This window comes from Rosa chinensis, chromosome 4 (genome assembly GCF_002994745.2).
Source record: "Rosa chinensis cultivar Old Blush chromosome 4, RchiOBHm-V2, whole genome shotgun sequence".
NCBI classification, from domain to species: Eukaryota; Viridiplantae; Streptophyta; class Magnoliopsida; order Rosales; family Rosaceae; genus Rosa; species Rosa chinensis.
In genome coordinates, this window is record NC_037091.1 from 37,944,045 (window position 1) to 38,005,751 (window position 61,707).

Genomic DNA, 61,707 nt, shown 5'->3' on the forward strand with positions numbered 1-61,707 from the left:
CCTAAGTGATCCTTCTGTCATTTTACACGGCCTGGGGGAATTATTTAAACAGATACTCCATGATAAATGAGTAGTCAAGAGAACAAAGCAAGTGGAAATAAATACTCTAGCCAATAAACATAACCCGAAGTAATTTTCCATCAAATAATGGCTTTTAGTATATAACTATGGTGAAAGATAGAATATCATAAATTCTTTAATGTGTTTCATCGTTTTTCTGTCTAATCATGACCAAAACAATCTGTTAGCTAAAAAAGCTAATTTGGACCTTGGCACTCCAACTGCTAACGCTAGAGAGAGGGAAGAAAAAACTCTAGCTTCAAAAAACCTTAAGTTTGATGACATGGAGGAGGTGGCTGAGATGGCTGTTTGCCTGGCTGCTTCTCTTGGACTGGTAGACATGCGTGGGCCGGTGGATCTCAGACTAGCTCATGGAGAAGGCTTGCGTCATTCTCAGACGTATCTGGTGGGGAAATTGTTGATGGCTAGGGCTTTCAACAAGAGATCGTTCATGGGCATGTTCCGGTGTGTATGGCGGCTGAATGGACAATACACAGTTCAGGAACATGCAGATCGCTTTCTGTTTACCTTGATGGATCTAACATATCGTAACCAGATCCTTTGGGGTGGTCCTTGGGGTTTTGATAGAGCTTTGATTGTCTTGGCACTATATGATGGGGTGGGAGCGATCAAGGATGTCCTACTCTCTACCTTAGCCTTCTAGATCAAGGTACGGCCTGCCACTAGATTTCCATACTGATCGTTGTTTGAGAAGAATTGGCAGCGCTTTGGGGCAGTACGTGTACAAAGACACAACAGAATTCAGAGAAGAAAGGATCTGGATCCGAGTTGAGATATATCTCCTGCAGCCTATGATTTTCCGGCGGAGCTTTATGGTGGATGATGGGGTTGATGTGGATCTGGACTTTTTCTTTGAAAATCTATACGGTAGATGCAAGGAGTGTGGGTTGATTACTCATGTGGGCTTACCATGTGCTGGGATGCTGTTGCCGGTAGAGGGCAGGACTGAGCAATCGTCGGCATCTCGGAATCTTGAAAGGGCTTTGAACCGTGTGGATGTTTCACTTCATTTTAGACCGACGATGGTGTTTGGAGCAAGTCCACAGGTTGGTTTGGAAAGGTTTCTGCTAGCAGCTAAACCAAAGGGGAGGAAGGAAATTCGGCATAAGCTTGGTAGTGGTGGTGACGAAGAAAGCTCTGGGGTGCATACTACACCTATGAATAAACATGTGGAAACTGGTAGTGAACCATCTGCCGGAGGTTCAGGGCAAGAGCTGATTGGGAGTGGTAGTTCTGCAAAGAAGGAGTTGGTGGATGCAGCGCCTAGTTGTGGTATACATAGGAAACGCGTGGACGAAGATGGCATCTCTCCAAAGAAGTTGCGATAATTGAGTCTAGCAGTGGGTAGGACAAACTTGGATGCTATGACAATGAGATTGTGTTCCGTGAAATCTGTGAAAGAATTCTACAAGAAGAGGCCGGGAAGGCCAAAGGGGGCCAAGAATAAGGCAAAGGAGCTCAAGGTTGTGAATAATTCACCTATGAAGAAATCTCCAGCAAAGAAGCTCAAGACTCCTATGAAAGAGGAGAAGTTAGTGAATGTATTACCAGAATTCACCGTTGTGGAGGCAGTTCATGGTTCCAACCCATCAAGGGGTAAGGAACCAATAGTTGTTTGATAGGTTGATCTTAGTTCCTATTGTCTATGCTGGTAGAGATATCTCTATGAGTCTTGTGGAAGTACTTAGTTTTTAGTGTACCACAATTGCGTGCTTGGCATGTGAGACTAGATAGAATAGATTGCTTGCAAGGCGAGGTGTTTGTATGTGGCATAGACTACTCAAAGCAGAAATGTTTCGTCAGAGTAGTCTTCTGTACTATTAATCTTTATTCTATGAACCAGAACATACTATTGGTATGTCTCCAATTTGATAAAATAAATAAATAAATAAATAAATAACTGTTAGCTAAAGAATCGACAACAATAGAGTTTTTACAGGTTAAATACATGAGGTTCAGCTTATTAAAGATTAATGAGAAAACAACAAGCAGCAAATACAATAAGTACAAGAAATCTATGATGAGGGTGATCCCCGCAGGATCAAAAACTGCTTGATGCATTACCTGGTCTCCCTTTCTTTTCATCCCCACCTTTTGGAGTCTCTTTCACTTTGTCTTCAAAGTGTTCATCAATTCAATCTTCATTTTCTCAGTCATCGGCAGTTCATTCAAGGTTTTGAAGGGATGCTTGATTGAGTATGGCTAGAGGACAGATCATCAAACATCCTTGAAGTACCTTCATCGGCTTCCCATCTTTCCGCTGCTTGAGAAAGGTTCATGTGCATATAGGACAGATCATCAAACATCCTTGAATTACCTTCATCTTCTTCTTTGTGGGTTGTAGGTTTCCAGTGCTCAACAAGAGGACCCAAGATCTTGACTGCATGGCCCATGTCTGGTCTCTGATATGACTCAGGAGCTGTGCAGTGTTCTGCAAGCTCAGCAACTTTGTATATGCTCTCCATTGTCTCCTCATTAGCGTCAAGAGTTTGGTCGATGGAGTTGCGAATGTTTTCTTTGTTGACAAGGACTCTGCGAAACCATGACACCAAATGAGACCTTTCATCTGGCATGGTATCATCTAGAGCTTTTCGACCACTCATCAACTCCATCAACACTACTCCAAATGCATAAACATCCACCTTTGTTGTCACTTTGCCGGTAGCTGATTACAGAGACAGAGATTTAACCACATCAATACAATTATACAAATTCTCGCATAACACATAACTATTTCAAATGTAAACGATAATGGACAGAAATTGTTGACAACGATCAGTTGGAAATTAATTAGTTCAAATTATGACAACAGTTGCATCCATTCCACGTGAATTTACATGCAACTAAGAGGGCATATATTGATATATATTAACGTGCAAGTATAAAATATAAACATGCTCAGCAAAGTTGATCATATGCTTAAAGTTCAACAAATGCCACGACTCCTTCAACATGAAAAGCTAGAAGTCAAATTGTTTCTCTTACCTGCATATTCTGGTGCAATATACCCGAATGTCCCTGCCACTCTTGTCTCAACCGAATACTTTCCGTCGGGGGCGTTTTTAACCAAACCAAAGTCCGCAACCTTCGCCCTCATGGCATCCCCAAGAAGTATATTTGAAGGTTTCAAATCTCTGTGAATGAAACTTTGTTGAGCTAAGCTGTGTAGATATTCCACTCCTCTTGCCACATCCAAAGCTATTGTCACTCTCTGCTTCCAAGTAAGAGGAGTTACCCCATTCTCCCGCCAATCAAACAAATGTTGTGTCAACGTTCCTTGTGCCATGTACTCGTACACTAGAAGTCTCTCATTACCATTAATGCAATATCCTAACAGAGCAACCAAATGCCTATGCCTAACCCTAGTGAGGACTGAAATTTCTGCTTGAAACCCATTCATCAGTCCCTTAGTACCCACTGCCACAGATTCCATCTTTTTCACAGCAATTTTAGTCCCATCATGTAGCTCACCTTTATAAACAACTCCAAATCCTCCTCTACCCAATATATTATCCTCACTAAAATTGTTTGTCACTTGTCTAAGAACTAGGATTGAAATGGCGACATTTCCACCCACAGAAACATGAAGGTCACCCCTGCTCTGGCTATGCAACTCATTTGCAACTCCATTGTACCCATTTGCACAACTGGTCACGTTGCCCTTAGCAATTTCAATTCCATTCAGCGTATTATCCACTCTTCCAAACTTCCTATGCCTTTTACTCAAATAACATTTGATGAATACAAACAACAACACTCCAATGAAAATAGCAACAGCAATAACTATACCAGCAATCATACCGGGCGACACTGAAGAACCGTTGGATGATGGAGACGGACTCCCACCCGGTGCAGTTGAGTTGTTACCAGGAGGTGCACTCCCTCCACCTCCAGAGCTCGGCGTAGTCCCAATCAATGGATTACCACTAGTAGTCAACTTCACCCTAGAAGGAAATTTCGGAATGTCCCCATATAAATTGTTATTGGAAGCATCAAAAACCGCCAGCTGAGGTAATGTTGTCAGGGTAGCCGGTATCGGACCCGTCAAGTTGTTGTTTTTCAGCACCAAAGTTTTCAACGATGTGAGGTTGGCAAAGGCAGGTGAAATAGTCTCATTGAGATCCTTGTTGTCCAGATTCACTGTAACTACCTTCTGAGCATCACAAATAACGAAGCTCCACCCTCCGCATGCATCGTCTCCTGTCCAAGACTCAGCCAATAATTCCGGGTACCCAAAAGCCCCTGCAACCTGAAGCAGCGTAGTGACCTGTGGATCACAAGGCCCAGCAGTGGTTTTGCAAAAGCTATTACCATCAAGAGTGACCTTCACCTTGGACCCAAACTCCGGCATAGGACCCTGAAGCTTATTGTTGTCCAAAGAAACATTTTGCAAAGAAGACAACTCCGTCAACGTCGCCGGCACCATCCCAGTAAAGACATTGTCATGAAGCAGAAGATCAGAGAGAGCAGTACATTGCGAAAGGTCCGGGATCGTACCAGTGAACTGATTCTTATGCAGCCACGCTTGAATCAACGAAGTCATGTTGGACAGAACCTCAACGGTACCAGATAACCCAACGGCCTGATTGTTAATCCAGAGGTTTTGAATCCCAGATCCAGAAAATGATTTGGGCAGAGGCCCAGTAAGATTGTTGTAAGACAATCTCACATTTTGCAAGTTTGCAAAAGAGCCGAAAATATCAGGAATGCTGCCATACATGTTGGTGCTACCTGCTTGAAGAGTGACCAGGCTGGTAGACTGGATGAGCTCAGATGGGAACGCCCACGGGGCAAGATCGACATTGTTGCTCATGCTCAAGGTCTGCAAGCCGGTCAAGCCTCCGAAGCAGCCGGGGGGAATGAAAGTGAAGTTATTGGTGTCGAGGTAGACTTCTTGGAGGTTGGAGAGGTTGGCGAGGGAAGGTAAGGCGCCGGAGAGAGTGTTGCTTTGGAGAGAGAGAGTGGTGAGCTCGGTGAGTTCGTTGAGATTTGAAGGGAGAGAGCCGGAGAGGGAGTTGGAGGCTAAGCTGATGGAGGTGACTCGTTTGGAAGTGTCGGAGTCGCATTTGACGCCGTCCCAGGTGCAGTAGGATGCGGAGGAGGACCAGCCGCTGGGTTTGAGGTTCTCGAGGAGCTTGGACATGACGGCGGCGTCGTCGGCGGCGGTGAAGATGAGGAGGAGGGGTAGAAAGAGGAAGAGGGCTTGTAGGGTTTTCACAGGACCCATTGCTGGGCTTGTAGTCAGTCAGTCAATTTGAATATTGTGGCATGCATGTTCGTATAAAACACTGCATGTGCTGGAATGTGTGTCTAAGGCTTCAGTCATATACCTTCGACTTGCAGGTCGGGCTGACTTGAAGAAGACGCTACAAATTTCTCGTATTTGGTTTGACAATTGTATCTGAATTCTGAAATATTGGAAGCTTCTTGTATAATATCTTCTACTGTACGTATTCTTTGTTGTAGAATAGTCCCTCTGACAAAAACTTCAAAATTGAACTTCTTTAATATAAAATTGAACTTTTTGCTAATTAACACTACTAGTGGAGCTTTTTCTGGGATTAAGCAATCAAATCCGTAACAAACGGACATTTGACCCATTTCTCACGATCTTTTGAACAAATTGGAAACTCATGTTCACTTTTTTTTTTTTTTTTTTGTGTGAAAGGATTGATGTTCTGTTTTAGAGAGAGTTGATGCAAGATTTATTTTGGGTTTTTGTCCATTTACCCCATTTTTAGAGATTTTTTTCTCACTTACCCTATTAAGTTTTTTTAATTATCTCTTACCCAAAACACTCTAAGGAGGTATTCCCTAATATCCCATTAAGATTTTTTTTTTGTTTTTTAACACTATTTTACCCTTACCCCTTTGTTATTTAGAGAGAGAGAAAATGGAAGAGAGAGAAACCATATGAGACTTCATCGGAGCCCACCAGCCGCCGCCCACCGGAATTTGCTGAAAATCTCACCGGAAAAGTTTTTTTTCCCCCAATAGACATCTATTGCCCCCTAATAGAGGGGCAATGGAGGTCTATTGCTCCCCAATAGACGTCTATTGCCCCAATAGTCTATTGTCCTCTAATAGACGTCTATTGTCCCCCAATAGAAGACTATCAGCCATGTATTGCCCCCCAGTAGACCACTATTAGCCATGTATTGGCCCCCAATAAACGTCTATTGCCCCCCAATAGGACTTTCAGTCGCCAGAATGGGAACTAATTTCTCTAAATTTAGACAAATAAAGCTTTGAATACAGAAAAAAAATTACATAAATTCAAAACGTTTATTGCCCCCCAATAGATGTCTATTAGGAGACAATAAAACATTTTTTTTTATTTTTTCTTTCCTTGTAGGCCTACTATTTTGCAATCGAAGTAGAACCATTTACCCAAGAAAAAAAAAATAGAAGTAAAAAAAAAAAGAAGCTCCATCCAAATTAAAAAAAAAAAAAAAAAAAAAGAAGAGAAGCTTTTGTAAAAAGGAGACTGGCTCGGGACATAATCTGGCCGGAAATGAAGAGAATGGGCCGGAGCGGACCAAACCCGGATATCCCCGCTTCGAAATCCCTGGAATCCAACTTGAATCTCGCCGGAGATGATTGATTTGCAGTGGCTGCAGTGGAATCGAGGCGAAGGAGATCGCCGACCAGGCTCTCCAATCCAAACCTTCTTATCGCAGAAGCCGCCGTCGTCTGTCTGACTACGACGAGGAGAGGGCGACAGAGCTTTCATGGCAGAGAGAGAGAGAGAGAGAGAGAGAGAGAGAGAGAGAGAGAGAGAGAGAGAGAGAGAGAGAGAGAGAGAGAGAGAGAGAGAAACCGGAGGGCAAGGACTAAAGGGATCGGAAACCTTCGTCGTCAGTGAGGTCATTCTGGACCTCCGAGGAGGTCGATCTCGACCATCACTCACATCCTCACCTTCTTCGTCGTCTTCAAGCAGCTTGGACTGCATCTCCGGCGCGGCGATAACAAAAAGAGAAACCGGAGGTGGAGATCGGGGAGGAGAGAGAAACGAGTTGCTGGCAGCGTGGAGAGAGAGGAGAGAGGACATAGTGGCATCATGTAGTTTTTTAATTAGGTGAAGGGCAAAGTTGTCATTTCTCTTTAAATTGGGTTAGTGAGAATAAAAATCTGTTACTCGGGTAAGTGAGATAACTTTAACTCATTTTGGGGCTTTTGGTCCAGGACCCATTTATTTTTCTTCTAAATATTAAGTTATTAATATGAGAGAGACTTTTGAAAGATAAATTACAGCACACAAAAGAAAGTGACATATATGTTCAATTTTTTAATGAACCTCACGCAAACTAAGCACCACACATTTTTTTAAATCCAAGTACTACACCTACTTAATTCATTCATATGAAGAGGCAAATCGGCAAATCCGGGTTCCGAATATGAATGATAATATGAGAGATTAGAGAAAGAAGGAAAATTTATTACCCACCTTCTTCCACCATTGCGAATATAAATAATAATCTGAGAGATTAATAAGGAAATTTAAATAACTGAATACTGAAGATATTTGGGGCCGTGGTGCACTAAACCTACCAACGAGCAAAAACTAAAGTTGTTCTTCTAGCCTTCCACCTCAAGAGTAGCCTAATTATTGAGTGATCTAAACAACTCCGTAGAAATGACACACAAAGCTCAAGCAAGAGAATCATATATATTATGGAATATTCAGAATCACTGAATACCTCAAAAGTATACATTTTTTGAGTTAAGGAAATAGTATATTCATCTCAAGCTAGAATAGGCCGTTACATATCATTCCGTTGTCATTTAAGGCCATAGACAGACAAGAATTTAGTGGTAGTACCCACATGTAATACATACATATAGTCCTACTCATTATACATTCAAATACGTAGAGGCAGCGAATACCCTCCTTTGGTACTACTCTAGAGGTGCTAGAGATACATAGAGTGCACAATGGTGCTTAGCTTCCTAAATACAAGGAATTTATTATAATTAGACAAAACTAACAACATAGGTATGGACTAGCGCAAAAACCCCAGCCCATTAGAGGGCAGCCCAAAGAGAAGAGGCCCAACTCAAGGCCCAGCAAGCCAGGATTGACCCAAGCCCATGTTAGGAATTCGACCTAGAATTCTTCTTGCAGAAGCAGACAAGTGCAAAACAATATAGATAAACGATCGACAAAACATACACGAACTTGTTAACGAGGTTCAGCAAAACGAGGTTCAGCAAAGAACTTTGCCTACGTCCCCGAGCTGCTTGGGTTTCACTATAGAAGAAGAATACACGAACAAGAATACAAGAATCTTTCACAAGAAGTTCTCACCAACTCTTAATACCTCACTTGCTCTCTCTATTTAATGCTTCAAAGACTTGATCTATTACTACAACCTATGCCTCTATTTATAGATATCTAACCAAACCCTATAAGACATTGGAAACCTATTCTCAATAGACATAGAAACCATTACCAAGTAGGATTATGTAAGCAGGTAGGAAACAATCAAAACTCCTCTTTGATCAAGGATTAACAAATCCTTATCCTACGTGGAATCGGATCCACACACCCAAGAATCTTCCACTTGGAGCCGATTACGCCAGTAGCTAACATTCTTTAATACTCTTCAATCATAGCAACACAAAACCAATTATAACAGCCAACATCTCATTCTTCAAACTTGGAGACCAACTGAAGCCAAGCACAACTTCAGTTTACTTATTGACATAGACTTAGTCAACATATCAGCAGGATTCTCACTTCCTTGAATCTTCAACAATTGCAACACTTCATTCTCCACGAGTTCTCGTATGTAGTGATACTTCATAGGAATGTGTTTAGTCCTTGAATGAAAAGCAGGGTTCTTTGCCAAGTGAATTGCACTTTGACTATCACTGTGCGATGTACAATTCCCTTGCTTTTTACCCAATTCCTCCAATAGACCCTTTAGCTACACCATCTCCTTACCAACCTCTGAGACTGCTACATACTTGGACTCCGTTGTAGACAGGGCCACTTGCCTTTGCAAATTTGAGACCCAAGATACGGCAGCACCACCTACAGTATAGACATAACCAGTAGTACTCCGACAAGTATCATGATCTCCTGCCAAGTCTGCATCAACATATCCTTGTAGTTCAACACTACCTCTCTTGAAACAAAGAGACATATCAGTAGTACCCCAAAGATACCTCATGATCCACTTCACAGCCTCCCAATGTTGCTTTCTTGGATTACTTGTGTACCTACTCACAACTCCAACTGCATGAGCAATATCGGGTCTACTACACACCATAGCATACATTAAGCATCCAATTGCCGATGCATAAGGTACATTCTTCATATATTCTTTCTCTTTTTCTCTCTTGGGTGATTGTTCCTTGGATAATTTAAAGTGAGCCGCCAACGGTGTTCCTACAGCCTTCGATTCATCCATATTGAATCGCTTAAGCACCTTCTCAACATACTCCGCTTGTGAAAGGTTCAAAGTACCAGCCACTTTATCACAGATAATCTTTATACCTAAGATTTTCTTTGCCTCACCCAAATCCTTCATCGCGAACTGGTTGGACATATCTCTCTTCAACTTCTCAATCTCATTGAAGTCTTCCCCCGCTATCAACATATCATCCACATACAGTAAGAGAATGATATAAGATTTGTCAAACCTCTTGAAGTAACAACAGTGATAGGATTGACATCTTGTGTAGTCACTCCCACACATGAAAGCATCAAACTTCTTGTACCACTGTCTTGGGGCTTGTTTCAAGCCATAAAGGCTCTTTTGCAGTTTGCATACCAAGTCCTCCTTACCAGGTGCTATAAAACCTTGTGGTTGCTTCATGTATATGACCTCCTTCAAATCACCATGAAGAAAAGCAGTCTTGACGTCTAGCTGCTCCAAATATAGATCTTCAGCTTCCACTAAACCAAGCACTACCCGGATTGTGGTATGTTTCACAACTGGCGAAAAGATCTCATCAAAATCAATTCCTTCCCTTTGCTGAAAACCTTTCACAACCAATCTTTCCTTGTAACGTTTGCTCCCATCCATTTCTTGCTTAATCTTGTAAATCCACTTGTTATGCAATACTTTCTTATTTGTTGGTAACTCAGCTAACTCCCAAGTATTGTTGGACATGAGAGAGTCCATCTCATCTTGCATGGCACCCTCCCACTTAGCTGAATCTTTATGTTACATTGCCTCATCATAACTCACGGGTTCACAACAGTCAGTTAACAGCAAATAGTTAGCACAAGGCGAGTATCTATCAGCTAGTATTCCTTTAGTACTTCTTGACGATACTCTTGGCACAAAAAGAGGTGTCACTGGCTCATCACTAGGAACTTGTTCTTTAGGTTGTGCGACCTCAAGAGCTTCTTGTTGTTGTCATTCCTCCCCATGATTTCCCTTAGACACATCTTCATTGGACAATTCTTCCAACCTTGAAAACTGCCGATCTTTTCTTACAGAGCTTTTAGACTCTGCTGCTTGCCTATTCTTTTACATCACCTCTTCATTAAAGATGACATTCCTGCTCCTTACAACTTTCTTATTATGCATATCCCAAAACCTATAGCCAAGCTCGTCACCGCCATAGCCTATGAATATGCACTTTTGAGACTTAGGATCCAACTTGCTTCTCGCACCGAACTCAATGTGAACATATGCCACTCAACCAAACCCTCTTAAATGTGATAGGCCTATCTCTTTTCCACTCCATTTTTCCTCAGGTAGGAGATGATTCAATGGTACTGATGGTCCACGGTTAATTAAATAAGTAGCAGTATTAACCGCATCAGCCAAAACATGTCTGGCAATCCTACGTGTTTCCTCATACTCCTTGCGCTCTCATTTAGAGTCCTATTAATGCTTTCAGCCACTCCATTCTGTTGTGGAGTTCCGGGAATTGTCTTCTCCATCCTAATCCCATTCTCTGCACAATACTCTTTGAAATCATTACCACAATATTCACCTTCATTATCCGACCTCAGACATTTGATCTTCGACCCGGTCTCATTATCTACGTACAATCGCCTTCCACTTCTTGAAAGTATCAAATACTTCCCATTTATTTTTCAAGAAATAAACCCATACTTCCTTGTGGAGTCATCAATATAAGTCACATAGTACTTTGAGCCACCTAACGAAAGCTCCGATGCAGGTCCCCACACGTCAGTATGAACCAACTCCAGTTTTGTATCTTTTGGCGCCTTGCCACTCTTTGAGAAGCTAACAACCTTTTGCTTCCCTAATATGCAGTCTTCACAAACCCTAATCTTCACTGAGTCCACACCATGTAGTTTACCTTTTGACTGAAGTATGCCCATACCTTTCTCACTGATGTGCCCAAGTCTACGATGCCATAAATATGCATCTTCATTATTCTCAACGATCACAGTGCCTTCATTGTTCTCAACAATAAAATATTCAAGGTCGTATAAAGTGTCCCTGTCTTGATTCCACGAGCTAACACCATAGCTCCTTTACAAACCTTCCACGTACCTTTCTTAAAGGTAGTACGACATCCTTCATCATCCAACTGACCCACAGATATCAAATTCCTCTTCAACCGCGGTATGTGTCTAACATTGGTCAAGGTCCATGTTCCACCATTTGTCAGTGAAATCTTCACATCACCCCTTCCCACAATCTCCAAGGCTCCACCATCAGCAAGAAACACTTTGCCAAAATTACGACGTCGGTAATTCACCATGAGCTCTTGTTGTGAAGTTGAGTGAAATGACGCTCTAGAGTCTATGATCCATGACTCCAATGGTGCTTCAGTAATGCTTAGTACAAGTGCATCCGAATCAAACTCAGTTGTGTTTGCCATCTTCATTGTCTTTTCTTTCACTGGTTACAGTCTCTCTTGACATGTCCAGATTTCCCACAATGTCAACACCTATCAGACCACTTTCCTGATTTGGACACGCTTCGGCCTTTTCCCGATGCCCTAGACTTGGACCTTCCATGATCATTGTTTGAGTTCTTGTTGAATGTTCTACCTCTATTTTCTATAGAGAGCGTAGAACTTGAAGGATCTTCAAGGTTATTTTGTCTTCACGTCTCTTCATTCAGAAGAATGTCACGCACATCATTAAACTTCAGCTTCTTCGTAGTCCCAGCTCCACTACAAATCGAGTTCATAGTCACATCCCAATCCGAAGGCATGGAAGTTAACAACACCAAAGCTTTGATGCGTTCGTCGAATTTAACATCCACCGATGCTAATTGCTCGATAATATCACCAACTATCCCAACTTGATGGCGAACAGATATACCCCTACCCATCTTCAAAGTGAACAGCCGCCTCATCAAGTACAACTATTGAACGACATTTGGCTTCTCATACATGTTGGATAAACTATCCATCATCCCTTTCAAAGTATTTTCCTTGATAAGAAATCGCCGCACATCATTCGAAAGAGATAGTCGAATGGCTCCAAGGGCCATCCCATCCATCTTCACAAATTCTTCCTCCTTCATATCTTTTGGGAGCTTGCCTCTATAGTCTTAGCAAGCTTCTTTATATTAGTCCTCGATCTGTGACCTCCATAGGCTAAAGTCATTGCCATAGAACTTGTTGACCCTTTTCTCAACGTCTTCTATGCTCATTGTTTCCACTCTAGAGCCTAAGCTCTGATACCACTTTGTTAGGAATTCGACCTCGAATTCCTCTTGCGGAAGCAGACAAGTGCAAAACAATATAGATAAACGATCGAGAAAACATACACGAACTTGTTAATGAGGTTCAGCAAAGAACTTTGCCTACATCCCTGAGCTGCTTGGGTTTCACTATAGAAGAAGAATACACGAACAAGAATACAAGAATCTCTCACAAGAAGTTCTCACAAACTCTCAAGACCTCACTTGCTGTCTCTGTTTAATGCTTCAAAGACTTGATCTACTACTACAACCTATGCCCCTATTTATAGATATCTAACCAGACCCTATAAGACATTGGAAACCTATTCTCAATAGACATAGAAACCATTACCAAGTAGGATTATGTAAGCAGGTAGGAAACAATCAAAACTCCTCTTTGATCAAGGATTAACAAATCCTTATCCTATGTGGAATCGGATCCACACACCCAACAGTCCAGACCTCCATTCCACTATGCCTACAACCTTATGTGCAGCGCCGCCCACGAATCCCTCCATGAGCCTCCCCACCACAAGCCGCTCCGCCATAGAGTCTCGCCAAGAGCCGTGCCGCCCAAGAGTCCTGCCAAGAGCCGCACCGTCGAGCTCCACCATGCTAGCACTGCCCCGAACTCCTCCCCACGAGCCGCATCATTGTCCAGACGCTCCACGATCCACTGGATCTAGAACGTCCTGTCCCTGCACAAGAATCACCACACGACACCCAGAAAAGTCACCCAAACCCGTCATCAAAACCGCCAGCCACACCACAACCCAAACATCCTCTTTCCTGACCTTAGCCCAGAGCATTGAAGTGCCCATCCGGCAGCTAGCACAGAGACAATGCTACGATGCCAGCGCCATCCTTGGCCGCCACCGGAGAGGGAAACGGTTTGGCACTTTTGGCTTTTGGCTCTCTCACGGCTCTAGGGCTGAAGAGTTCCAATATCATACGCGTGAATAAAGCAACTTACAAGTTATTCCTCAAAAGTATACATTGTAATATGATTATACCATTTTAATCTTCTTCCTTTTAAAATATTTCTGATAATAAAATTCTCAGGAGCTAAGTAAATATGAAATCTTTTTAAAGCAAGTTTTTGCTAAGAGCTCATTTTTAAAGATTATGTATTTAATCTCCTTTGGTTTAAATTTTTCGTTATTATATCCGCATATTAATTCTTCTTTTTGAAATTAAAAGTACCAAAACAATGGTCATTTAATAACTTTGTAGGAAAAAATCCCAGTAGTAGCAAACCAACTATTATAGGATTCCAATCATCCGGGAAAAACCTTTACTTTAGAGATAAAATAGCTCAAAGTCAAAAATGGGAACTATAATTTCCACAAATGTTAGGTTTACAAGAAACACAGAAATCTTTAATGTCTCTAAAGATATTGTTCATCCACCTAAAAAGCAGATGGGAAAAAATCCAAAACATAAAAAATGCATATGTTACATTTATAATGAAGAAGGACGGAATGAAAAATCACACACACACACATACAGATTTTATCCAGAGCGGAGCTCCGCTTTGAAATTAAAGTGTGAAGTTCGAGTTTTGGGTCACTTTTTGGTCGCATATCCACGTCTCATCCGTTCAGTTTTTAGGTACTAGTGTATAGATCATCTCTGCAAATTTTCAGCCAAATTGATGATCGTTAAGGTATCAAACTCGCTTAAACCAATGGACGGACTGAATCTGTCAACCTGAACCGTACTAGCTTTAAGGCAATTATCAATACCTTAACGATCATCATTTTGGCTGAAAATTTGCAGAGACGATCTATACACTAGTACCTAAAAACTGAACGGTTGAGATGTGGATATGCAACCGAAAAGTGACCAAAAACTCGAACTTCACACTTTAATTTTCAAAGCGGAGCTCTGCTCTGGATAGGATCTGCACACACACACACACACACATATATATATATATATATATATATATCCCTCTTATATATTCTTTTTGTCAAATCACCAAATCACTTTCCAATACTCGATTTACATGTTTTTTTTTTATAGTAAACTTTAAATTCCATTATTTATGGAGGGCATTACAATTATTATTTTGTCTTATATCTTGTGCGGAATGACTACACTCGCGCGTGCGGAAGGACTACACTCGCGCGTGCGGATTCTCTCTCTCTCTAATAATCAAGAAATGAGGATATATTTGGTTAATTTCTGGGATTATCACATAAAGGTACTATTTGTAATACTATAGAGTAGATGATGTACAAAACTGGCGATATTTTGACAGCAAAATCTCTAATCCCTTCTACCCACGGACTGAACTTTTGGATTTGTCAAGCTAAATCCAGCACAGAACTTTGAAAATTACTCGCGCGTGCGATTAGCTGTTTTCTTATGAATACCTTTAGGCCACGTATTTAAAGCTCCTTTGAAGCTATACGTACTGAAAAAAGCAAAATACATAACGTGTTATGCTCCTACATCTTGAAATTGACCTTTTACACTCAGAAACTTATTTTACCTTGAGATCAAATGATTACACTACCAAGTTATCTTCTCGATGGCCTATTACATGTACCAACCTTCACAATGATGGTAGTAAATGAGCAACTTGCTTCTTATGTAACTTTTCATCTCCCACAATTGTTGTACAAATAAATAAAATAAAATAAATAAAAAGGTAAAAGCCATTGATCATTTCTACATCGTGATTAACCCTAAAGCCAACGCTACACTGCTACAGTCTACAACTGATATAAGTTTAACCAATCGAGCAGAGTCGGAAAAGAAAATGGCAACAAAAAATACCAAATTGTTCACCCTACCCATCTATAAAAAAAGCTCATTTTACTCAACCCACGTCGAATATTAACATAACTTCTATCAGAGTTAAAAGTGGGTTTTGGTGGTTATTTTGAATGCTCAAACAAAATTTCAACAACAAAATGCTCCAATGATTCTTCTTTTGAAGGCTGATTCACGTTTCTTTAATCTTGCACTGCCTGCATTCATAACTAAACCAACACACTGGACCAAAAGACAAAAAACAAAAAAATTGTTATCTGTTGATAAAGACCAAAACAGGCATCAAAAAGCAATGAACAACATTTACATGGAAAAACTTTTGCAATTCTCAAATATAAAGAACAACCATGAACCATCTTCTCGCAATGTTCCTAGTTTCACACCAAAACCTCCCAAATTCTAAATCTGTAGTACCTGAAAAAATAAAAAATATATATAAAATAAGCATAACTAAAAACACCAATTAAGTTAATTAAGATAAGATTTTAATGTTGTAGTGAGAGTTAAACAGCAAGTAAGATTGATTTGAGTTCCATATAATTTCAGTGCAACTAAAAACAACACCTTATCTACAGTTGGAAAGGTAACCAATTCGTAATATGCAATCCTAAGTAGAATTTGAAAAGTAATAAGTCAGTTAACAAAAACAACAATTTTCTTACTCTACAATGGTGGAGTAAATCTATCTAATTTTCATTAGTTGTGTGAGAGTGGGATGACATTGAAATGAAAATCTATTAGACATCAGAGGCAATTTCCTTAACTTGTGGATAAATTACAGCTAAGCTAATTTCTTTCTTTGTTTATTTTTTTTTCTTTTAGTCTTGTATGTGAGTGTGGAAGCTGTAACATATTGGTCATGTTATTTAAGGCACAACAATGTGCAACTGAACTAAATATGGAGGAAAATTTAAGATAAATTAGCATTTGAAAGCTTCAGTTTGCTGGAAACCGGTTCAATGAAAGATAAAGTAAAAGCTTGAGACGAATTTTTTTCCATTAGTTAACATTAGTACAATGGTTTTACATGATTTGAAAAAGTGATCCTACTGCTTTAACCAAAGAAAAAATGATCTTATGGAAGAAGCAGTTATAATAATGAACTGTTTTGCTCCTAAGTTGTCAGAATTTAGGCTCTATTAACTTTGATACAATCATGCAATAGATGAATATAGATGTAGGAACCCCAAGAGAAAGAATAAATAACCTAAGAAAGCAAACTCAATCAACCTTGTTCTTCAGTTGATTCAAGTTCCTACGACAACTGGATTCATATTTGAATTGATGTACAAACAAATACTTTAAAAAAAAATTCATGACTTTTTATCATAATTAAAAGGGCAAAACAAATTATTAAAATTGAAATTCTTAGTTGACCATGTCCATATGCATGAACATTTTCCTTTTCATCGGTATCAAATGTCACCAGAAAATTCTACACTTTTTTTTTCTGGTCTAGACAATGTCACCAGCTAATTCTACGTAGTTGGAATAAAGCTTTCGGATAGAAAGAAACAAAAACAAAAATAAAATATTGAGAAGTGAAGACAATTCCCTAGACTCATATTCTCCATAGAAACATAACAAAACTGATGTTTGCTTATTCAGACCTTTCTGGTTAACAAAACAGAAGGTAAGGAAGAGGAGTACCTGACATAACAACAACGTATCTGCATAACCCAAAGTAGTGACGCACATAAAAAAAAAAAAAAAAGAGAAAAAAAAATACACACACACACACACAAATTGATGCAATGGAGAACAAATTCAGTTGAAAGGAGAACAAAGGAAAGAAACAAAAACACACCTGAAATCAAAATTACTGACAGAACAGTGAAAAATGTTCAAGAGAGACTTATCATTATTCTTGGCTGGTTATCTGCTTTCCTCCTTTTGTATAAACCGTATGGGACAATTGAAATTGAAATTCAAAGAAGCAGTCACCTCCAACATTGTCAATGCACCGAGAGATAAAGCAAAAGCTACATACCAAGTAAATTAAGCACTATAGAGAAGTTTAAACGAAAAGAATGAATTCTAGTTCATCCAAAACTAAACAACATGCAATGCTGGTCAAAGAAACAAAGTTTATAGAAGAGGATTATGAAACGGGAAAATAAATAATGATCAAAATATCAAAGATGGGAAACTAAGCCACTGCTGACCATTATACTTTACCCAAACTCATTCTCTCTGCATCAACTCCGACAATTTGTCTAAGAAACCAAACTAAACCAAACATATGGGCCAGAGAAGACTCAAATGCAATGAACCCCTTATATAAATTCCGAATCTTATAAAAATAAAATAAAAATGGTATGTAATGAACCCCTTCAGTTGCAAGAATTAAACTTTAATCTGCAATCTACAATCTGCACAGGCATGCCTTACCTTTGAATTTCTCAAGTGTTCCTGTTTCTGTTTAGGTCATGACCCCCTGCAAACACAGACGATAAGAATCATGAAAATTAAATCATCATTTTCTCTTGTCATCAAAAAAAAAAAAATTCCATCATTTTCTCCCATTCATAGAAAATCAATTGCATACTAATTACTAAACCAAACAGGGTCAGGATTTGTTCAGAAATTGAGATTAAAAAAAAAAAAAAAAAAAACCACAAAGTTCAATTTAATTTGCAGAAACCCACCCGGTCTGTTTTTGATCAATTTCCCAATTGCTCTTCTGTTTTCATCACGGCCTTCACTCGTTTTGTACGAAACCAAATTGCAACGTGGATCCAGGTGTGAAGCCATCTCCGTACTCCACTCGAGTTTCTGCTCTCCCACGTTTTTCACATCTTTTTTGTTGTAGAGAATTGGAAAATTGTATTGTATTGTATTCATCTCACCATGAGGTGTATATAGGGTTACTGATTACACGCATTTCTATGTATGTAATTGTATCTAAAACACTAGAAATAAGCTAATCCTTGAGCTAATTATAATGTAATTAATCCACTTTTATTTATTGTGTAGGAAATAAGCGGAATTGCGGAAATCAAGATAAATTGTTGTAAAAACGGAGCAACTTGGAGCTCTCGACAAATTGACGAAGTGGTAAATTGGTCAACCATAAGTCACCGTCGTCGAACAAATGAGACAAAGAAAGAAATGGAAGCAGATTTAATTAAACTAATGCTCATTAGTTTAATTAGATAGTGATGGCCGCTTAACACTTAATTAGTTAATTAAACCAAACTTGGTTTAATTAAAGTAAACGGAGCTGGTGCATCTTTGGCATAATTAAGTCATGGATATGCAATTGATCATCCATCAGTCCACGTGCAGCTAGTCTTCCATTTTCCCTTCTTTTACTTTCTCTCCCAGCCACACATCCAGCCCATCTCACTTCCTCGCAGCCCATCACTTCAGCCCATGTTTTAATTAATCATAATTCCTTGCCTCTTCAACACAGGCCACCCCGACCCATATAGATACACCAGCCGATTAACCCTAGGATAAATATACGGACAGAAGAAGAGAACAGTGGCTGCACACCCCCATTCCCTATCCTCTCTTTTCCTTCTTCTCCAATAGTGCCGCAACACACGCCACCACCACCCCATTTTATTTATCCTTCCTCATTTCTCTTACCCATCACCACTCACTCTCTTCTTTTCTCTAATTTTCATCTTTTTGGGACTCACTCAAGGCCTCAAGGGAATCATCATCAAGAGCACCACACCTCTATTTTGGGTAGTTGGGTGAAGAAATTACTTGGTTCATACTAGCTCATAGCTAGAAGTGACCAAGGTAACTCTCCCCTTTCTTTCTTGTTATCTATTCTATAATTTTATTTTCTATTGATAATGTATTTGACTATGGATAGTGAGTAATTCAATTTTGGGAGTTAGGGTTGTGAAGCCCCAACTCATCTTGTATAAATATTGATGCTTTACTTTTAATAAATGCAATTTTCATTGTGTATGCTTTAAATCCGAATTTATTGGTCCTTAAAAGCATGTTTCTAGGCTTTGTCAACCTTTGAAATTATGTTGTGGGCAATCGTGATGAATAGATTGATAATTTGACAACTTATTAGTCTTGTGGCATCTAGGATTTAAGTGTGGTGACCATTAGCTAGCTTAATTGTAGCTAAGCTTGGGTCTCTATTATCTTGCTCTCTAGGCCTCTAATTTTGGATATTGCAGCCTTAACCGGCGTAATGCCCAAATTAGAGAGTTGATTGTGCCTTGACCGGCATAATCAATACACCGAAAGGATAATTGGTTTAGTAGCCTTAACCGGTACTAGATACGGGACTCGACACATATAGGAAATGCATGCATTTGTGAAATTGACATCGATATTTGCAAGATAGTTAGTGTGAATCACCCGACACTCCCAAGTTCCCATTAATTTGAAAATCCAAATTTAATTTCTTGCTTGATAATTAGTTGTTTGCTTTTATTTTAGTTTGCATTTAATTTACTTAATTCCCAATTCAAAACTTCCAAACAAAATTCTACCTTCCATTGTGCATAACTCATTTGGGCTACAAGTTAGTTGCTTTGATTAGGTTTAGTGTGAGCTAAGCCGAGCATTGCTGAGGCTTGGTGCCTTGTGAATATTATTTCGCTTTATTTTATTTTTATTTTTTATTGTATGCTTTAAGTTACTCTACCGCCAATTACCTTGGTTAGGTCCAACACCTAATCCCTGAGGTACGATAATCAAGGTTCAAATACTTCCCTTACTTGACAACGATTCGTACGCTTGCGAGAGTTTATGAATAAAGTCAGTTACATTATGTATACAAAAGGCAATACATAATAGCTATACTAATCAATCGCACATTACAAGTATGTTAATCGCATACATTACGAATCTGTCAATCGCATACATTAAGCAATACTTATTGCATGAATAGTCATTATCATTTACAACACTTCCCCTTGGATATTCCATGTCAATAGTGTTGCCTTTGCTATGCGCTTCTAAGTTGCCTCGTCAAAAACCTTGCCAAGTAATAAAAACCCTGTGGGAAAAAACAACCTTGGTCGAAGGAGAAAAAGAGCACAACGCGCGTCAATGTGGAGTAATCGACATCCTTCCACACTCCCCCTTGTGCCGCTCAAACTCGGTGATGACGCTTTGATCGTTGCCTCACTAAAAACCTTGCCAGGTAACAAAAACCATGTGGGACAAAAATAACCCTGGTCGAATGGAAAAAAGAGCGCAACACGTCCTTCACTTTTCGAGATTGAACATGTAGACATCATACCTCCCCCTGATGTCAAGGTCTCCCCTGATTTCTACAATTATGGGAGTTCGGATAACTTTCTTAATTCGATGCTCTTCACATGTTTCTCGAATGTGGATTTAGGTAACGACTTGGTAAACAAGTCCGCTACATTATCCTCTGAATGGATTTGATTCGCTTCAATATTTAGAAGTGTTTGTTGTTGCTGATTGTAAAAGAACTTAGGCGATATATACTTGGTATTATCGCCCTTGATGAAACCTAACTTCATTTGCTCAATACAAGCTGCATTATCTTCATAAATGCATGTAGGTTCATCTGTGGTAGACTTCAAACCACAAGTTCCTCGAATGTGTCTAACTACAGACCTTAGCCATATGCATTCTCACACGGCTTCATGTAGAGCGATAACCTCTACATGATTTGAGGAAGTAGCAACAAGGGTCTGTCTTGTAGACCTCCAAGATATCGCAGTGCTTCCCATGGTAAAGACATAACCTGTTTGGGAGTGACCTTTGTGAGGGTCAGAGAGATACCCTGCATCAGTAAAACCCATCAAGACATCGTTATCATTTTGATGGAAGGGAGGAGGAGCATGGAAGGTGGCGTTTTGCCTTGTGGAGTCCGATCCCACACTTCCGTTATTTCTTTTCTCTCTGTAGGGATAGAATAAGCCCATATCAATCGTACATCTCAAGTATCGAAAGATTGTCTTTATTCCAATCCAATGGCGGCGTGTTGGAGCAGAACTGTGTCGAGTTAACAAGTTCACTGTGAATGAGATGTCCGGTCTTGTGTATTGAGCTAAGTACAATAATGTGCCTATTGCACTTAGATAGGGCACTTCAGCCTCTAATAAGTCTTCATCCTCATCCCTTGGACGAAACGAATATTTTTCAGGCTCAAGAGGGGTACTCACAGGCTTTACTTTATCTTCATTAAAGCACCTTAATAATGTTTAAGTATATGCTGACTGATGGATCATAGTCCCATCACTACGGTGCTCGAGTTCTAGTCCGAGGCAAAACCGTGTTTTCCCAAGATCTTTCATCTCAAATTCGGATTTCAAGTACTTGGCAGTTTCCTTTAACTCATCTAGAGTTCCAATTAGGTTCATGTCATCGACATAAACTGCTACAATTGCAAATCCAGAACTTGTCATTTTTATAGACACGCATGGTGTGATGCCCCGGAAATTCGTAATTATTTTCCGAGGAATTTCCGGAATCTAATTTATGGTTGTTGGATTGTTTCGTGGCTCGTGGACGGAGCGGAAGTGTTTCGGACGAATTAATTATTTGAAAAGTATGACTTTAGGGGGGTTTCAAGGTTGACTTTTGATACATTGAGATTCTCCCAAAACTTCCTTCACGAAAGTTGTAGAGCGCGTCGATACGAGTTCGTGGACATGTGGAACACGAAAATCGGAGTTCATATGAGAAAGTTATGGTCATTGGAAGGAATTTCCATTTTGGTATAAATAGAAGTTTCCCGAAGGAGAAATTTACTATTTTCATTATTTCCTTTTCCGGAAACCATCTCCTTTCTCTCTCTTCTCTCTCAGCTGCACCTTCAGAATCGAAAATATCAAGCTGACCCGAACCCGGATGATCCGACTCGACTTTTCCGGCGAACTGCGGCGGTCTCCGGCGACGAAACTTTCCAGATTGGATCGTCTCCTCCGTCTAGTCGTCCCGGTGGTGTCTTCTAGCACCGATTCTCGGTGGTGGCGGCGGTCGAAGGCGGCGCAGTTGGGCGATTTCGGACCCGGTCGGAAATCCTTGTTCCGACGTCGGCGAGGCTTCAAGTCTTCTTAGTTGAGCTCAGAGCAGCCTCCTTGATCGATCCTTGGTGGTTGTTTGGATCGATTCACGTAAAACTTGGTTCAACTCAGTCCGAATTACTGTTCACGGCTTGTGAGGTAGTTTTCTACCCTTTATGCTTGTTTTCTGACTTCGAGCTAGTTAGGAAAGTTCACAAGCATGCTTAGATGAAGAACTTTTATGTTGGGAGTTTTGTGAAATATTGAGTTTTGGCAGGCGGCGGTGCGCCACCGCCTGTGGAGGCGTTCAGGCGGTGTTCCGGCCACTTAAGGAACTTTTTTTGGTATTATATATGTTCTACTCGTTGATACGAGCGTTTCGATATATAATATGCAAATTTTGGAGTTCGTATGGAATTGTTATGATTTTTGCAGTTTCATACCGATCGATTTATTCGATCCGTGAGGATTCGAGCGTCCGATCGACTTGTGGTTTGGTCACATCGATCGTGGACGTATTCCGGAGACTTTGCTAGGTCTCGGATGTGGTTTTGCCTCGATTGGCACCACTTTGGGGATTTTAGTTCAAAACAGGGGTTTCGAACTTAAATCAAATGTGAATCGTTACTAAGTTGGAACCGTATGTGATTAGGTACTTGACGAAGTATTTGGACGGCTATTTTGTGGATTGGCAGCCTTGTTCTGTATTGAAGACGCAGCGGGAGTTCGAGGTGAGTAATCTCACGAAGTTCATTCACGAACTGGTTGACCTTATTGTTTTGAGAGTTATTTAGTTAACTGCAAACTATAGTTGGTATTAGTGGCCTTCCTGAGTGAATGACCACTTATATTTATATTTACGTGGAATATGTATATTTTTGTGGGTTGGTGAGTGAATTGAAGCAATAGGTATTGATGGGTATCATTCTATTGTTTTGGGGCTTGACTTTTCGGGAAACATTTTGTGGGAATTGGGAATTTCTATTGTTTTGAAAAGTGTCAAGATTTGGTGTGAGTTGCTTTGATGTGATTTGAATGTTTTGATCTAACGACCGGGGGTCGGAAGATCTGAGAGTCACAGGTTGTGATTTCTCCTTTCGGTTTGATTTAACGTTTTTGATCCGACGACCGGTGGTCTGAGAATGTGAGAGTCACAGGTTGTGATCTCTCCTTTTGGTTTGAGTTAATGTTTTGATCTGATGACCGGGGAGGTCTGATGATTGGAGGTCACGGGGTGACATCTCCTTTTGTGTGAGTTGAGTAACTTTTGGGTCCTGAGTGACCATTTTAAAAGGTTTTGATCTGACGACCGGGGAGGTCTGAGGATTTGGGGTTGCTGGGAGTGACCTCAGGCATATATATCAGGACTTCACGCCTTTAGCCGGGTTTGTGGATACGATCAGTTAGAGCTCTAGTCTGTTGCCATAGTACATCATGGGGGGTAGTGGGGAGCTATCTGATGCTCATGAGTACGTGTTTTTAAAAGGGAGTTTCGGGGATTCTTTCTTTTAAATGTCCTGGGAGGACTTGTTTATCATATTTAATTGTCAGAGTTTCAATTATTATGATTTTGTCACGGGGTGACTTGTGTTGATTTGAGAATGTGTTTTAAAAGGGAGTTTCAGAGATTCTTTCTTTTAAATGTCCTGGGAGGACTTGTTTATCATATTTAATTGTCAGAGTTTCAATTATTATGATTTTGTCACGGGGTGACTTGCGTTGATTTGAGAATGTGTTTTAAAAGGGAGTTTCGGGGATTCTTTCTTTTAAATGTCCTGGGAGGACTTGTTTATCATATTTAATTGTCAGAGTTTCAATTATTATAATTTTGTCACGGGGTGACTTGTGTTGATTTGGGAATGTGTTTTTAAAAGGGAGTTTCGGGGATTCTTTCTTTTAATTGTCCTGGGAGGACTTGTTTATCATATTTAATTGTCAGAGTTTCAATTTATATGATTTGGTCACGGTGTGACCTTTATTGTGATTTTTGGGAAATGCATATTGAATTGTCAGAGTTTTCAATTAATATGACTTTGTCACGGGGTGACTTGTATTCGTTTCTTTTGGGAAAAGAATGTGCTGTTTTGGGAAAACAGGGTGTGTGTTTCTTTTTACGAGTTGATGGGTTTCCTCGTTAGGCGAGTTGTGCATGTGTGGTTTTGAGTTACTCATTCGGGCTTGCAAAAGCTTACCGGGTTTATTGTGTGGCAACCCGGTGCACCATTCAAACGGTGTAGGGGTTAATCCTGCAGGTTAGGATAATCGTTCTGAAGCTGAGGTAGCGCCTTTGTAGCTTTACGGTAGGAAGCCATTTTTATGACTTTACAGTTATTTGGACTTCCGTTGTAGTGAGCTCTGAGGAGCATTTACGTTTTATCTTGTTGTTGACAATTTAATTCGTAAGCTTGTGTAATATATAACTCTTTGGAGCGAGTGTATATTAACTTTGAGGGGTCAGGGCATCAATATGTGTGTAAGTTTAAGGGAAAAAGATTTCAGGTATTTTGTATTGATGACTGAACGTTCACGCATGTATAATTATGGGATTATATATATCGATTTTCATGTGTGTAAAATCAGGGGCGTGACACATGGGCTTATTTCATTGTTCTCATATCCCTTCCCAATCAAGTAGTCACTTAGACGGTTATATCACATCCGTCCGGATTGTTTCAATCCATATAGTGAGCGTCTCAATCTTATTGAAAACGCGCTCCGTGGTTTAGAGCCACTTGACTTAGGTAATTGAAGTCCATCTGGAACCTTCATATATATCTCTGAATCTAGATCCCCATAGAGATATGCTGTAACCACATCCATAAGCTACATGTCAAGTTTTTCAGAAACTACCAAACTGACAAGGTAGCAGAACGTTATAATGTCCATTACGGGAGAATATGTCTCCTCGTAGTCGATTTCAGGGCGTTGTGAGAAACCTTGCGCCACAAGGCGAGCTTTGTATCTAACAACCTCATTTTTCTCATTACGCTTTCTAACAAAGACCCTTTTATGGCCAACATGCTTTATACTTGGGGGTGTCAGTGTTATAGGCCCAAATACCTGTCTCTTTGTTAGTGAATCCAATTCAACCTGGATTGCATCTTTCCATTTAGTCCAGTCTGCTCTTCATTGACATTCTTCAATGGAGCGAGATTCGATATCATCGTGTTCTATAATTCCTTGAGTAATAGAATATGCAAACACATCATCAAGGATAATAGAATCTCGATTCAACGTCTCATGTACACTAGTATAATTCATGGAGATCTCCCTATTCCCTGGAATTGGTTCTAACATTTGAGCGTCCCCCAATGATGTCTCTTGGACATAACCATAATCTGGAATATCTTCATGAGACGGGTTATTTATGTCGATGATTAATGGATCTTTTTGTGCCACACTCGCTTTCTTTCTCGGGCGACAATCTATCGAACCTTTGGGCCTCCCACATTTCCTTGCTGGGAGCCCAGCCTGAGTCACATTGCCATCACTATTAGTAGTGGCAGTGTCATGCCCAATACCCCTAGGGGTGGCGCCATGTCCTTGATTTTTAGGGACATCAATCCTTGCAGGCACGTTTGCAGCAGGTATATGTGATCTTGTCACTTTAGTGATATCAGAAAACGCATCAGGCATAGAGTCTGCTACGTTATGAAGATGGAGAATTCTCCGCACTTCAATTTCGGACTGTGAGGTTCGGGGATCAAGATGAGACAAAGTGGGGAGAGACCACGACAATACAATTCCTGTCGTTCCTGTTAAACATTATCCGCTACTTAGAACCATTGACAGGCGATCAAAGTGACAATCCGCAAATCTAGCGTAAATAGATCGCCTGTCAATGGTTCTAAGTAGCGGATAATGGTTGGAGAGTCATATCCAACATAAATGCCTAATCGTCTTTGAGGACCCATTTTGGTGTGCTGTGGCGGTGCAATTGGCACATAAACTGTACACCCAAATATGCGTAAGTGTGCTTGGAGTTTAGCAAATGCAGCATTTCTTGTAGACAATAGCATGATATGTGACCATCGTGTCGGTGTATCAATCAACACCATAAAATATCTAAATGGTCCGCAAGTTGGTTGAATAGGTCCACAAATATCACCTTGGATTCTTTGTAAGAATGTAATATTTTCCTTAGTGTCCTTTGCATAGGATGGTCTCGATTCTAATTTTGCTAAAGAGCAGGCTTTGCAAAACGAAAGATGGGCTTTAGAAGCAACCAGGGAAGTATCTGGTTGAGCCACGAAGTCACAATTGACTTTAGAAGTAGAAAAAGGAACCAAGGAGGTATTGGTGGCATCAATACCACTTTTGGGCCGCAGGGGGTAGGCGGCGCCAGCCCTACCTTGGATCGAATTTTGGTTCTGACTTCTTTTCGTTTTGAAAAATGGATGTCCGTATGAAGTCTTTAATATACGGATCATCATATCACGACCTGGGTGTCCCAAACGGTCATGCCAAAGCCTATATGTGTCAGAATCCCATAAGTCATCTCTCATGACATGGTTGGATTCAATAATTCGAATAGTGGTTGCATATAATCCACTAGAGCGACACATAAGTTTCTCTAATACTCGTTTATGACCGTAGCCATTAGAGGTGATGCAAAGGAACTCTTGTCCATTCTCACAATGTGTTTCCACATGAAAATCATTGGCTCTTATATCTTTAAAACTCAATAGGGTTCTTCCAGCCCTAGGAGCATATAGAGCTTCGGTGACATTAATACTTGTGCCATTTGGCAACATAAATTGAGCTAGTCCTCGACCATGAATAAATTGTGATGGTCCAGCCATTGTAGTCACAGAAGATCGACTAGGTGTCATCCATAGAAATAGTTGCCTATGTCGCAATATAGTATGTGTGGTGCCACTATCAACAAGACATTCCAACTCTCCAGGAAACATACTGAAAAATAAAGTTCGGAATTAAAACATGTCCATGACATCGAATAATAATACGATACTTTATTAATAAAGATAGCTAATGATTACATCAAAGGTCCCAAAAAGTCTAATCCAAAATAAAATCAAACTAAGACACATTGTAGTCACTCTATCTGTTTGGTAACTCCAATCAAATATGACCAGGAAAGTAGAGAGAGATGTTGGTGGAGCGAGGCTCTCTTAAGTACCATTAATCTCATTGACTTTCCTAGACATCATATTTCATTGGGTGCACCACATAAGAAAGAGTTTAATATAATTGTCATTTATTGACTAAGGCATATTGTCATTACAAAAATTCTTGGAAAATAAAATGACTAATCTAATCAAAGTCTGCGGCATTCTTGTGCACTTCATCGTCAGCTTTGAAGTCCTCTATGGTGAGATGGACGTCTCCACCATTTTCTTCTTCTTCTGCAAGGTACACTTCTTGCTCCCTCAGGTCCCTGTATGCCCTGTATCTTGAAGCTAGTTGCTCGCTTACCTTGCATTGCTTGAACCAATGCTCACTTGATCCACATCGATGACACATGTCATTGTGGTTGCCTCCCTTTAATTGAGGTGCAAGTTGTGGGCGTTCCTTACGAGGGTTGGTGCCACCACCACGACCCATGGCGCCTCCACCACGAGCCATGGCGCCGCCACCACGACCAGGGATACCATGACCACCTCTCCCACGTGTGGCGTTGCCACCATATGTATCCGCACCAAACCTATGGTTTCCTTCCTTGTTAGGGCGGTTATATGGACCCATATGTCCCTCATATCCCTTATTCTTAGGGTTTCGCTCCTTGCGCCCTCTTTTGGGTGCATTATAATTCGCCTCATGAACGCTCTTAGTTCCAATGGGCCTGGAATTATAATTCCTCACGAGTATGTTATCATGTTTCTCAGCTACAGATATGAGATTGATAAGCTGATGAATCCACATGATCCGTCCAGCATTGACTTCAGTGTGGTATTGCTTTGATACCACAATGGCTGAAACGGGGAAGGTGGAGAGAGTTTTCTCAATTAGCTCTTGCTCTATGACAGGTTGTCCACAAAACCTCAACATGGACTGTAGGCGAAGAGCTTCTGAATTATATTCAGCAATAGACTTGAAATCAGCAAAGCGCAAATTGTTCCATTGAACCTTCAAGTTAGGGAGGAGGGAATCTTGGATATTGCCGAAGCGCTCTTCTAGCGCTACCCATAGCTCTCTTGCATCCTTGATCGACATATACTCCAATCTGAGTGCCTTGTCCATATAGCATTGCATCAAGATAACTGCTTGAGCATGCTTTGTAGGTGTCCGAATGAACACACGATCCGGGTTAGGTGCCTGGATTATGGGTAATATTCCCTTTGAAGTGAGGTGGTTCTCAACATCGGTTACCCAACTGTGGTAATCCAAGCCTGTTGAGTCAAGCATGGGAAAGTCGAGTCTAGGTTCATTCGACATCCTGAAAATAAGAAGAGAATATATATTAGTTTCGGAGCTAAACTTTCACGAAAACTAAAATAATAAGATTTCAGAGCTATGCTACCAAGAAAACAATCTCTTTTGGATTATACTAAACAATAACGTTTTAATATGGTCACAATTTGATGCTTACGGACGCTCTTAGTACGAGCATTAGGAACACTCTTAGTTCATACGAACACTCTTAGTTTGTTAAGCGTGAATCCCCACAATTCCGCTTTATTAAATACTTAAAATCCAGTTCATATATTCCAAAATTGTGCAAAAAATAAAAGGAATTTAAAATACAAGAAAGCAGGACTTTAATCTTTAAAACTTACTAGTTGAAATTCGGAGCAGATTTGCTTCTGAACAGCTCCCACTTCGAATAGTGTACAGATCTCAAAACGACTCCAATAGGGCTGAAATTTGGAAGTCAGATAGAAGAGGCAGAAACGAACAACTTTGATGAAGGAATGATTTTGATCTGGGTTCCCGATCAAGACGTTTAGGGGTATGCAAACAGGCTGATCTGCACAAGAACGAGCGTGCTGCTGTGCTGCAGGGGCAGCAGGAGTGCGATGATGCTGCAGGGGCAATAGGAGGCACACGGGTGCTCAAGGGCTGCAGGAGCAGCGCACGGTATGGCTAGCAAAGGCTAGGAGCTTGCGGCAGTTTTTGGTTAAAGAAATTTTGGGTGTTAGGGTTTTTTTTCCTGGCTAGGGCTTGGGTTAGAGTATCGTGCTGATAACGTATTGTAGAGAATTGGAAAATTGTATTGTATTGTATTCATCTCACCATGAGGTTTATATAGGGTTACATTATATATACAAAAGGCAATACATAATAGCTATACTAATCAATCACACATTATAAGTATGTCAATCGCATACATTACAAGTCTGTCAATCGCATATATTACGAGTCTGTCAATCGCATACATTAAGCAATAGTCATTATCATTTACAACATTTTTCTAAATTTTATTTTTCTTTTATTTTTAGTAGTTTACCATATTAACCCTTATAGATGGTATTTCTTTCAATCTATTTTGTCTCTAGTATGGACATTTTCGGGATTTCAAAAAATTGTTGAAGCCTTTGACACCAAAGACCATGCCTGGCTTTATAGTAGTAGAGATGCGCCTTTACTCCTCTTTCTCCCTCCTTTGTACGTGCTTCTCTGCAATTTCTTCAACCAAAGCACTCACCGCCACGACCATATTTTCCCACCTATCTATTGCTTGATTTTCACTTAGAGCCTAAAATCAGGACCCATAGTTTACTGATGGATTCAGTTTTAATTTATAAATTTCTTTTTGACTAGAAAAGATGAACAAATGACAGAAAATCTTTGGGTTCTTATTATCTAGCTTATTGATGCCTTTGGTTCATTATGATTTTTTTCCTCAAACCGCTTTCTTTAAATCTTAATCTTGGATTGCTGGGTTAGTGCTTTTCTGGGTTAGTCGTGATTCTCTTTTTGATCACTTTTGTTTGTGTAATTGAATCTTGGCTAGCTGGATTGGGGCCTTTATGAGTTGGTATTGATTTTGTTTTTCATTCTCTCTGGGACTTTCTTTCATAAACTTGATTTAGAGTTATCAACAAATGCTTTGCACAAGTTTTTCCCGTATTGAAAAAAATCAAACGCTTTGCGTAGAGAGGGGTGGAGAAGAGTAAAGAAGGAAGACGGACTCCTATCTCATCGCCTAGTTAAGGTTAAAGTAAAAGAGAGATGCATAAGATAATTCATAAAAATCAAACGCTTTGCATGGAGAGGGGTGGAGAAGAGCCCCACATTTTTGGTTCGCCAAGAGCCCCGAAAATCTCAGGGGCGGCCTTGTTCTTCATACACATAAAGCCAAAACGCTTGGAAACCTATTTTCTCCTCAATCCTCTGAATAGTGAATACAACTGACAACTCCATTCCTCATTTGGCCTTAACGACTCCATAGTCCATATCATCGATATCGTTTTTCTTCATACACATCAAGCCAAAACCATAATAACCATTCCAATTTCTTCTTTCACCAACTATCTTGCTCATAATTTTAGGACCCAGTTTCCTCCTAGGTGGGTAGTATCCCTTAAAAACCAAAACCCAGTTACCAAAATAATTAAGGACAGTAACAAGTCCTTGAGCAAGAGAGGAGAAATCACTTCGTAAGCAAAATGGTGTGGGTTCATTTAGACAAAGGTGGAAAATGAAATCGAGAATTTGACTATTTGAGGGAGTGATGAAGTGACACGTGTGTGGACAGATAGAGAGTGTGATAGGTTGGGGCGGTGCCACCTGGTAGCACAGCAGGAGGGCAGAGAGAGAGTGGTGAGGAGAACCAACTCTCGCATGTGCTCGTGTAATAAGTCTGGCCTATTATCTCCTCGGATTAAAACTCCTCGCGGCCCACCCACCGCCCTTTTCATAGCGCGTGCTGTGCCCACCATCCTTCCTTCTTTCTTTTTCTATAATTTAAAACTAAAAAACAAAAATTGAATATTTCATGTTACAAAAGCGTTTTTTGTGTTTTTTTTTCCTCGTCACATTTTTAGACTAACTTATATGGTGATCAGACCATTCGCAATATTTAATCGATACCTTCAGCAAAATAGTATTTAGTGTAGTTATTTTTTTAATCTATTTTTAGATATTATGTATTTTATCTTTTATTTTTTGTTTTTCTGTTTATGTAAAGAAAGCACTATTGGAGAACTAAAATCCAATCAAAGTTATAATGACAATCCAAAATGATCAAGTCATTTCTTTTTTTCTATTTCATGATCTTTTTACTCTTAATCAGAAAAACAATACTATATTGTAGAACAAAATTACACGTCATAAGTCATCTCTCCCAATCAAAACAAAAAGATTCACAATTTTAGCTATTTTTTTAAAAAGTAAGGTCGAGTATAGAAAAGTCATGTATAAAAGAATTATACCAAAAAAAAAAAAATTAATGAAGTTACACCTTTAGCAAATTGTTGTCATTTCATTCAAACAAGCTCCGGGTTTTTAGGTCCATAAGACTTTTTTTTTTTCCTTCCTTAGTTGGATCACCTTCTTTGTTTCCACAAAGGCAAAGACTAATGCTAATAATTTGAGCCCAAAGTTATAATTTCCTCGTAGGATAATAATTGATGCTGGTAGCATTATCCCAAACTCCCAAAGGATACTCCAAGGGTAAGAACATAATGCCGAAAACATGTGCCTCACACCAACGCTGTTACCAACCTTCAAACCTTCTTCACTGTCTAACTGTCTAACGGTGCTGGAGTCAAAACTCCCAATGTCATCAAATTTGTCATAAAAACACCATGTCTAGATTTTTTTCCTAGGCTTGTTTAGTCTAAATAGCCCTCAAAGTGGTGTTCCAGCCTCGAAGCACACAAACCTCCACCACACCAAAATATCATCCATAGCCAAAACCATCATGACCCAACCCAAGGGACAGACCACCAAAGCCACAAAACTATAAAAAAAAAAAATTAAATAAATAAAAAGATTCATTTTACCACCTTAAACTTTATGTCTAAAATCGTCTGTGCCTCCGAACTTTTAATTTAATCACATATGCCCTTATATTCTCTAATATGATCAATCATAATCATTAGTAAACTAATTCCTTAATTTCTTCATAAATTAGTGACAATGCATGCCCACTTAGGGTCAATTTTTAGTCTTGATCATGTAAATAGTGTGTTTATTAAAGGCTAAAAACTAGTTTGAGTGGACAACAATATATAAATAAATTGATAGATTAGTGAAGAATTAGTCATAATTGATCAAATTAGAGAGTATAAGGGCACATGCAATCAAACTAGAAGTTTGGAGACACAACTGATTTTAAGTGTAAAGTTCATGGACGTAAAATGATTTTAGCTAAAAAAAAAAAGAACGCCAATTGAACAATTCACCTATATTCAACAACTTCCATCGCCATCTCTTCTAACACCAACTAAAGAATAGATGCACTAGTATGAAACAAAACGATGAAACCCATCACAAAAAAAAAAAAAAACATAAAATAATCAAAGACGAATCTTGAAACAACCTCAAACAGTCGAGAAATACAACCCTTGATAAGAAAAAACACTAGGAGAATAGAGAGTCAAGCCCTCTGTGGCCAGAATCACCAAAGATCTGAGGAAGGAGCTCGGTACATCACTGAAAATCTTATAGGCACCTTCGAAAAGGTGCTTGTGAAACCTTACTGTAGCAGAGAGAGAGAGAGAGAGAGAGAGAGAGAGAGAGAGAGAGAGAGAGAGAGAGAGAGAGAGAGAGAGAGAGAGAGTTAGTTTTGGTGGACGTTATTTTATTATCATAGTTTTCATGGTGGTTTGATATTTATATCTAAATTCATTAACATGCTTTATATACAAAGTAATATGTCCCATGATCCGGACCCATACAGATATATCTCTATTCTTAAAGTTAATTAGTGTCTAATATTCTCTAGTTGGATAAACAAGCACTTTATGATGTATGAAAATGAAAGAAAAGATTTTAACTCGTAACTTCTGTAACGTTAGTTAACACCCATATAATTGGAATACAAATAGATCTCATGTCCGATTTAGTAACTTAATTCAGTTTAACCGAAAGTAAGTTGATTCCTCATAGTGTATATAATGAAAATCACTTCTAGTAGAAATGAATAATTCCTATATATTTACAGTAGCCTTGTATTGCTTACTTATCTGTGCATGAGTAATAAGTAATTAAATTAGTTTTGATTCCGATTCAGGAGAATTAATAAACGTACTGATCAGAATAAGTTATTATTTTAGTTACCATGTTTCCCAAAGAGTTTAACGAAGATAATTTCTTTTCGCACCCTTGTTTCTTCTCTTGTTTCAATTAAGTAAACATGCTTTGATTGGATGTAATTTATTATAATAGATATATAACCATATATGTGGGAGCAAAATTATATCCAAAAAGAGAAATTGGAGCACAATCTCGATGCACTGAGCGTGGGGGTTGATTTTGGTGGAGGCTTTGGCTATCTAGTGCCCTCACAAATAATCTATATGGGCTTTGAACCTTCGCTTCTTTTCTTTCTTTCTTTGCATCTCTCAATTCTGTCGCGTGTAAGTTCCGAACACAAAAAATAGCATAAAAGCCTACTAGAACAGAAGACACGAAGAAAACACCCCCTGAGAGAGAGAGAGAGAAAGAGCCTCGAACAGACTCGGAGCAATCATAGAATTGCAGTAGGAGGAAGAGGCTCTACAGCAGACAAAGAAGAATCCAGAATCTGCTTTATCTATTCTATCTATCTATCTATCAATCTATCCCTCCCCCCCATTCATTCTTGTTCTCTCTTATCACAGAGAAAGAGAGAGAGACAGAGAGAGATAGAGAGATCTCCTTTGTCATCCCTACATTGCCCACTTTGTAGTGGACAAGGTAATTCAAATTTCTCGAATGCCCACAATTTGGATTTCACCAATTTTGGCTTTTGATCAACACCCATCATAGAATTGCCTCGGAAAACGCCACCCATAAAAAGATTAATTTTTTTTTTTCCTTTTTCGAATTTTGATTTTTTTTTTTCGCCTTTGCTTTTGTGTGTTTAGAGGAGTTGGGATTAGGGTTTTGATAGTTGGTAACTATGCTCAGCATGTTTTGTGTTTGCTGGATTGTTAGGGTTTCGTTGGATCGTAACTGGGGACTCCTTCAATTCTGCTGCTGTGGACTAATTAGGGTTTGATCAGACTTCAGATTTGGGGGACCTAGTGATTGCTTGGCCGCATGAGCTCGATCTTTCCCGGAAATGGAATTGTGGATTTGGCGCTGTTGGGTTGAGCATATGAACTCTCAGATTGCCTAAGAGTTATGGGAACCATTCTTTTTCTGAGCATGGAACAAGATTGCATATTACATGAGTGATCACAGACTTGCCGAATCCGTATTCCAGAGGACAAGGATTTCTGGGTTTTTGCTGTTTAAGACCAGCTTGATCTTCAGCTGGGGATGAATTTGGTCTTGGGTTCTGCTTACACCGAGGATTAGATTCAAGTGGGGACAGCTTTTGTTTCTCAACAAGTTGTTCGGGTTAACTTAGTTTGAGCAAGATTCTTGGCCCGAAGAGGTTTTGTTGGACCTGTTAATTTTATCGAGGTTTTTGTTGGTTTTTAGTTCAGTGTAGTAGCTTTGCAGTTTTTTGGTTGAGTTGATTCTTTTGATGAGCCTTGGTTGATTTTGATAGTATCTGCTTTTACCCAACTTGAAAAGGATCCAAGGCTTGGATTCAGTGTGTATTGGATTGGTGAAAGAGGCTTATGGAGGTATTCTGATCTGGGTATGAATGTGGGGGCATGGTGCATGGACAGGAGCATAGTTGCTGGTTCGTTCCCTCTCTGGAACAGTGCTACACGAACATAATTCTGGAACTTTCTTCTCGGGAAGGCACTGGTTTCTTGTATTGTGTGAGTTTGTGCAATGTCGCGCTGCTTTCCATTTCCACCACCAGGATATGAGAAAAAAGCTAGGACAGATGATGTGGACGTGCTAAAAAAGGTTAATCTGCTTTCCTTGTATGCATTTATATCTCCTAATTGGTATAGCATTCGTTACGGATAACTTTAGTAATTAAAAAAGAAAAAAGGGAAAAGAAATAATCATTCATTAGGGGCACGCATATGAACATAATTGCAGTCTGCACCGTATAATGGCTCATTCATTTACATGGGACACTTGTGTAAAAGTTTTGCTTGAACTTAGTGAATCCTTAGTGACTCGTTCAATTAAAGATGCAAAGTAGCTGAAATTTGCTCGGTGCTGTAAGATTGTTTGAACTTGGTGTTCTGTCTGAAGATTGTTTGCTCGGTGCTGTAGTTTAGGAGTAGCTAAATTTTGAAATTCCAGGATAAAGGTTTTAGGTAATAATTTAGTTTCCAGGGAAAACTATGGAAGGTTGGGCAAACTGCTGAATATGTCATTTCTACTCGAGTACATGTATTTTGGATGCTTTTGTTACCTGTGCTGAAGTGAGAAATGATCAGAATTAAGACCTACTTGTCAGTTTGTTGGAATGTGAAAGTGGGGTGCTAATCGGATACCATGGAGTTCCAGTAATAAACGAACATTACGTTGATTTTCTATATCTTTCATGTTGACCGGTCCTGATAGTTAAGGGTGCTCTGTAAACTGGATCAATACCTAGACATTTTTGTTTTTTAATTCGTGACCATCAGATTGGTTATAGTGTGCAAGCGACTTCTTACTACATAATGTATTAGGTGTCACTTAGTTTTAGATTGATACTAATTATGTCAGTCAAATAAATTCACAGCATAGTTGTCTGGTCCCCATTTTCATCCCTTTTCACATGATTTGGGATGCTTAAGTTCCTTGTAAGGTACATGTCCTTGGCTGGAGTATTGCTTATGGTAGAGCATATACTTCAGCATTGTTTAAAACAGGAAGTTTAATGTGAGTCAACTGGTGCACCATTTGGTAAAAGGAAGCTGAAATTATATACTCATCTGCTCCTTTATTTCCCTGTTAATGCTGTTATTGAAATCCATTGTGATGTGGGCAATATCTGAGTTTTGCAATTGTTTGTTGAGAAGCATTTTGTTTTGGAGGGGGAAGATGAGCGAAAAGCCTTGCACTGTTTGGCAGGTATGCTGGCAGTAGTGTGGATGGCCCAAATTAAAAGGTTCTTTTGAAATTTAGGGGGTAGAAGTGGAGGGTTTTGATCGTTTTTCCTTGGTTTTTCGGGTTATATTGGAAGGCGGTGATCTCTTTCTCTCTCTCAGCTTAGCTACCGTGCAATAATTTAACTCAGGCTATAATTGCACAGTTTAGAATGTATGCTGTTAAGTAGCTGGTTGTAGGGGTCTAATTCCAGTGAACTTCTTGACAACCATACCTGCACCTCACTTTACAACATAATATTATAATCTATTTTTCGCCAATGGCGATGGTTTTCTGGCCTCTTTTTTACCAGAATTAACTAAAGAGAATAAAATTAAAAAAGAAGAAGAGAGGTGTTAGTTGAATGGTTTTCACAAAGGCTCTTAAGTGTCGTATAGGATTTCATGTGCATGTTTTGATATGGATATGTGGTGTTAGCCATGGGAAGCTCAAATTCCAAAAGTATGGAAATAAGGAAAGGGCTGGATGTGTGTGTTATTGATAATACAGTATTGGCCACACTTATTCTATTAGTTTTGGCATAAACCAATGGCGGCAATAATTAATTGGTAAACATATTCTGCTGACCAATGTTTGCATAAACTACTAAAGCTTTGGCAGATAAGGGGAAAATGGTTGGTAACAGAAGTTCAGAGTAGACGTGTCCTATTGGAAACTATGATCATAGCAGGCAGTGTGTAAAACATTTGAGATTTTTTTTTTCTATATAATTTTTCTGAATTGCTGCCTGTTCTTGTTGTTCTTCCTGAATCGTTCCCTGCACTTATCATGTCAACTAAGCCTTTTAAAACTTCTGACATTAGGAGGGTATCTGAATAACATTTTGCTTGCTCTGCCTTTGCTGGTGCCATTGCTTTTTATGCCCAAAATTTACTTTGAAACCCAAGTTTTGAATGTTCTAAATTGTCTCTGTTCTATTTGTAATTTGTGTCTTTTATTTCGTTGTACATACTTTGTGATTCTTAATACCTTGATCTCAAAAATTGTGAAAAGCTCTGGCATCAAACATCTCAAATGTTTTGCTCCATGATATGTATGTAGAATTGTCTATCAGTTAAGTTCTCTGTGCAAGGTTCACTTTTCTCAAATCCAAACATTTTATATTGCCAGAATGAGTGTTAATTCGTCTTATTTTCCTTTAGCTTGGGATTTTGGGTTCTGGAGGAACATGAATGATCAAGAAGTTGAGGTTCTTATGTCTGTACTAGATAAATTAGGTACTGTGGTGCTGGCCTCATCTAGGCTAGATAGGAGAAGATGGGTGCTGGAATCTTTAGGGAGCTGTTCCTGTACTCTAGCGGTTGATGGACAACCCTCTCCTCTTCTCATTTTACTCCCTCTACTGCAATTTGGAAGGCCAAAGCACCTTCTAAGGTATGAGTGTTAGCATGGATTATTGGTCATGGGAAGATCAATACATGTGATATGGTTCAGAGGAGAAGACGTTATCTCTGTCTCCTCATTGGCTTGAGATGTGCTAAGCCGAAGCTGAGATGTTTTTACACTGTCCAATTACTTTGGACCTCTGGTAAAGACTGTTTTGGGATCATGTGAGTGGAAGGCACAATTTTTTTTATGGGGGAAGAAGGGATGGGTGTTGGGAAGATATGTTGGCCATTTTTGGGTGATTTGGATGGAAAGAAACAGAAGAGTTTTTAGGATGGGAGGGGGGAGGACCTGGGTAACGTGTGGGAGAGGTTTCACTTTTTAGCCTTTTCATGAGCTTCACGTTTTAGCCCTTTCATGAGCTTCAGTTTCATGAGCAATTTCTACAAATTGGAGAGCTGCTGTTGTCTAGGATTTTTTATTTTCTTGTTGGTTGTTTGGCTTCCTTTGTTTTTTCTTCATTCTGTGGATTCCAATGTTCTTTTATGTAGAATCTTTTTATTAATGAATTTGTTTCCTATGAAAAATGAAAATATATTTTGGGTCCACTTTGCATGCTACCTTGGCTTTCGACTGTACCTTGTTCTTCTTTTATGTTTTTGTTATCTAAATAAGGTAAAGATAATTAGATGCACTTATTTTAAAGCGTATGCCTTAGTTTTGTGCATTTGGATTTCTTGTTATTTATAATGGGATATTACAAGAGTGGAGGAAATAACTGTTTACCGCACTTCTGTCTGGTCTCTTGGATTAAAAACCGTAGGTTCTTTTTTGTTGTGCACTTTGGATAGGACATATAGAAGTTTTCTCTTCATGCATTTGGGTTCCTTTGGCCCATGTGTCTTCCTATTTACTGATGATGGCTTTGTGATGATCCTTTTGTGCTATTGAGGATTGTTTGAACTGTTAAGATTTTTTTTTGTTTTCCCGATTTGCTTATCTTAACTTTATTTTGGGTTTGACTGCATTACGAGATACTTCTCCATTGTCTTGAACTCATACCTTGCTGATGATGGTTTGGCGATGATCATATTGTTTTTGAAATTTTATAGTCCTCTTAATTGGTTTTATTATTATCATATTTGATTTATTTGCTTGTTTTGAACTTTGTTTTGGGGTGCATGCCTTCTTATGTCTCAATTCTACATCTTATGCAACTAGATTTTACTTCTCTTAAAGATGCACTTTGATTTGGAGAGGGAAATATTGAAGGTTAGCAGTGTCGTCTTTTAGTATTTTGCACTGTGTCTCGAGGTCTGTCTTGATAGTCTTTTTGCTAATCAAGTCCTACGACTTCCTCTGTAAATGCATTATGTATGAATATCATGAATTCAAGTATCCTTTTAAGGGTGTGCTAGTAGAATATTTTGCTTTCGGGGACTAGAATGACACTTTATTGTACATGTCAGTAAATCTGTTATTTACACTACTTAATGGCTGTAACACTGGAGTTGATTACTTTTCTGTTCTTGTGAAAGATGCAACCTTTTGTCCCCCTTTTTTTTGGGGAAGGATTTATGAAAAGGCATACAAATGATTACTTGGTATAGCAGTACTTGTAGAATGTGGATTAGTAATTTTGACTTCCTAAATACTCCGGAGTCATCACTAGGGTTATATTGTCTTGGCAAAGGGAATTCACTCTGATCTTCAATTAGTTATAGTTCTTTTATATTGGCCTTTTGTCTGAGGAAGCTCTTAGTTTTTATCTATTTGTGAAACGTCTGAACCTTGAATTAATTCTCCAAGTATTTGCCCTTTCATTTCTTATGTATCCTTACGATTATTCTTCTATACGTCTTTATAATTTACAGGAGAAGCAGAGAGAAAAGAAGCATAAAAAGGATAAGAAGGACAAAGAAAAAAGAGAAAAAGAGAAAAGTGAGAAAGATAGAAGTGATGGAAAACATCGGGAAAAGAAAGACAAGAAGGAAAAGAACAGAGACAAAAAGAAGGACAAGGAGAAAGACACAGACAAAGTTAAAGATAAACTTGGTACTTCAGATGGAACTAGAATTCCAGGTAAAACTGAGAATCATGTTGCAGAGAAACTCATTCATAAAGATGACAGAGACAAGAGAGATGCTAGCCAAGTTGGAGGTTACCAGCCAGAAAAGCTTGGTCAGAACAGTCACCTGCCTGCGGAGAACAGGAACTCTGTATCGGTGGAGGTGGCTAGGAAGACTAAGGATGAGGCCAGAGGAATTGGGAACCAGTTGGTTGAGAAGATTAGTGGTTCAGACCGCAAAAAAGATGAGGGGATGGTCAGATTGGTGGCCAAGGGAACTGGCATGTTGGCTGAAGTTAAGGAAACTAGCAAGGACAAGAGAGCTGATATCCGAAAGCCTGATGTGCAAGAAGTCAGAGTTGCAACACGGGTTAGTGGAAGTGCAATGGTGCAGAACCCTGGCGGAATGGTTCAACCCAAAGTTAAAGGATTTCCGAAACCACTGGAGAGCAATGTTGAAAGAAAGACTGATGGAAAAGAAAAGACCAAAGAGAAGGAAGGTGATGATAAACGGGGGGAAAAGCGCAAGGATAAAGATAGAGAGAAGAAAACCCAGGGGAGAGATAAGGATAGAGATAAAGAGAAGAAGAAGGAGGAGAAAGCAAAGAAGAAGAATGCGTCAAAGACTGCAGAGCCAGATAAAGAGAAGAAAAAGGAAGACAAAGCAAATGAGAAAAATGGTTCTAAGCATGCAGAACCAGACAAATCTAAAGAGACCAATAAAGAGGTTTGTATTGATTCCCAGTACAGAAAACCCTCCCAACTTCCGAAGGACAACTACAAATCTGCTGATGCTGAGGCGAACCTTAAGAAACGAAAGGACTTGACGACAAATGGAGTTTTGCATGGTGAGTGTTTTTTCATGATGTACCGTCATTGCAGCCCAATCAATGCTATATAGTTGTCTTACACAACTTGGCTATTTTCCCCTACAACTGAGGAAGGTTGTAGTTTTTTGAATCAGATCCTGTTATCCATTGTTTCCTTATGATCCCGAATGGCATTATTTTTCACTTGGTATCAGTCAATTGGCCGTGCTCTTGACTCAATTAAGTGAAGCAGATTGAAATTTTGGTAAGTTTCTTCTAGCTGACTAATGATGCTTCCTTTTCTGATCTTACAGCCAATGAAATTAGGCCCAATAAATTGCTGAGACCCTCCTCTTCCTCTCATCCATTGACTGAAAATGGAAGGACACTGGAGCCTTGCCAAACGTCCATCCCATATGTTTCAGATAAGCAGGGAGGAGCCAATAGTGTTAAAGTGGAGAGCAAGGAACGTAAGAAGAATGGCATTATTGAAGCTAGATCGTCATCTGTCTCCCCTGCAAAGCCTACTTCTATAGCTGCACAAGCTGATCCATTTGCTGAAGCATCTATGAGACCGCCCCATCCAGATTCCAGATATCTAAGTGAGGTTTATATGGTTCCAAAAATGGACAAATTGTCTGATGACGATCAAGACTGGTTGTTTGGTTGCAGTGGCAGTGATACCAAATCAAAGAAGCCTAAGATGGAATCTTCACCAGATGAGGAGACGGCAGAAGTGTGGTCAGAAGCTCTGCGGATAGAGTCAGCTGATGTTTGTGCTTTGCCGTATGTCATTCCATATTGATTGGTTTCTAATGGGCATGCTTCACCTCCTAAATCCGTTGTCAGCTATCCGCTAGAATGGCATCTGGTGCTTGGTCATGGATGTTTTGATCTGTCTACCTGCATTCGCCTTTGATTGGCGGTTGCACAGGGAGTATGACGGATGGCCTTGTTCTCAAACCGTCTTAAATTGCTAAGGTATCCGTCACACCAGGCAAATGCTCTGGGACCAGGAGAGGGCTATTTGGATTTGAAGGGAGGTTTTCCCCACACAGCAGTACACCACTAATTCATTCAAAATGAAGTTTTCATAAGCGCGACAAGTGAAGGTTGCGTAGGAAGGGGGATATATAGGTTGTGCGATTTTTGTTTTTGATTCGCTTAGGAGCTGCCAATCTCTTTCTAATTGAGAATTTAAGAGAAACTAGATGTGGTCTTTGCAACTCCACCACAGTTTTGATTTGTAACATAGAACTCTTATTTACAAGAAATGTAAGATAGAGGAAAAGTATAGTAGTTGCATTCATCCATTGATCTCTCATGGTTGTTGTTCACAACCCAGATATACAAATTCGCTTTGCTTCCATCTTGCATGGTATGGCTAAATATTTGGGAACTGAGAAACATCTACGAGTTTGCACACCTTATTGAGATGGGTTCCGCATTTGTATGCAGAATAAGGTAGTTGACTTTGGGTCCCCATATATCCAAAAAATAAAAAATAAGGTAGTTGACTACACATCTCTATAGGTGATTGCGACATAACATAATTTAAGGTTGAAGAGCCTCAAGATATGAGAAATGAAGGTCGATAAATCTTCAATATATTTTTTTCTTTCTGATTTTTAAAAGATGTGGATACTAAATTAAAGGGAAAAATGCACCAACAGTGTCCGGACACTGTGAGGACTGTCAAAATGATAATTGAACTTACAAAATTATCAATGTGATATCTGGACTCATATTTTCGTATCAACGTAGTACCTACGACCAAATTCCGTCACGGATCCGTTAAATTTAAGGGTAAAATTGTCTTTTTACACATTTTTATTAAAAAAAAAACAAAACAGAAGAAATTTCTTATTTCTTCTCTCTCTCTCTCCTTCTCTCCTCGCCAACACCACCGCAACCATCAATGTAATAAAGGAGGATTACATTTTTTCATGTTCATCTTCTCAAACCCAGCAAAAAAGCAAAATTTTTTCATGATCAAAATCCCAATCCAATAAGTATGAACCTAACATTTCTTCATGTTCATATTCTCAATTGTTCATGTTCTTGATTGGTGGCAGTCTGCCTCAATTGGTGGCAATACCAGCAGCTGCGGCGAGGACCACGAGGTCCGCCCCCCGAAGAAGCGGTCGAGCATTGGATCCAGGAGGAGACCCGTTGCTTTATCAACTTCCGCCGCGAGATCGATGACCTCTTCAACACCTCCATTCTTTGTTATCGTTGCTGCCGCCTCCACAGGTCGCCACCTCCCTTGAACAGCCACTGCCAGTGCACCACCACCAACACCGCCCACCCAACCCGATCTGGAGCGTCTCTCTCCAACAATTCGCATACCAGATTGAAACAGTAGCCAAACCAAACAGCAGCGGCCATGGAAGATTGAAACAGCAACCTGTCCAGACCATTGGCAATGCTGCCGCCGTCACTGCAAGCCGCCGCCGCCGTAATCGAACGCTCACCGAACCCAATCTAGAGCCACCCCCACCAAACGTCACCCCCGGTGTGTTACCGTCTCCAAACCTGATCGAACTGGCAACCAGATCCCACTCCGGCAGCCATGGCGATCCGATCTGATCCCATACTCCTCTCAGCCCTTCGACTCACTTACCTTCATCTCCCACAACGAAACAACCATTCCGGCAGCCATGGCGATCCGATCTGATCCCATACTCCTCTCAGCCCTTCGACCCACTTACGTACCTTCATCTCCCACAACGAAACAACCTCTCCAAGCCGCCATTGGAGCCCTCAACACCATGAATTGAACACTGAACCTAGCACATAGAACCCAAGTACAACACCAGTCCAACAATAAGGCGCACTCGCGCCGTCGGGGAAGAACTCCGAAGAAGAAAGAAAGAAATAAAAAAGAAGAAAGAAAGAACTAAATAAAAAAGAAGAAAGAAAGAAAGAAAAAACTTTTGAGGGTAAATCGGTCTTTTTGCCCTCATTTTTGGCTTCACGTGCGTTGCACGTGCAAAATTTAACCGATCCGTGACGGAATTTGGTTGTAGGTACTACGTTGATACGAAAATATGAGTCCAGGTATCACATTGATAACTTTGTAAGTTCATGTATCATTTTGACAGTCCTCACAGTGTCCGGACACTGTTGATGCATTTTTCCCTAAATTAAATGTAACGTCATTTTAATATTTTGTTTAGTTTTCAATTTTTTTTAACTGAAGAAATCATTGATATGAAGGGACCCTCCGAATCAACCTTCTAGTCCCGATGACCAGGAAAAGCTCATAACCGCTACGGAGGAGAACAAAACTCTCAAAGTAGACCAAAAACCTTTTTTCTCTTTTTACTTTTATGTTGTTGAAGTTCCAATCCGCTAGGACTAACTCGAGGAATGTAAAGTGTTTGACTAGCGGTCTGTCCGAATGGATTACCCACTGTGAGATGCTATTTGCTGAGAATCGTCAGAGAGTAGCAACGGGCGTCAAGAGGGAGACCGGAGTTGTCCGGCCTTTGCTCCTTCGATGCTTAAATCAGTGGATGTCGAACTGGGCAAAGTAATAGCTAAGTAATGTAAAGAGTTGATTACCCTTATAAATGAGGACTAGTTTCATATATATAGTTTGCTGAGAGTTGGCACCCCGCACCCTTCCTTACCTTCGATGTGGAACTCTTGGCACGAATTGTTCAACTAGTTTGTGGGCAGTGTGTGTAGGAGATCAATGTCCAGATGTTAGCACTCCAATCCACGTCTGGCGAGCGCGTGAGGGCGCATCCTCAGATATTCGGCCCTGACCTTGAATCCAAATGAAAGTCCAGCCATTAGTGAGTTCATTGGTCTTGCCAGCGAGGCTATGGCATGGCAAGAACAACCTCTGGGCCGGTTCTAAGTGATGCCCGGCACTAGGCCACGCATACATATTTTCAATTGATTCTATGTACAAATTTTATCCAAAATGTTAATAAATATCAAATGTTTTCTCAATTATTTAGTCTTTTTTTTTTTTTAGTTTGAATTTTTATTTATTTATCCAAAGCAGAATGGATTCCAAAAAGAAGCCACGATGGGAGCTTAGACCAAACTGCTCTAAATTGAAAGTTGGAAGCACAGAGAAAGAAAGCTGCTTGGACCAAATCTGGTGTTCCATCCTGTTGTGATCAAGAGCCATAATGGCATCACCCACCAAATTTGGTTTTGCTTTGTCATTGGTAGGTTGTACAGAGGATTATACATTTCATAAATTTCTCTAGGCTCCTAGTATACTTCATCAAATGGCTCCTAGTATTTTGGGGATTGGATTCTTCTTCAGATTTTCTTGGGCAAAAGGGAAGGTTTATAAAGGGAGGTTGGAGCAGATTTCTCTTCTCTCTCTTTTCTCTTGAACCACAGTTCATCTTCTGCGTTGTACTCTTCCAAACTCATGAATCATTTTGTTGCTTTCATTTTTCTTATGGAGAACTAATCTCCTAGCTAAGGCTAGGGGAGAAACTTTGGATTTCCTATGTAGTTTTTATTAGTTCGATTCGACAAGAACTTCAATGCAAATTCAATTTTTGGATGTTCACTTTTAATTTCTGCTTTTACTTTTTGATTGATTGATGGGTATTTGATAATCTATTTCATAGGATCAGCCATGTTTTTCCTTTTGTGTAGTAAAAATATCCATGCTTTTGAGATTAAGTAGAGTTGCAAATTGATAGATAATTTCTTTGGAATTGTGTCCTGATTGGTTGTTGCCGTTAGGTACAGGTTATACTCGAACTATTCCTAGAGAAATTGATTGGGTTTTGTGTGTTTGAACTACCTCAAATTGGATTCATCTTTAGTGTCAGTTCTCTTGAATAAGTTTAAGGAAAAGAATCGAATTGATAACATTGCATAGGTGATTTAAGGTGGAACCCCGAAACCTTGGGTTATGTCATTATTGAATTTTCTCTTCAACTAAACTCATTTAAATTGTTTTCTTTTCAGTTTATTCATCATTCTGTGTTTTTCTCACTGCTCTCAACGGAAACGACACTCGTACTTCTGAGTCTATACTACTACGCAACTCCTGCACTTGGGATTAGCAAGCTATTTTTGGTGGCGGTCGCCGGGGAGCGTTTGACGAAGCACGCAGAATACTTCTACATTTGGTACATTCGTTCCATTTTATTTTTAATTTTGTTAGTGTTAGTTAGTTTAGTTTGTTTTCATTCTTATGCGTTATAGAGATCAATTAGGTAGATTTGCTAAAATGCCTGAGTCTGAAACTTTGTTTGGAGATTTGTTTGAGTCTTCGAGTTCTAAGGAGTGAATGATGTCCATCTTGATTCTCTGATTTCACGGAGATTGAGCTCTTCATACTTATTTGGTTTCCTTCACTCTCCCTTAATTAAAGGTTATTGATTCTGGGTATTTGGAGAGCTTGGGCTGCGGTAGGCCTCATCATTTAGCCCTTCGGCCCTAAGCCCGCCCTAGGCCCGTAAGGCCAAAGCCCTACCCGGCCCTTGCATTAGGGCGGGCCGGCCCTACCCTTTCTCAAATAGGGTAGGGTAAGGGTCATGCAAATAAAGCCCGACCCTACCCTACGGCCCGGCCCGGCCCTTTAAGCCCGCCCAATTAAGCCCTAATAATTTTCTATTTTTTCTATTTTTTAAATATGTTTCTCTTTAGTTTATAACATACAACTTATCTCTTTTTTGTAATTAATTTCCTAAGCTTTATTTTCTTTAATTTTTGTATCCATTGTTAAATAACAATTAATTTTGGGAGATTTAGAGAGATAGTTAATTGAATATAACCCATCTTAAGTTCTTAACTAATATTTATAAATGTTATAACTTATAAGTTAATTCCAATATATATATATATATATATATATATATTTATATTTATATTACATATGATCAACAAAAAACAATGAGTTTTGTATTACCTATATAACTATTGAGCTACATTTTGAGATAAAAAAAAATAAAAATAAAATATTTCTTTTTGTTAAACAAATTAAGGCCCTTTTAGGCCCATTTCGGCCCTATTCGGAAGGCCGGCTCTTTCGGCCCTAGTGACTCGGGCCTTTCGGGCGGGTAAGGGTTAGGATATTTAAGTCTCGGCCCTAAATTTTGTTGACTTTGACTAGGCCAGGCCCGACCCAACCCTAAGCCCTAAAATTTAGGGTAGGGCCGGCCCCAGCCCGGCCTATGATGACCCCTAGGCTGCAGCAAGGCAAAGGAAAGGTGTCTTCCAATGAATAAAACAAAGGAAGGAGAGCAAGTCACGTGGAGACACTTATCTCCTCCTTCAAGATAATTATGCAAGTCAATTAACCAATAAAGTCAACTTGTCCATCTGACCATCTCTAAGTCCAAGCACAGCAACTCCTTTGGGCCGTTAATTGTCCAATTCCATCATCCAAGTAGCAAACCTATTAAATCAGGGATATGATGTAATTAGACTAAATTAAGCCAATAAAATACTCAATAGTTAAGAAACTAAGAAGATATAACTGCATTTTAGACCATACATCCCTCTAAATTAAAAGTTGGAAGAACAGAGAAAGAAAGCTGCTTGGACCAAATCTGGTGTTCCATCCTGTTGTGATCAAGAGCCATGATGGCATCACCCACCAAATTTGGTTTTGCTTTGTCATTGGTAGGTTACAAAGGATTATGCATTTCATAAATTTGCCAGCAGGAGTATGCGTCTATAAGTAGAGGTGGCAAACGGGCCGGGCCGGGCCCATTTTAAGCGGGCCTAGTCGTGCTTCGTGCTGTGCTTGGGCCGGCCCATTTATTATCGTGCCGGGCTCGTGCCGGCCCATTTACTTAAAGATTAAGCCCAGCCCGGCCCATGGCCCGAGCCCATATCATGTCGGGCCGTGCTCGTGCCGGGTCAATAACGGGTCGTGCTCGTGCCTACCCATTATAAAGCACGATTTTAAAATCTTAATTTGAACAAATAAAAATTAATTTTATTTAACTATTTAGAAAATTAAAATAAATTAAGTTTTACAACGTTTTTCTTAATCTTAGCTTTTTAAGATTAGATTTCTAATAATTTTTTATATTCCACTATAAGAAAGAAAGAAAGAAAAAACTCAAAATATATTGTTTTTAGTATATTATTGTGAGATTAATCTTTATTAATATAATGAAGATTTAGTATCTATTATTCTTTCCTTCATTCTATAGTTGTATTATTATGAGATTAGTTTTTATTAATAAACATATATTTAATATTTAGAAAAAATACTTATGTCAAAACAAGGATATAATGTTTTGTTTCATTATTTTGACAATATAAAAGAAAACATTGGTGGAATTGTCATGAGATTTTAAATAAAAATGTCTCATATTCAAATCTCATCATTGTAGTTTTTTAATATATTTTTTTAAAAAATGAAATTTTGTGTTTGTAACTGGCCGGCCCACAATATGTCGTGCTCGGGCCGGGCCGGACCAATGGGCCAATATTCTTAGGCCCAGCCTGATCCGTTATTCTAACGTGCTCGGATCGTGCCGGGCCACTAACGGGCTTGGGCCGTGCCGGACCGCTTTTAAGCGTGTCGGGCCTGTGCCGTGCTCGTGCTTAGCGGCCCGTTTGCCACCTCTATCTATAACTCTGTATGCACGCATGCCTGTGACTTATCATATAAGCTTGCTTATAAATATTGGGTGCTACTTGAACTTTTTGTTGTCTTGGTGGCAAAAAAATAATCACTGCTCAAGTTACTATGGTCCTCCAAAATCTGCACAAATTAATTTACATATGCAGGAGACATTAATGAGTCAGTTATTATCCTCTCCTTGGCTGTTAGTTGGCCTCAGTTATCGTTGGCTTTCACTCTCAACCATTGTCAACATATCTAATAGCTAATAAAACTCCACATCAGCTAACAACACCTAACGCCATCCACAATCTCCTCCTTTTGCCCCTTCACCGTCTTCCTCCCCTTCATCTCTTGCACACTCTGTGACACCCGAATCCTGCACTTACCATTAAATCCATGAAACCTGAAACAATGACCAAGAGAGAATAAAACAGAGACATATCTTGGAGCATTATTCCAGCCAATACAAACCACTTCTAATAAACTACAAATTTGTCAAACTGAAATTAGTAATAAATGATTTGAAGACAACCCACGGTCATCTTTTGCAGATCACCGCCCATCTTGTCATTCATCTGTGCAAACCAATATGCTATCAGAATTTTTACCCTGCAGCCGGCGTTAAGCATTGTTAACTATTGGGTGTAAAAATTCTGCATTTGTTATAGATTTTGCTGATGTGGAGTTTTATTAGTCCTTATATATGTTATCAACTGTTTTTTTTTTTTTTTTTTTGGAGAATGGTGATCAACTGTTGAGAGTAAAAGCCAAGGATAATCAAAGCCAACTGACAGCAGAGAAGAGAATCCGGATCCTTCTAACAAGGTACATAAAGAATGTCCTATGACTCCTATCTATATAGAGATCTCACTCATGCAGTTATAATTCTATGAGTAAAATTTCAAAATGGTACATGAACTGCCATGAATGATGGTCTCAATCATATTGCTTGTAGGTACAATATTTTCTGTCAATTATAGCTAGTTAATCAAGAATATGAAATTAATATATGTGAAAGGCCTCTCTCAATCCTCCAACAGTACTTTTCTCAGCTACTAACAACGTTTCTCCCAACCCTAGCTGATAGAATTGAAATTTGATTTAGAAAGGTCATAAGATGCATGGCCTTCCTCAACCCCTAACAGTACTGTTTTTAAATGAATTGGTTATCCTCAAATAATTTTTTGTTTTTGCTTTCAAGCTTTCGGTCAATCAATGATGTTTTATTTCTTGACACTTTGATGTTGACCTTAAATAATTGTTGACAATTAGTCATCTAAACTCTAAAATCTATAACTAATCGCCAATTTGTCATAGTTTGTTATGATGATTTTTTGTGTGCAATTTGCTCGTGTTTCTGATGACTACTAGTGATCTTAAAGAACAAGTTTACATAGATCTTTCGCGTGGTAGCTAGTCATGCTACTTCAATATGGAATAGGTTTAAAATAGACTAATGAATTTGATAACTTGATTTATTTATAAGTTGGGCACAGGAGACGGTTACACCCCAGGCGGCGGAACTACAATAGGGCTAGCTTGAGGGGTCCAGTCTTAACTCGATTACTGGAAACCAGCCAACTACCCCCTCCCCCGCGGCCTTCTTCCAGAAAAAAACAAATCAGCAAGGTGACTTCTAAAATTATCAAGAATAATTCAAAATTAATAGTGTTTAATGCATAGTAATTACTCAAATTAAAAATAAGGAAATATGAAAATGTTTTGTAGATTTAGAATAGAGAGTTTCTATTGAGATCTCCAAATTTACTCATTTGATCTCTTATACTTTCTACACCTCCTTTTTGCTTTTAATTACAAATATTTGCTCAGTAAACCTCCGTTTGAATTCCTCAAATAACCTTAATTATACTATTCACATACAAGACAACAAATACTCATTATACCTCAAATTCACTCACTAACCTCCATTCCTTGTTTTTTTTTTTTTTTGCATGCAACCCTAAAAAATGCCCAAAATAGGTTTCTAGAACTTTAAACCATGAATCAAACGGTCATAACACATAAATTAATCAAAAGGTCATAAATCAAAAGGTCATAACACAGAAATTAATCAAAAGATCATAAATCAAATGGTTAGACAATGATTTCTATGTTTCTAACCCTTCTAAAAAATGAAACGTTACAGAAATTGATATAAACTGGAATACAAAAGAAAAAAAAGGAAAGAAAGAAACACGCAGCTTAATTATGAATGCAGAAAAAAAAAAAAAAAAAAAAACCACCGTCTCCCACCCAAAACTCTCATCCTCCAACCAAACCTTTAACGAAGTGTAGACTAGGAACTCAATAAAAGTTTTGGAACAATTTCTTAGTCTTTAATTTGTGTTAAAACTAGGCGGAAAGGTTGTAGAGAAAATACTAGTTGATTATAGTTCATTGTCTATAATTGTCATTTTGTAAGAGGATATATATGTAATTCAATAATTCTAAAGATATAGAGGTCAAATGAGCAAATTTAGAATATAAATTCTATTTAGAATATTCTATAATTTATTGCAATCGATGTTTAGTTTCTTCAATTATTTTATTATTAAAAAGTTAATAAGGTGTGTTTGAGTTAGGGCTGTCAATGGGTCGTGTCGGGTTGGGTTCGTGTCGGGTCAAGGTATTTGTCGTGTCTCAAGAGACAAACCCAAACCCAACCCATTTAATAATCGTGTCAAAAATTTAAACCCAAACCCAACCTATTTATTAAACGGATTACCCGTTTCCAACCCGCTTAACCCATTTAATAAATAGGTCGTGTAGTGTTAGAAAAAATGACCCATTTAAATGTTAACAATACGACCCATTTAACTAAAAAAATGCATAAATTGATTAAATTCGCTAAAAACTCCACAAGACAAAGAATATAAATAATTATATATAATTCATAAATAATTAAATCTAATAATAATAAAGCAAAATATTTCAAATTGTTTAATCCTATGATCAAATACTCCAAACGTCCAAAATTTCAAGAAGAAGTACAACATAATTGGGTTATACGGGTTCACTTGTGTTGGCGGGTTGACCCGTGGCCGACCCATTTATTAAATGGGTCATGGCGGGTTGACCCACCGCCGACCCGCTTTTTAATCGTGCGGGTTCAACCCGCTTTATTTCGTGCGGGTTTCGAGTCGTGTTATCGGGTCGTGTCAGAATTGACAGCCCTAGTTTGAGTTAATTAATATGGAAAATGAGTTTTTTTTTTTTAAGTTAAATTTTAGTATATTAAATTTAGCTTCTTCAATAACCCCATGCTTTATGTCTCGACCTCCTAAGTTTCAAATCCTAGTTCTGTCCTGGTCCTGGCTACTTACACCAATTTTTTTTTTTTTTTTGAAATAGGACGTCAAGCCTTTCATATATCAAATATAAGTAATTACACAACATGACTTACCCCCGAAAGGGCCACGTCAATATCAAGCCATGCAAGCTACCCTAGAGCAACCAAATGAAATCACTATGGTAATAGGACCAAGAACCAAAACCTAGATAATGTTAGGGCAAGAAAAGAAAATAAAAACCCTAACTTATTCATCGGAACCCAGGACCTCCCTACGCAGAGGGGGCATCCTTAGGAGCCACAGTAACCAGACACAATGAGGTGTCCTCCTCCACGGTAGCCTTAGTCACCGTCGTAAACTCCACCATTGCCAAAGCTCTTATACCACCAAGAGCTGAAACCCAAAGCCTACGGCCTAACACCAAGGCCCAAAACCGAACACCAAAAACTATAGCCCTAAGCCCAGATCCACTAGAAGGATCCATACCCGAACTAGTCCCAGCATTGCTCAAATTAAGAGCTACGGCAGCACCATCGCCCTTCCCCGACATGGGATCAACTGCACCATTGCCGACGTCCGTAAAATCTGCGGATCACCATTCTGCAATCTGGACGTGGTAGCACTACCACTTCCACCAACCACTGAGCAGCCTGCAAAGTCGTCAAAACCGGCTTGCAGGCCTCTGCCACAGCCATGAGAACCAAGACAGCCACCATCAAGACCCAACATCATGATCAATAGATCCATATCCGCCTCAGATCCATCACCGCCAAACACAATCATCGTATCCAGCATAACCAGCATAAGCCGACGTCCTCCCAATCAAGAACGAATTAGACCACCCCCACCCGAGTGAGAGGGAGAAGCCACTAGCTAGCACGTACAGTCCGCTCCAAGCGACCACCGTCGTCCAACCCAGCTCTGTCGCCATAAACCACAGCACCTTGGCCAGACAGAAAAACGATAGAAAGGAGGAAGGCAAAGCCAACCCATGACGCCAAGAAGAGGCGACGACGGACAAGGCGACCCACGAGGCCAACATTCCCAAACCCATGCACGATCAGTTTGACGGCTAGGTAAAACCCTAGCAGAGCAAAGAGACGCAAAACCATAATTTTATGTAAACTCAACATTACAAAGTTAATGGCTTCTTACACCAACTTGAAAGGAAAACGTATTTAGATGCTTGTAGAATATTATGTGCATATATTTATTTATTTTTCTGCTGCAATTGCAGTGATAAGAATTTTCCAATAAACTACCCCATATTTAGATATTGACTATTGTCCTTTAATCTATTTTATGTTTTTGATTTTTAATTTACCACCATACTCTTTATTTGATTAGGTTATTCTAATAAATAAAAAAATACATTTTAGATACTTTAGAAATTTAACCGCAATCCTTATTTGCTTAATATATAGAATTAGATTGCCATAAATCTCTTATTTATAAGTAAAAGGTTTTATGTTTGATCCTCCTTGTCACACACCAGATATATATTTAAGTGCCAGCTAAGGTTTTTTCTCTTTCTTTGGGGTTTGAAGGATCGGTTATCCATTAGGGGAGCATGGATCAAACTGTTATTATTTAAGTCCTCACGCTCAGAAAAGCATCAACAAGCTAACAACCGGCATGGTATCTTTGTAATTCGTATTTGTCCTCTGTGCGTTAGTCAAGTAGGCCTACTCGATCTCTCTCTGTGATTTTAGCACTCTACTATCTCATGTATTCTATTAATTGCACTTCAAATAAAAATGTACTGCAATTGGTACAGCGGAGTACTTCCCTACCAAATTTGGCTTCGATGTTCAAACAGCGACACAAAAATAAAAAATTAATTAAAATTTGGGTAAATAAAAATAAGACCAATTACCATTTTATTTTTTCTCTCTTGTGTAGGTTTGGGCTGGTGATATTTAATGCAGGCTCAGGACCTAGCTGTCCTGAACCAACCAATTGTATGTCATGTGCAATAAAAGCCCATTAATTACCCCAGCGATGTTGCTAAACCCTATATAATGTTGTCACTCTTAAAAGTTGGAAACTACCACACTCGAGTTTCAGGCACAACTCACATTCCCAATTTTCCTTCTCATTTCTCTACACCATGGTTTTAGCCAAGGAAGATAACTTGGTCTATGGCTTCAGGCTTTCCTCGGTTGGGGCGGGGAAGATTACGGAGCCAAATACGGTTCATGAACCAAGTGGCATAGACTTGGCTATGAAGCTCCACTACCTGAGAGGAGTCTACTTCTTCAGTAGTGAGGCAGCCGAAGGGCTAACCGTCTTGAACATAAAGGAAGTCATGTTCGACTGGTTGTGTGCACACTTTCGGGAAATGGGCCGGTTCCGGAGGTCAGAATCGTCCGGGCGGCCGTATGTTAAGTGTAACGACTGTGGGGCGAGGTTCATTGAGGCTCAGTCTGATAAGACCCTTGAAGAATGGTTAGGGATGGACTGGTCTCTCCACAAGCTACTTGTTTCTAACCAAATCATTGGCCCTGAGCTGTTCTTCTCTCCTCCTGTTCTCTTCCAGGTACTTACATTTTATGTTTAAGAGCACAAAAGAAACAGAGATGTTCTTATAAAGTTACCTTCCCATTAAATAATGAAAACCAACTCGAGTTGTGTACTTGTTTTTGCTATTTCTAACCATTTAAAGCCAAAACAGGGCCTGTATCACAAAATCTGGGTAATTAGCTTTTCGGAGGAATGTTTTCACCTTTTGGGTAAAATGAAATTAGGATGGACCAAAAGTACTCCAAATTCACCAACCTTATTGGCAGTTTCATTAATATTGTGCTCATGAAATGCACATGGCATGAACGCTAGCCTTGGTTCTCGGAAACACTGATAAAGTATATATTGGGGTATTCCTTAACTGAATTTGAATAGGTATTTGTCGTTTGTGCTACTAAGAACATTTTTAGTAAATTCTCTATTTTTGTTTTTTAGCTATTTTGGAGAGCATGTTTAGCTTTTTGTATATTTTAGCTGCTGCACCAGACTTCTAAGAGCATCTTTAGTAATGCTAGTCATTTTTTAGTCAAATTTTAACCAAAATACCTAAAGAGTCATTTTGGCTAGTCACTTTAGAAATACGTCTACATCAGTTCTCTCTATTTTAGCTAAATTTGATGTTATATTATTTATCGAATGAAGAAAAAATATATTAAATGTATTTATAAATTACAAAGAATGACTTAAAAGGAATGTTTTAAATTAACAAAAATAATAGAGAGCCTCATCTCGTTCTCTATATTTAGGAGCGAGATAGCTAAAAGTTAAAATAGAGAGCCACTTAGAGCATCTTTAGCAGACTCTCTATTTTTGCTCCGTAGCTATTTTGGAGAGCATGTTTAGCTTTTATATATTTTAGCTGCTGCACCAGACTCCTAGGTGGCTCTCTATTATAACTTTTAGCTATCTCGCTCCTAAATATAGAGAGCGAGATGAGACTCTCTATAATTTAAAACATTCCTATTGAGTTATTTTATATAACATATAAATATATTTAAACTATTTAATCTTCATTTAAAAAATAATATAAATTCAAAACTAGCTAGAATAGAGAGCACTGATGCAGACGTATTTCTAAAATGGCTAGCTAAAATGACTTTTTAGCTACTTTAGCTAAAATTTAACTCAAAAATAGCTAGCATTGCTAAAGATGCTCTTAGGAGTCTGGTGCAGTTGCTAAAATTAATAAAAAGCTAAACATGCTCTCCAAAATAGCTAAGGACCTAAGATAGAGAATCTGCTAAAGATGCTCTAAGTGGCTCTCTATTATAACTTTTAGCTATCTCGCTCTTAAATATAGAGAGAACGAGATGAGGCTTTTTATAATTTAAAACATTCCTATTGAGTTATTTTATGTAATTTATAAATATATTTAAACTATTTAATGTTCATTTAAAAAATAATATAAATTCAAAACTAACTATAAAAGAGAGCAATTATGCAGACGTATTTCTAAAATGGCTAGTCAAAATGACATTTTATCTACTTTAGCTAAAATTTAACTAAAAAATAGCTAACATTATTAAAGATGCTCTAAACTCTCTAGTTTAATCATCTAATAAAAAAGATGTGAGAATAAGTAATATATAATTTATTTATATTTGATATTTTGGTGTTATGACTTATCATTGATCTGGAGAATTCGATTTAGACCTTGATCTAGACAAGTAATATATAATTTGTAAGGGAGCCATTCTAATGAAAACCACTATAATGATAACTAGTTGAGAACTTTTAAATCAACGGTTTAGAATACCCACTTTTTTATCTACGGTAGATGACTTTTTAATCAACGGTAATGCTACTAACATTGTCATCTGGTGAATTGATATACAAAATAGTTTTGTTTTCTCTCAAATGTAATTTGATCACAGTCGCATCATCTGGTGAAAATTTTATAAACCTGTCCCCATTTTATGTTCATTAACTTGAGTTGATCAAATGTTGTTGTGCAGTGGACCCGTTTTAAGTGCGGAGGAGTGTCAGTAGGGCTTAGCTGGGCCCATGTTCTGGGAGATGCAATAGCTGCTTCAGAGTACTTCCTCAATGGCTTGAGTCGAACCATGGCTGGTAAGGAGCCTTCTAGGCTACCTTACTCGGAAACATCCAAAAAAAATATTCAGAAACGTGAAGGGTCTTCACCACGAGCCCTAAAACAAGTAGAATCGGTTGGTGACCACTGGATCACACCCAATAACCACAAGATGGAAACATTCTCGTTCACCATCACTTCCACCCAGCTAAACAGCTTGAAGCTCAAGTTACTGGGTCAGAATCCAAACCCAGCTGAAGAAATCCCAACTTTCGAGCTCATTTGTGGCGTAATTTGGCAATGTGTAGCCAAAGTGAGAGAAGGGTCGGAGCCAAAATTGGTGACAATCTGCAGAAATGATACTAAAATTGCAGCTCAGGGATATGGCAATTGTCAGATAATAAGCACAGTCGAGGCTGCAGATGTTGCGGATGTGGATCCGAAAAGTTTAGCAGCAATGCTGGCTAAGCGTTACGAGAGTGACGAGCAATCCCTCATCGGAGAAGTGGTGGACAGAGATGATGGAGTGTCGGATTATATTGTGTACGGGGCGAACTTGACATTTGTGAACTGGGAAGATGCAGATTTCTATGGGTTTGAAGCTGATGGACATAAGCCAGTTTGTGTGAATTACAGCATACAAGGTGTTGGTGATGAAGGAGCTATTTTGGTTCTGCCAGGGCCAAATGGTGAAGGAAGAGTGGTGAATGTTATTCTGCCAGAAAAAGAAGTTTTGGGGTTGAAAGCTGAGTTGAGAAAGAGTGATCTTATGGTTGAGATCAATTAGGGTTTGGTGTGCGTGCTTGGTATTTTAATGTTATGTGTGATGTCATTCCAGCTTAATAAGGCCTATATATATGTTAATGATAGTGATAATAATATTAAGCTATTTTGTTTCTATTATTGCAATCGATAGCGCTGGTGGCCTGGTTGATTATTCACATAAACATTCTAGGCGTTTTTTTTTTTTTCTTTTTCGGGTGAGAGTTTTTTTTTTTTTTTTTTTGAGAAAAGTAAAGTATTCCATTAATAAACCAGACAACCATACAGGTTGCACATCCATGTAACTACAGTTATGGGACCGTCAACAACGTGACTTACACAAGCCTAAAAGGCCCGACCCCTAACCAAACTTAACCCTTAACCAAACCTAACTATATCGATGCAATCCTGCCATCAACATTAAGATGAACTGTTTCCACCCGTTCGGACACCGTGTCTAAAACAGCCAGACCACGTGTAGGGGTGATTCACCATCACGTTAATAACCAGAAAGCAACGACCCTACCCAGAAACACCCAAACCCTCACTCACAAGAGGAGGGACTTATTCTCAGTAAGACAATCACCGAAAACAAACAACAAGTAACTAAACACCATGACACCATACAAAACCAGAGAAGCCCAAGAACAAAAGCGCAGCCCAAAGACCACCATCCCAAGCAGAGAGCCAGCACGTCAGGCAACCCCTCCTACTGCCGGCGAGCCCCAAAGCCACCACCTCGCATCAAGACAGCAACACGTCGAATCCCTTCGCCGCAGCACCACCCTGAAGACACCCCCGCACCACTCTGACGACGATAAGCAGATCCAAAGCAGAGATCGAGACAGATCCCTTCGGGATCGGCACCGCCACATTCAGATCTGACCATCCCAGCCCAGAGAAGTAGGGACGACGACATTGGAACCCACCGCCAGAATTCCGGATTCCGACGCTGCACCTCCGCTTCCATTGCCCACGAGTCGAGAGAGACAGATCGAAACCGATTCGTCCAAACCGGAGACGCCGACACAGTCCCCCTCCCAGAGCCGCGCCGCTGCCTTAGGAGCCCCCTCAACTCAGAAAAACACCCGCCTCTCCCGGACCGAGACGCAGCGGCGGTGAAGCCAGTGGCGCTCGGCCGGGAGAAGCACACTCACCTTCGGTTTTCTGCCTTCTCTCCTTCACGCGCGGAGCGCGTTCTATAAAGATAGGGTTTTCGGCTGTGTCACTTGGCTGCGAAGATTCAAACCCTTAAACAGCTATGAGTTTGTTTGGCCCCTTTTCTTATCTTGGGGTGAGAGTTAAATTCATAGGCTTTATATATATGACAATTCTTAGGCAAGATGGTCACGAAACTCGAACTTAAATTCTTGGTTGATATAATCGCATATCTAGGGTGTGACTTAAAGTTGTGAAATGGTTCTTTTGTGTTCATGAGTATATATTGTATATTATGATATAGTCTCATTTTTAATGAAATATCATATTTTATTTTATTAAAAGTGAAAATTACAGATAATGACTCACTCAATAAGAAAAAAAAAACAAAAAGAATTACATGCGATCAATGGTGACAAGATGCGCCTCAGATTTCATCAAGTAGTCATGCAAGGCCCACTTTAGGAGAAATTTTACCGAAAATTTGGTAGAATTTCCCCTTACAATGGATTACCCAAACTTGCAAACAAACTAAACCCTTCTAATTAGGGATGGCAAAAATCCCCAGCGGGGCGGAGCTCCATTGGATACTCGCCCCAAATGGGAGGAGAATTCGGGGACAAATGGGGAATGGGGATGGAAATCCCCAAACCCCGCTATCTAAGATCGGGGATGAGGCGAGGATGGTATTATGATCTTCATCCCCAAACCCACCCCAATGATATATACATATATTTAATTTATATATATTTTAATTTATATAATATATATTTTTTATAATATAAATCACAAATATATACATTTACTACTTTACTTTAATGGTGTTTGACTTTTGCACTCACCAAATTATGATTTATGAATTTAATCATGTTTTAATTTTACTTGTTGTAGATTTTGATTTTAAAAAAGGCAATATGAGAAAAAAATTTATTCTATTTTTTAAATTCTTATTGGGGATTTGGGGAGGTTTTGGAGACTTCGTCCCCAGTGGGGATGGGGACACCCCAATATATTTTTATTGGGGATTGGAGCGGGGATACCCCGGGGATGGGGATGGGGATGGGGATGGTATTGTGATCCTTATCCCAAACCCGCCCCATTGCCATCCCAACTTCTAATAGCATAATTTCAACCTCAACTTTCTGGAGCACACCTACTTCCCATAATTATAACCATACAACACTTAAATCTTGACCGAAAATACATTATAAGCCCAATAATGAAATTCAAAGAAGTCTATTTAACAATCGGGAGTTGGTAAATGCATTGTACATCATTCGTAACTTTCACCAAACAGACACTATGATCATCTCTACATTAGCACTGATCAGCAGTAGTGTTCGATAGGCGGTCACATGAAGGTACTGAATTGCATGACTTATAGTACCCATCGATGATCATTAGGTGATAGACATAAATTTACACACAATCATCAATTAATCATATATAAATATCTCAAATCACATCATACATACCATACATATCTCAAATCAACAATCATAACGACTGCTTGTCCATCCATTCTCTCCTGGTGTCACTACAACAGCATCGGCCAACAATCCATCCCTTCTCTCCTGGTGTCACAACAACAATATCAACCACTAGTTCACCCTCTCTCTCCTAATGCTTCATCTCCAACTATGACTACTAGTACCTAGTCTCTCTTCTGGTGCCACAAATTGAGTCCACTAGTTCATCCCTTCTTCCTAGTGTCTCCAACACATCACATCCAATCAATATAATAATTGAAATGATAATACAAAATAACTCGATCAATGATCATAACATTCATAATCCGACAACCCATAATCATAACCAAAATTCACCAAAATTCAATGTGAAGCATATATACCAAGTCACTATAGAGTTCAAATCCGAGATATTCGATGAAAATCATACATTACAAATAAACACAAATATGAAATATTAATCCAAAATCACAAATCCAATAGGAGATCACATCCAAAGAAACCGCAAACCATAATCAACATTCAAATTTGACACTCTCATTAGAATATGATAATGCTTAGCTAATTACGAATTCAAATGAACGCCGAAAGCCAAATTTAATAATTCATGTAATTCCTGAAAATCTGAAATCACATCGAAATCAGCCTCTATTTCTCGGATTTCGCCAACTTGCTAATTCTAACAACCTAATGAAAAATCACAACAATCTAATAGTCAGATTATCAGGAACCGAAACTCGAATATCCTAAAACTACTCCAATCCAATCACTCACCAAACGTTTAACAATAACTACAAACATCATCAGAACTTGTTTGTAAGGTTAAGCTCTACCTAACGAACTAAAACACGAGGCCAGAAATGTTGCCACAGGCCCCACGCGCCACTCCCTCAACCCCAAATTAGGAGTCGATATCTATGCCAAAATGTTCATAACAACGAGCCTAACAACTTTTTCAGCTACAACTAAACCAAATTTCAAACGAGGGGTTCAGAATTTAAGTCGAACATTTCGGTACCCGAAACTTTCCATAGTTCAATTCTCCTTCCTCCAGCTAAATTGATGAGTGAGACTTGTATGGGCATAATGAGGATGCCGAGAGCTACAAAACCCATGTAGCAGCGCAACTAGAAACGATCGGAGCATGACGGGAGAACCAGGTCGAGTGGAAGGACCCGAAGCGGAACAAAACTGCTTTTATCCCCCTTCTTGGATTCAAATTGATGAAATCCATAGACAAGGATCTCATCATCATGAAAAAAAGTTCCTTTCACAACCGATGGCGAGAGCTTGGGTGGCCAGAAGACGGCGGAAAAGTCGGGTCACATCTTGAGTAGTGATGCAGGTTGGGTCAACCCGAGTTGTAGTCTATTTGTGTATGGCCTAAGGGAGAAAAGGGGGTCTGTCCCAAAATGCTAGGGTTAGCCCTTTTTATACACATGATAGGGAAATGTCGATAATACCCCTATAGTGCGGTGACCCGCGAGAGGGGTCCTACAGCGCCGCGACCCCGAGCCAATGAGAAACCGACATGTCACGAATGACATCTCGATAACTCATCAACCCGAAAACGCAAGGCCTTTTGGGTTTAGACTGTTGGTTTACAAAACACTTTCTTGAACAAATCATTCTAGCAACCGAACTACAAGTTTTCAGAAGCGGAATTTAAAATAGGCTAAAGGATTTGGGTTTACAATAGGAGCCCAATTCGGGAAATAACAAATCACTAAGTAAATATAAGTATAAGAGATGCGCCCCAGGGTTGCGGGTCTCTCGAAATTTTGTAAATAAGCGAATAGGAAACAATTAAAAAGCAAATAAATAAGTGACTTCAAAGTCCGATTAAGGACCAAAACCTTCTTTTGATAAAGTTAAAGAGAAATGCGCCAAGCCGGGCCATGTGTCTCCTCTGTACGCCCCCCGACCACATGCTCGAAACTTGCACACTGTTGTAGGGGTGAGCTTTCGTCCTCGCATGCCTAGTAGGGGCCGACCCAATCATGCTAGATTTGAAAAATAATATATTTGAAAATATTTACTACATAATATTGTGCACGTTTATCAAAAATGCTTTAAAAAGAGGCAACCACAAACATTTATTCTCTTTGATAAAACATATGCAGCATGTTTCACACAACTTGGAGCTCCGAGATACTTACCTGCCGGCTAAACTAAAACAAAGC

At 39.3% G+C, this 61,707-nt stretch overlaps 3 protein-coding genes and 1 long non-coding RNA gene across 5 annotated transcripts; 3 read left to right on the plus strand and 1 right to left on the minus strand.

The window, feature by feature from the left end:
* Positions 1-1,989: 1,989 nt before the first annotated feature.
* On the minus strand, positions 1,990-5,352 carry LOC112200389 (receptor-like kinase TMK4). The gene is made up of 2 exons (XM_024341420.2): positions 3,067-5,352; positions 1,990-2,746 (listed from the first exon to the last, which is right to left on the minus strand). The coding sequence occupies exons 1-2, from the start codon at positions 5,306-5,308 to the stop codon at positions 2,250-2,252; spliced, it is 2,739 nt and encodes a 912-aa protein (XP_024197188.1). The 5' UTR covers positions 5,309-5,352; the 3' UTR covers positions 1,990-2,249.
* A 28,577-nt stretch (positions 5,353-33,929) lies between these two features.
* LOC112196176 (DNA ligase 1) lies at positions 33,930-42,033 on the plus strand. 2 transcript variants are annotated; one of them, XM_040517463.1, is made up of 4 exons: positions 33,930-34,261; positions 34,502-35,374; positions 39,718-40,759; positions 41,035-42,033. In XM_040517463.1, exons 2-4 carry the CDS (start codon positions 35,297-35,299, stop codon positions 41,523-41,525), a joined length of 1,611 nt encoding a protein of 536 aa, XP_040373397.1. In that variant the 5' UTR covers positions 33,930-34,261; positions 34,502-35,296; the 3' UTR covers positions 41,526-42,033. The 2 variants fall into 2 exon arrangements, with proteins under 2 accessions (XP_040373397.1, XP_024192246.1); XM_024336478.2 differs by having other exon boundaries at positions 33,930-35,374.
* Positions 42,034-48,107: 6,074 nt separating this feature from the next.
* Positions 48,108-53,473, plus strand: LOC121052900. Its single transcript, XR_005810181.1, has 3 exons — positions 48,108-49,115; positions 49,777-49,919; positions 53,128-53,473. It is a non-coding gene; the product is annotated as an uncharacterized LOC121052900 (long non-coding RNA).
* Positions 53,474-53,482: 9 nt separating this feature from the next.
* Positions 53,483-57,044, plus strand: LOC112196332 (protein ECERIFERUM 26-like). The gene is made up of 2 exons (XM_024336649.2): positions 53,483-54,119; positions 56,059-57,044. The coding sequence occupies exons 1-2, from the start codon at positions 53,691-53,693 to the stop codon at positions 56,920-56,922; spliced, it is 1,293 nt and encodes a 430-aa protein (XP_024192417.1). The 5' UTR covers positions 53,483-53,690; the 3' UTR covers positions 56,923-57,044.
* Positions 57,045-61,707: the final 4,663 nt, after the last annotated feature.

What these genes read in the sequence shown, in the direction of transcription:
- LOC112200389 (XM_024341420.2), bottom strand. Translation starts at nt 5,308, where the DNA reads ATGGGTCCTGTGAAAACCCTACAAGCCCTCTTCCTCTTTCTACCCCTC. An exon ending in TATTGCACCAGAATATGCAG is followed by an intron (nt 2,747 to 3,066) that starts GTAAGAGAAACA and finishes CTCTGTAATCAG; the next exon opens with CTACCGGCAAAGTGACAACA.
- LOC112196332 (XM_024336649.2), top strand. Translation starts at nt 53,691, where the DNA reads ATGGTTTTAGCCAAGGAAGATAACTTGGTCTATGGCTTCAGGCTTTCC. An exon ending in CTCCTCCTGTTCTCTTCCAG is followed by an intron (nt 54,120 to 56,058) that starts GTACTTACATTT and finishes GTTGTTGTGCAG; the next exon opens with TGGACCCGTTTTAAGTGCGG.
- LOC112196176 (XM_024336478.2), top strand. Translation starts at nt 35,297, where the DNA reads ATGTCGCGCTGCTTTCCATTTCCACCACCAGGATATGAGAAAAAAGCT. An exon ending in ATGTGGACGTGCTAAAAAAG is followed by an intron (nt 35,375 to 39,717) that starts GTTAATCTGCTT and finishes TATAATTTACAG; the next exon opens with GAGAAGCAGAGAGAAAAGAA. An exon ending in GACAAATGGAGTTTTGCATG is followed by an intron (nt 40,760 to 41,034) that starts GTGAGTGTTTTT and finishes CTGATCTTACAG; the next exon opens with CCAATGAAATTAGGCCCAAT.